The sequence below is a fragment of the Neltuma alba genome, unplaced genomic scaffold (genome assembly GCF_004799145.2).
Source record: "Neltuma alba isolate B1F8T4 unplaced genomic scaffold, ASM479914v2 tig00012412_pilon, whole genome shotgun sequence".
Lineage (NCBI taxonomy): Eukaryota > Viridiplantae > Streptophyta > Magnoliopsida > Fabales > Fabaceae > Neltuma > Neltuma alba.
The window spans coordinates 1-64,724 of NW_021636903.1; the positions used below are offsets into that span (position 1 = coordinate 1).

The window sequence follows — 64,724 nt, forward strand, 5'->3', positions numbered from 1 at the left end:
CACAGAGTGAATCGAACCAGTAACTTTGTTGTCAAAAGGGGCACAACAATTAGAGTCCAATGATAACTACAAAAGGCAAACCATGTTAATTATAACCCACACATACAACTTGTATATCTCAAATATAATAATACACTTACCCTTCCCACGTAAGGTGCAAAATATTAGCTTTCTGGTCTGAGTCATTGTGATCATAATATTAGATTGACCTTGCTTCCATAGTATTAATTCTTTCTGCACCCTTTGAGGACACATAAAGCCATAGTTCCTTCAAGTCCCTCTGTTTCGATAGATTTGATTAAAGTGCCTGTTGTTCAAGTAAAAAACATTGGACATGCATGAAGTATAATATGTAATAAGAAAATGATATTGTACTTACAAAATAGCGCTGCATAAAGGCTATATCAAGCTCCTCAAGTTGAGGAATTGAACGAGGTCCCTCTTGTCAATGGTGAAGTCGTATGTTATATCTGAACCCACAACCCCCAACGGCATCTTGAAAGTCACAGGCTTATCCATGTTTGGCACCATGGAATGAAGAACCTCCAAACTGGAATACATAAGCACAACATCACCAGGAAGAGACAAGAGTACAGGATCTGATGATGCGCTCGTTGTGGCCTTCTTGGCTGCCGCCTTCTTTACCATTAGCTTTGCAATAAGTCTCTTTAGCCACAAAATGAAATGTCCTTTAGCTTGGGCCAAGAGTCGAACCTCATCAGTAGGATTGGGCACTGGTGTACCCCCCTGACCACGAACAATTCTCTCCACTGTCACCTTTGCTTGATTGCTCGGAATTTTGTTGCTGTGAATTGTTGTGCCCATGAATACTCAACCACTAGCAACATAAATAGGTGAATTTTCATAATCCACATAGAGAGAACACGACATCCCATTGTCTTCGACAGGGTCAGGGCTAGGGTCAGGGTCAGACACTGTCAATGGCTGTGTCTGATTATTACTGCCCTTTCCGCTTTTTATCACAGGTGAACCCTGAAACATAATATGAAATTAGTTAAGAAACATTAAATAAGTTTAAATGGATCAAATAAATCTTTAGAAGATTTAAAAAGATGTGTAATTATTACCTAGGAAGGTTCAGATACTCGGGGCATCTGAAATCCGCTTGTACCCATCATCATCAGAGTCTGTTGAAACTTGGCATCGAATTCGTCACTTATCTTTTGCATCTCTGCCATGTGTTGTTGACTTAGTTTAGCTCGAACTCTCTCTGTTTATTCCTGTAGTTGTTGGTCGAGCTCCTCTTTAGATACCATGTTAGCGGAGGATGATCTAGTGCTTCTTCGTGAAGCAGAGCCAAAACATTCTTTAATATCAATCCCTTTAGGGGTCCCTCTGACTCTTCCGGGACGGTCAGCCTTTCCAATAGCAGTGGCCAAAATATCCATCCGTCCTTAAGGGATGAATGTACCTTGAGATAATTGCTCCAGTGTATCCTGTATCATGAAAGCAACAAATTCAATTTAAGATAATTGAAAAAAACAATTAATGAAGCATAATTCTTAAATATTACTTACAATCCTCTCAGCAACAGCAGCAGACTGTGGAGTAATGTATTGACCCTTTTTAATCCTCGCCGCCTTCTATTTTTCTTGGCGAGAAGGATGCTCAATAGGTGGCATGTAGCCAATAGGATCTGAAGCAGCAGCCATCTGTGCATTCTTCAGCCGTTCCTCCATCATACTTCTTTCCAACCCACCATACCCTACACGAGACATGGTATGTGGGTATACATTCTGCTCAGATATTTGTTTGTTCTTCTGACTCAATGCCTATGAAAATGAAACCAAATCGACAAAATTAGTTTAGTTAAATAAAATGACTTGATTAAAAATTAAGTTTGAAGAAACCAAACCTGAAATGCAGGGTCTTCACGTTGCTTTACAAAACTCTCCCATGCCTCTTCACTAATAAATGAATATCGTTCCTTATGATGCTCACCCTTTCTTTTTCCATGAATATAATGTTTTGTAAGCGTGGCCTTAAAATCCCTCCACCGTTCATCAAGTTGCTTCAACAGACGGTCTCTCATTTGCTTAGTGGCAGGAATATCAAATGCCAGCTGCAATACAATAATAGCATAGAGTTATAAAGTAAATAAGCAACTATAATTGAAACAAGTAGAGAAAACAATGCATAATATACCAATATACCAATATATCCTCCCAAAGTTTTTCTTCAAATCTTTGTCCACCTTCTTCCAGCTAAGAATGTCAATACTAATCTTACTGCGTGCGAGATAACCCACATAACTAGTAAATTAAGCCCCAGCCTTTCCTATAGGCTTCAGATCATCATCAAACTCCACTGTAATCCTCATAGGCTGTGTGCTCTCATCATGTAAAGCTAAATGTCTCATATGGGTTGGCCCTCTACCCTTTCTCCGGCTAGTAAAAGAGCTGTCATTACCAGAATCCTGTTGACCGGATCCGTCCATTTCCTGTTTAAAGAACAACAAATTAATAAATGTAAGAATAAGAAATATCAAGTTAATATAAAACATTATATTATTAAGTATATTTAGCAAAAAAAATATCAAATAATTCATTTAAGGCTTACAACGATTATCCTCCCAAATTCCTTCATAATGATCATCTCTAACAGCATAGTCATCATCTACCAAATCTAATTCCACTGCTTTAGGTCGAGTAGCTGTGAAAGGCGGGGTTTCAGCAAGATTAAGCTCTAAGTCACCATCATCTCCACCAACTCCTTGCCTTTTACCTTGAAGCACAATAAACAATTTCTTTTTTGCTAGATCGGGAACGAAGAACACTTGTTTTGCTTGACTTGCCAAAATAAATGGCTCGTCTCCATATCCAAACCTCTCAAGATCAACCGAAACAAATCCAAATTATTCATCCACTTGCACAGCATTACTATTAACCCACTTACATTTGAAGATGGGAACTTTAAACTTGATATAACTAACCTCCCATATCTCTTCTATTATCCCATAATAGGATATTGCCGCCAACATTGGGTTTCTGTCTTTAGAACTAGCAAAATGCATGGCTTCCGCTACTACCATCACCCCACTATTTTGCATAATACTCTTATCGTCTTGGGTTTTTGTGTAAAAAGAATAACCATTTATATCATATCCACCCCAACACAAAACCTCAAAAGGAGGCCCTGCAGCTAGCCTCTGTATTGTCTCAGAAGGATTGTCATCTTTTAACACTTCTCGCTTGAACCACTCTGCAAATGACTTATTATGTTCATTAGCTAGTTGCATATCACTCTTTCTTGGATTCAAGTTCCTCAGCATATTCTTGTGAGCATTTAAGTAAGGCAAAACTTCATCCGTGTTGTTTAAAATGTATAGATGTGCCTGCATTACAACTTCTCTTGACATAGACCTCACTATGACACCCCGTGTTCCCTTGCTTCTTCTCCCCTGATCATGTCGAGATTGAGGAAGACCAACTGCCTTTACCCTATCAAGATATGCATTACAAAACTCAACTGCCTCCTCAGCTACATATCTCTTAACAATTGATGCCTCAGGCTGATAAGGATTCTTAGAGTACCCTTTTAGGATTTTCATGTATCTCTCAAAAGAGTACATCCATCTTAAACACAAGGCCACAAAGTCTTATCTCTCGCACAAGATGAGCTATCAAGTGGACCATAATATCAAAAATTGATGGAGGAAAATGCATTTCCAATTGAGAGAGGATCACATAACCTTCATTTTCTAATTCATCCAACTCAACAGGATCAATGACTTTGCTGTAAATGGCACTAAAAAACATACAAAGTCTTCTAATAGTATTTCTCACATCGGTTTTCATAATGCCTCGAATAGCAAGTGGAAGTAATTGTTGCATCAACACATGACAATCATGAGACTTCATTCCCGTTATCTTCAAATCTTGCATTGAAACAAGTTTGCTTAAATTAGAAGAATAACCTTGTGGCACCTTAATACTATTGACAAAACCATAGAAACTTCTTTTCTCTTCTTTTGATAATGTGTGCGCAGCTGGATGTAAATAAGCCCTCTTACCATCTCTTTCTTGTGGGTGAAGGACATTTCTTATTCCAATTTCGACTAAGTCTCGTCTTGTATTGATTCCATCTTTAGTCTTTCCACTTATATGCAAAAGTGTACCAACAAGGTCTCACATACATTCTTCTCCACATGCATCACATCTAGACTATGCTCACATCAAGACTTTGCCAATATGGAAGATCAAAAAACAGATCTTTTTTTCCATATATTTCTCTCACGGGCAGTCTTCTTCTTCTTCTTACCGAAAACCACATTAATTCCCTCCACCCACTGATAAACTTCTTCTCCAGTTAATGGTCTTAGAGCTATTTCATATTCTTGTGAGCCATTAAATGCCTTTTTCAATCTACGGTAAGGGTGATATCGACTAAGAAACCTTCTGTGACCAAGGTATACTGTCTTCCTGTCATGTTTAAGTTGCATATAGTGGGTGCCTTCTTCGCATATCGGGCATGCTTTATGCCCCTTAACACTGTATCCTGACAAATTTCCATATGCTGGAAAGTCATTTATCGTGGTAAAGATCATGGCACGTAAATTGAAGGTCTTTTGTTTATATGCATCAAACACATCAACACCTTCCTCCCATAATTTCTTCAGATCTTCAATCAAAGGTGCCAAATACACATCGATATCGTTTCCTGGTTGTTTTGGCCCTGAGATCATCAAAGATAGCATGATATACTTTCTTTTCATACATAACCAAGGAGGCAAGTTGTAAATTACGAGGAACACTGGCCAAGCACTGTGTGTGCTACTAAGATTACCATATGGGTTAATTCCATCCGTACAAAGCCCTAGCCGAAGGTTTCTTGGCTCGCCACCAAATTGAGGAAATTTTTGATCTATTGTTTTCCATTGAGGAGAATCTGCCGGGTGACGAAGCTTTCCATCACATATTTTCTCATCGAAATGCCATCTGAAGTTCTTTGCATCTGTGGCATTAGCAAATAGACGCTTAAATCGTGGTATTATTGGAAGATACCACAGAACCTTCAAAGGAGAACCTTTGGTCATCTCATTATAATCACCATCATCTTTCTTCATTTTGTATCTTGAAGTCCCACATTTAGGGCACTTATTCAACCCTTCATAATCATTTCTGAATAATATGCAGTCATTAGGACACACATGTATCTTCTCATATTCCAAACCCATCGGACACAAAATCTTTTTTGCCTCATACATTCGTTTCGAAAGTGAATTCCCTTTGGGAAGAATATCACTCAGCAATTCAAGCAATTCCGTAAAACTAGCATCGGTCCAACTATTTCTTGCCTTCAAATTAATCAGTTTCAATACGGTTGTCAATCTTGTGTAATCATCTTTGCACCCCAGGTATAAAGGTGTCTCTGCATCACTACACAAAGTTTCAAAGGTGGAAGAGAACTGTGTAGAGTATTCAGACCTTATATCACAAAACATATCCGAAATTCTATCACCAAAGTCTTCATTCACAACCTTCTCATTTGCAAACAGTGTAGTCTTTCTAATTTCTCCATGCCATATCCAATTTGTATACCTCAAATTTATCCCATCACAGATAAGATGCTCTTTTATCTCAGAAATACTCCGTCGACTATTGTTTAAACATTTGACACAAGGACAATAGTACAATCCATCTCTTTTACTAGGGACATTTCTCTGAGCAAACTCAAGAAACTTTTCAACCCCATCCTCATATTCCTTGCTAATTCTCTTAGCTTTCATCCAACTACGATCTATTGTTCTACAGATTATTTAAACAACACTTTACTATCAATCAAAATTCATAATGAAGAAAAAAAAACACAAAATAACAAACAGATTATTTATTACTAAATTCTTATATTTATTACAAAAAATTACCAAAAATTCGAAATAAATATCAAAAAATTATAAAAAAATTTAAAAACTTCACAACTAATCAACTCCAAACATTTAAACATGTTTCTAATACAATATATAAGAAGGAATTAAGGTTTTCTCACATCCAATGCCCACCAATCAACACCAATTAATGGTTCAACCACATAAAAAATGCAAAATGAACAATACAAGCTAATCACAATGTAAAACTAACAAACCCATTTCATATATAACAGATTTTCATGGCCAAAATATTCAACAAATCAAGAAAAATTGAAAAGAATGAAAGAAGAGGATACTCACAGAGCAGAGAAGATTCAAACGCGAAGTGAGGGCGTTCGAACGGCGGCAGACGGCGGCGAATGGCGGCAACGCACCACAAGCTCAATGCAGGAGTTTAAACGATGGGATAGTGGGGGGTATGACCGGTTTTCGATGGTGGGACGGAGGGGACCACGGCTGAGCAAGAATGACGCAAAATGAGAGGCGTTCGAACCACGGCAAACGGCGGCAAGGCACCACAAGCTCAATGGAGGAGTTTAAATGGTGGGATAGTGGTGAGAATTGCCGGTAATGACAATTTTTCGGTGGTGGGGCAGAGGGGGACCACGGCGCACTGAAGAAATGAGAAAGAAAGTGAAGCAAGTCGAGCGCCGTGGAAGGTAAAGAACACACTTTCCACGGCGGTTTTTAAGAAAACCGCCGTGGAATGTGTAGCCCCTCTTCAACTTATTTACAAAAATGCCATCGCCTTTTTTTTCACGTCGTTTTTCTACTTAACCGCCGTTATTTTGCGACGTTAAAAGTCTTTTTTCTAGTAGTGATTGTTCATTGACTATAACGAAATGGAGCGTCGCCTTTAACGGCGCACCAATAAATGACAACTAGGGTAGTCTTTAACTTTGCCAACTTGATTAAATTCGTTCCGTCCATTATTCCTTCTTTAATTGTTGTTACATAACATACCCTCATTTTCCATCATATCTTAAGGCAAAAATAATCTTAATAAAACTTAAGGGTAGAGATGCAAATTTAACCCTATTACTCCTCCGGTCTTTAATATAAAACCTATTTAACTAACTTGATTAGATTAAGAAAGTTAGGTAAGTTAGTTAATTATACGAAATGTGACACGTTTTTCCTAAAATACCACAATCATCTTTCTTAATACCTCTTCTTTCTCTCCTACTTGATTATGGTTAAGGGAATATCTGTATGGGTAATTTAGAAAAAAACTGATAAATATGAGAAATGAATCTTATATTTATGAACAAAACCAACTTAACAATTGGGTCCTATATTAAAAACCAGAAGAGTATTACTTTTCAAGTACAATTTTATTCCAATCTTTTTAATGGTATAATTTTAATTCTAATATTATATATTTTTTAGGTGCAATTTTACCCATAATATTTTTTTATGCAATTGCTTCCCAAAAATATCAAGGGTAAAATTGTACTTTTACCTAAATAATAATTACTACCTCTGATTCTTAATACAAGAACTCGTTTAACTTTTATTTTGCTCCTAAATATGAGATATCAATTTACTTTGTCTCTCATATTTATTTATTTTTCTATGATAGTACTTGTAAAAATAGTAGTTCTAACCAATATACTTGATTAGCAAAAATATTTTAGAAAATAAAACATCTATTTATTACAAATAACTAGCTTAACTAATTTTTTTAATTTATTCAAATTATTTAACTAGCTTTTATATTAAGGATCAGATGTATCTTTCACAAAGATACAAGTACTCGTTTGAATCAATCCCATTTTCCACCTCTGCAACGCAACGCCCTGTGAATGCAGTGTAATATTTTACAACAATAGTGGTTGGCATGTTATATGAGAGAGGTGCAATGAGTTAATTTTTAATAATAATTTAAAATTAATATATAACGTAAAGACAATTTTAGCCTTAAAAATAATTTTAAGGGGGAGTTGCCTTGCCGAAGATGGTCTCGCCATAGCCGCCAAACTCTAGCTTTGTAACTGTTGCCCCACTCTGCCCTATGTCTTCAAATTTTCATCTCTGTTGCATCCAAAAACCTAACGCAAATCAGTATTAAATTTTCTAGTATTTCATCTAAAAGAAAATTGCTTTTGCTTTACATCAAAATATTAGAGTAGAAACGAAACCATAATTTTAAAATTATTTTTAAAATATATAAATTATATGTAAAAAAATTTGTCTTGATTTAAAAAAACTAATTTTTAAAAGTATTTTCTGAGTTATCCAAACCCCAAAATTTCTCGCAACAGGATCTTTCTTCGTAGGGCTAGCCTAGTGATTCTGAAAATTAATGTGTATGCCTCCCAAAGTTGATGCCATTCCCAAAATGGGTGTGCGCCATGTGGTGATTCAGAGATGCAGAAACGAACCAAATATCTTTTTGAAGCCATTGTTCATGCAATTTCTCACCTGCTGATGCAACTCCCAAAATGGGTTTGTTAGGGATTTTGACGATTAATCGTTGATTTGATCTTGGAGGGCAGATGTTGTCTTTTCACCTGAGTTGTTGAGGACAAAATTAATATTTTACACTCTTTTGGTCCTATTTATAGAGCAGAGAAATAAAACATTTTTTTAATCCTATTTATAGGGTATTAAAAGAAATTTTTTGCATTGATGTACAATTTTATCTCATTTATTATTGTGTTGACTTTGTTTACATTAGGTATAATGTATATTAAATAGGGATAAAGTTGAAAAGTTATTAAATTTTAAATGAGAGTTAATAAAATTTAAGATTTTCCTTGATCGGTATAAAACATGTTAGAAGTACTTTATAACTAAGACCGAAGCAATAAAAATTTGCAGCCTGCAATGGAATTCATTGGGTCCCTTATGAACAGATATTACTAAAAAAATGTGCAATTTCTTTTACCAAATATGTCATCTACGTATAATGATACAATTTTTTTTTATAATGATACAATAGGGTTGAACCAAACGTATCCTAAATTTTCTATCTTTTCATGGGGGCTTTCTAGCTCATAACACTAAACATCTTTTTTTTTTTTAATGTATTAATTTGTAGGTTTGACTTTCTATGAATATAATAGCTGTGTCAGTTTCCTCTGTAAATGAACGATGACCCCAAAAACAAAATCTATTTTTATCAAATAATAAATTTAGAAGTGACAAGATTAATATTATTTTTAGTCTTTAAAATTTGATCTTCTTTTAATTTTAGTCCCTAAAATTTGACCTCCTTTGGGTACACATAAAAAAAATTTTATCCCTCCAACCGTGTTTTTGATCCCTAAAACCAAAACAACTAATTTCAAATTTTAAGGATCAAAATCAAAACCACTTTTCTATGGCTGATAAAAATCTAGGACCTTTTAAATATCCCTTATCAATAATACAAGCTTTTGCTTTCGTAGTGGTCCTGTGGCGGTGAAACAATCCACTTAGTGGCACAGTTATGAGTGGAGCATAATGATTTGCCTCTTATCTTGCCTGAACATATTCAAATGACGCTGAATTAGAGCCATATTCATTGGCTTTTGATCTTTTTTGAGCATGTTGTTGGGTTTTGGGTGTATGAGCATGTAATTAAAAAGATTTCGTATTATTCAAAAAGATCTTCACTATTCATCATCATGCATGAACCAATCAATTCAATTAGGAAAAATCATTAAAAAAAAAAAGGACCTTGGAAATAAAAATATTATAAATAGAAACCCATTGCAATATTATTATTGGTTCTGACAAGAATTAATGAGCAATTGATAACAAGCTCTATGAACGAATCTTTATATGCAATTTCGAAAGTCTTTTTTTGTGATTTTTCCCTTTAATTAATATAATTAATAGTGATACATCATTTATATATATATAACATGCAAAAACTCCTTCTGCCTGTAACTGATGGCAGAGTGGGGTTTATATAGAGACCCGGTAGCATTACATAACAAAATCCTAATAGTAGATATTATTATGACAGGTAGGGCTTACAGTGACTTGCTATCCTAATAATGACACATCCGTCATGATAACTGGCTATCCTAATAATGACAAATCTGCCAACTACTTTAATAAAGGTAAGTACTTTACTGATTACAAAAAGACGAGGTTTACATGAGACTTCTAAATATAGAGTTGTAATATGATGTATGGGATTTGAAAAGTCATAAATCTTATAATCTGCCTTTTCTTTTGGGACAGCGCCCAGTCACACGACTCGGACCATCTGTTATCTCTATTATGCCAACATATGTTTGAGACTGCTTTGATCAATTTTGATGCGAATAATCATTTATTAATTATTCAAATATGTAGATATTTTTTGGTCCCAAAATAAGAATAAGACTCGATATTATAAGAAGTACCCAGAAAAATCACTTTCATAAAGCAAAAATAGAGATGTACTCTTACGAATGTGAAAAATCTACCAGATCAGTATCAGTCGATTTCAAATTGGAATTAATTATCAAATCAGCTATAATTGTTTATAATTTTAAGTTAATTGCTCAGTTTAGTTTGTTTCCTATGGTACATATCTCATTTAGTAACTATATATATTTTTTGGTAATTTTTTTTACCAGCTTTTGAGAAGTCATATAGTTAAATTTTTCCATATGAATGTACAATTTGTTTTTACTTTATTGTTGTGTAGACTTTGCTATCATGAATATAGTGTATGCTAAATATATAGGAATAAAATTTAAAAAATCGGTAAATTTTAAGGGAAGATTAATAAGAGTTAATTTAATATTTTTCTTAGTTGAGGCCAGTAACTTGTAAATAGTACTATTATATTATAAAAAATTATAAATTGGATTAGGTAATCAATTCTATTAAGTATTAAATCTAAAACAAGTTACATCGCACTAGTTCGTGTGTAACTTTTTATGAGTTGAATCATACTTACAAGTTTCTTATTATAATACGAATAACTTTTCCTGTCATCACTTTCATAATACACAGAATTTGAGCTGCTAATTGTTGATCTAGTGGTCAAAAATTAAATTAAAATTAAGACAACATGAGCCAAGATGCAAATTGCAAATAATAAGCTAGACACCAAGTGGGAGAAGGAGGCTAGCAAATATATATATATGCTTAGTCTATTCATGCTTGCTCTCCAACATCCACTTCAACAGTCTCTTCACTATAAGATCTGGAGAGTTAAAAACTCATTTGAAAACCATGTCTTTTGGGAGTGCAAGAGACCCAACGCACTTGATTTATTCCCCCCCCCCCCATAAACTACTATATTAGCACGCCTGCAATTTATGTTATACTTCTTCTGATCTTAAATATAGAAACTAAAGATAGTAGTATTAGCTTTAAAAAAAATTAGTTAAATTATTTATTTGTAATAAATGTGTCGATTTCTTTAAAAATATCCTTCTGATAATTTGTATTGGAAACTATCTTCATTAGTGAAAACCCTCTCTAATATATCCAATCAATAAGATTGTTTGGGAAAAGAATCATGAATTTATGGGATAAAGTAACTTGAGATATTACACATTTAGAACGAAAAGCAAGCTTAACAATTCTAACTCCTAAATATTTAAAATTTAAATTTTTGAAAAATCATTAAAAAAAAATTAAAACTGAACCAATTTTCTCTATAAGATATCAAAATTCTACTCATCCAATGATGCAAAAACATTATATAAATATATATATATATATATATATATATATTTGGGAATGACCTAAAAAAGGAGGGGCAACTGAGAGGGCCCACATACCCCGCCCAAGCGAATCATGCGTGGTGTTTTTCATAATTCACTTGTGCTTTGGAACAAAGCAAAAGGGACAACACGTGATGTGGAATAAAATGTCTTGGGATGTTATTGCAAAACACACACAAATGCATGAGTGCTTATTGGCCAAAACAGACCTATTTAAGAATATATTATTGATCAAATCTTGCCAATAAGGTGACATTATTAGACTATTTTTAAGAATACTAGATGCACATGATGAAAAACTTTGCAGAACAAATGTATTATTCCAACCCTTAAACGAGATATATATTTGGGATAAAAAGCGAGATACAGTGGGAATCAATCATTATGTCGGAATAGATGTCTAATTTTGAGAGAATAACCGATCCTACCGTGATGTATGCACCGTGAGTGTGAGAAAACTAAGTGTAAAATCTACTTTTTGACCCACACAGATTTTGTTTTCTTTTCTGCAGCCTCCGTTTATGTTGAAGGCTGATTCTAAATATTTTAAAAAAAAATTTGTCCAAAATTTTAAACCCATCTTTTCATTTTTAACCTTATTAAAGTATATGTCAATTATCATTTTTTTTTGGTAATAAAATTATATTCATCATCTCTCGCACACTTTTTTTTTATATAAATAAGGATATAATTGCATAATATATATATATAGCTTGCACATTTATTACTTTTTATTAAATTCAACTAATATTTTAAACTGTATGCTTTTATTAGTTGTTTCTTATAAAAAAAATAGTATTACTGTAAATATGACATGTGGTGATTGTCATTTGAAAGTTACTTTTCTAATCTGATTCTATGTTCATAAGTCATTTTCTGCATGCTTTACTGTAATCAAGAAAAATATTAAATCTTATTAACTTTTTTTAAAATATAATAATTTTTTTAACTCTATTTCTATTTAATATACATTATACTACATCAGAACAAACTATGCACAATAGTAAATAATTGGTAGAATTGAAAATTTATATGAAAATTTAACGATATCATTTATAAATAGGACCCAAAAAAACTTCTTCCTCTACCTTAAAGCAAGACTAAGGAGTATATAATTTTTCGCATTCTAAGCATATCAGACCCAATAAAAAGGTTACGGATGAATTAATAGAAAACAAGTTATGACTAACAAAGGTTGTTCAATTGATAAAGAATTGATTCATAACTCATATCTTACTACTAATATGAACATTTTATTACTAAGTAATTTGTAAATATATTAATAAATTAGTTATTTAGTTCTCGTATAAAAATTAAGCATAGTGTGATTTATATATTTGTGATCAAGGGAGATGGTCCAAAGACTCACTTGGTGAGTGCGGTCCCTTTGGCGTATGAAAATGGTCATGTGAGCTGCATAACAGCTGAGGGAGGCAGCATTATATATTCTACTATTGCCATACACCCCAATGCCTCCATGTGGGCTGCGGCAAGTCAAAGCAAACCTTTCCGTTTCCTCAACCTTTATTTATAAATATTCTCCTCAGTTAAATGTAAGATTATTTAATTAATTAGGTCACAAACATTACAATTTTTTTGTGAAATTAATGAGAATAATACGAACAAATACTGCCTACTTCCTATATATAATAAGTTACAAATAATCAAATTGCGTAGATAAAAAATTGGTTAAAATTTACTAAAAATGATAGATATGTAAGAAAGTTTATATATATATACACACACACATACACACACACTTTTATTTATGGAAAGGGTGAGAAAGAGAGAGAAATAAGTGAAAAAATAAAGTAAATTATCAAATAAGTACAAAATAAAACTTATAAAAAGATCTACCATGTCACAAAAATTAAAATTTAAATACTACTTTTAGTCTTATTTATAAGACCTATTTTATAGACTATAAATAAAATTTTATAATTAAAACCGGAGATAGTATAAGACGGAAGCAGCATTAAATGAGGGAGATAAAAGGAAGCATTATTTTCAAATCCAAATAGTTATCGTAATGTGGATTTGAAAATCCACGTTACGATAACTATTTGCCATTTTGATATTTTCACTTTCACTTCATTCACTCCCCTAAATTCTTCTTTGTTCCCTTTTGTTAATGTCTAAAATGTCGGTGCATGCACGTGAAAGATAATTTCAAACGAGAATTGCTTTTCTGAGATTTTAAAAAAGAGAGGATAGAATGTGGTTGAATGCTTTTGCGAATATGATACAGTTTGTTGCCAATAAGAGATTTTTTTGACCAATTGAACAATTATTCCAAAAGATCCTTTTTTATCATTCCACGTACGTAGGGATGTGCCAAAAAATGCCGTATCATCAGTTGAAATTCTCTTTTTATTTTTTTTTAATTTTTAAGATAGAATTTTGATTCGGTTAACAACTCTCAACAAGATTAAGACAAAGAACTCAAAAATTACTCATAGAAATAATTCTTTGGGCCAACATAAAGTATATATAAATAATATTCTTACATAGATTAGAAATTTATTTCTATACGAAATACAGGTTTAAATTTTCATAAATAAATCAATTTAGTAATATTATTATTGTGTACTTTTTCAAAAATATTAGCATGAAAATTATTAAGGTTTTTCCTTTTTTTTCTCTTGTAAATTCTAATAAAAATAGATTTATCTTAAAATTCTTTTTTTCTAAGTACAGATATCCTCCTATTAGATACAATTCTGTTTGAGACACTATCAGACATTAAATATAAACACTTCTCTTAATAGAAATTTGAACCTTAATTTGTCACATCTTCTCATAAATCCAACCCTGTTGGTAAGGTAATTGTTTGATTTTTCAGTTTGATTTTCAATGACAACTAAATTAATTAAAAAAATAGAGTCAATTTTAAACACCAAATTTAATTTAATTAATTAAATTAACTGAAACGCAATGAACTATCAGTTAATCAAAATATATATATGCCAAACATTATTTTAGATTAGAAATGCAAGATTAAATACAATTACACCCATCAATTAATGATATTTCATTATTCAAGATGATTTATTAAAATAATATTTATTATAAAAACATTTATTAAATATAAATATATTATAAATGTATTTCAGTTTTTTATTTTTAACTGAATTTTTTTAATAACAGAATGGAACATCAAAAATTAAAATGTTGAAAAATAAAAGCTCAATATTTAACTGAAAACTGAAATTATCAAACAGAAAAGTCAAAATTAAATTCGGCAGGATTTTCAGTCGCTCAGCCCGACCCATTGTTGACTTGCCTTAAAATTTTGTTTTGTTAAAAGGATAGAAAAGCAAAGAAGCAGAAGTGAGGAGCCGGCAGATTGCTCCATCCAAAATCCACTCCTTTCAAATTTAAACGTTCAAGAAAAGCTGCTGCGAAACACATCACCAAAAATGATCATATTTTCAAACATTAATTAATTAATTGTGTTAAATGTGAATTATCCATTGGATTTCTAACTAACAGTTTGAGTTGCATCAAATTGGGAATTTTCAATTCAATGCCGACGACGAACATTCTGAAATCTCAGCCTCCATAAATAGCTAACACTTCCATCATTAGCTTCACACTCAAAAGCACCCCTTTTTCTCTCCAGCCATCTTCTTCTTCTTCTTCTTCTTCTTCATCAATGGCGTCTCCATTTCTCTTCCCCTTAACCCAATCCACTGTAATGCCCGACCCTTCATCTTTCTTCTCCCCAAACCTCCTCTCTTCCCCTCTTCCCACCAACTCTTTCTTCCAGAACTTCGTCCTCAACAATGGCGATCAGCACTAATACTTCCATCCTTACCTCGTTAAATCCGCTAACTCTTCTCTTTCTCTCTCCTACCCTCTCATGTTCTTCTCCACCGCCCTCTTGTACCAGGTCTTCGTCCCTGATCTCACCATCTCCTCTAAATCCAACTCTCGATACAGTTCCTCTAATATATCACATGTCGTCTCGTCTTATAGCGATCTCAGTGTCACTCTTGAGCTTCCCTCTTCCAACCTCCGATTCTTTCTCGTGAAAGGAAGCCCCTTTGTCACTGCTGAGGTCACACGGCGGACGTCGCTTTCTATCTCCACCGTCCACGGCATTGTGTCGTTGTCGTCCGGTGATTCTCTCATGAAACACACCATAAGGCTTGATAACAACCAGACGTGGCTCATCTATGCTTCTTCGCCGGTTCGTTTTAGGAGCACCTCGCCGTCGGAGATTACCTCCGATGAGGGCTTTTATGGGATCATTCGGATTGCGGCTTTGCCGGATTCCGAGAATCCCAAGTCCGAGCAAACTTTGGATCAATTCAGTTCTTGCTACCCCGTTTCTGGGGACGCCGCTTTGAAGAAACCCTATCGTGTTGAGTATAAATTTCAGAATAGAAGGTCTGGAGCTTTGCTTATGCTCGCACACCCACTTCATCTCAAGCTTCTTTCTGAAAAAGAAAGCGATTGTACCATCATTCACGATTTCAAGTACAGAAGTATCGACGGCGATCTCGTCGGAGTCGTCGGAGCTTCATGGGTTCTAAAAATAAACCCAATTCCTGTAACTTGGCATTCCACAAAAGGAATCAAACAAGATTCCTCCCAAGAAATCATCTCAGCTCTGGTTAAAGAGGTGAACGATCTGAATCCATCAAACATATCAACGAATTCGTCTTATTTCAACGGGAAGCGTGTCGCCAGAGCTGCGAGACTCGCACTTATAGCAGAGGAAGTATCATATCCTGAAGTAATCCCAAAAGTTAAGAACTTTCTGAAGCAATCCATCGAGCCATGGTTGTACGGAACATTCAAAGGAAATGGTTTTCTCTACGAGAAAGAGTGGAAAGGACTTGTTACAAAACAAGGATCTACAAGTACAAGTGCAGATTTTGGATTTGGGATTTACAACGATCATCATTATCACATAGGTTACTTCATATACGGAATGGCTGTTCTTGCTAAGATCGATCCAGACTGGGGGGCAAAACACAAACCTCAGGCTTATTCATTAGTTGAAGATTACATCAACCTGGGAGGGAAATCAAACTCAAACCCATATTATACTCGTTTGAGATGTTTTGATCTTTATAGTCTGCATTCGTGGGCTGCTGGTTTGAAAGAGTTTGAACATGGCAGAAACCAAGAGAGTACAAGTGAAGCAGTGAATGCTTACTATTCAGCAGCTTTAATGGGTTTAGTATATGAAGATTCAGACTTGATGGCCACTGGTTCAACCCTCACGGCTCTGGAGATTCTTGCTGCTCAAACATGGTGGCATGTGGAAGAATCAAACAAAATGTATGAAGAAGAGTTTGTGAAAGAGAATAGGATTGTAGGGATCTTGTGGTCTAACAAGAGAGACAGTACATTATGGTGGGCTTCTGCAGATTGCCGATCTTGCAGACTTCTGGTTCAAGTTCTGCCATTAACACCAATCACAGAAGTGTTATTCTCGAATGTGGTATACACGAAGGAGCTTGTGGAATGGACAGAGCCTGAGTTGAAAAATGCTGAAGAATCAAGGAAAGGGTTTGCTTTTGCATTGGAAGGGATCTATGATCAGGAAAATGCATTAAAGAAAATTAGAAAGTTGAAAGGCTTCGATGATGGGAATTCTTTGACCAATCTCCTTTGGTGGGTTCACAGCAGAGGAAATGGGAATCTTTACAAATATTGAAAACAGAGGACACTCTGATTTCATGTGATGTTGTAAGTTGTTTTTTTGTTTGCTTATCATTTGGAAGCATTCGTTTCTGAATTCTCATGTCTGCTTTCCATTTCCACATTCAAAGGAAAATGTTAAATAATGTTTCTGATGTTCTTTTTTTTTTATTTAATTGTGTAATCTTATTTGAATTTGAAATAATAATAACAATAATAATTAGGTTTCTGGTTATTGCTAGATATATTCAAATCTCTATCTAGCGGAAATGTTATCTGCTAAGAGAGGAAGAAAGTCCGAGTTATGTACTTTGTACCGTGAATGCAAGAAGTCAATGGATTTTTACAGATATTATTGAATCTGATTCTGATCATTATTACAAAATTTATTTTAAAATTTTATTGGCTTTATATATTTTATATATTTCTAGAAGGTGTAAAAGTCTAAAATTATTTGTTGAACTACGATTATACATGTAAGGGAAAGTCAACGCTTTAAAAGAAAATTAAAATGAGATATAATAATTTTGTGGATGGATAACAGTTTTTATGCTCCTAATCCTAGATTTTAAAAAAAAAAAGCTAGCATTCAATGATGTTAAAAATTTAATATCTTCATTTTTGGAAAAATGTTTCTATTTTAAATACCAAACAGGGGCTTAAAGAAGTACTCATAAATTCCACATCAAAATTCTTCTAAAGTCAATACCCAAAAAAAAAAAATTCTACTAAAGTCATTTAGTTTTGCGTAACAAGAATATTCATCCTGCAAGAACTACTCCTCTCTCAAGAAATTTCAGAAGTAGACCTTTTTCACTGACATGGTTAAGGATCAAAGTTAGGTTTTATTACCTACTACCTCCGATCCTAATTATAAGACCTAGTTGACCTATTTGAGGAGATTAAGGAAGTAAGTTAAGTTAGTTATTTGTAATAAATAAGTGTTGTCATTCCTAAAATATCCTTGCTAATTAAGTATATTGGCTAGAACTATCATTATTAGAATAATTATCTTGGAAAAAAATGCATAAATATGAGAGACAAAATGGATTGGGGTCTTATAATTAGGACCAAACAAAAAGTCAAACGGGGTCTTATAATAAGGACCGGAGGTAGTATATACCAGGTTTTGACTGTTTAAACACAAGATCTTACATCCTAATGTGTGTAAATGCTAAAAAAATTCCTATGAAAGTTACTGAAATTAAGCTCGACAATATTTAAATCTGACTTAGTGAGATAGCCATATAAAAAAAAATGAAGTTTTTTTTATTCATTTATTATAAATTTTAACTAAGTTAATGTTAAATATTGAGGGTTTACCAGAAAAACAAAAGACAAAAAAATATTTATGAAAATACTTACAAATACGCTGATAACAAATGTATAATTCAAAATTCACACTCTTTTAAGGTATAAATCGTATTCTTACTAATTAAATCAATCATTTTTGGCAATTAATTTTTATAGTTTACCAAGCCTATCTCATTAAAAAAAAAATACACGAGTAATTCTGGTAAGGAAAAAGCTTTAGGAGGGGGGGGGGGGGAAATCAGAAAGTTAGAAAGGTTTTGTTTTGTTGATGGATTGATGGGAATTCTTCGTCTAATCTCCCTTGGTCATTCATATAGCAGTGGAGATTGGCTATACAAAGCCTAGACAAAAGACTGATCCAAATTTCACTTGATCATCGTAAAATTAAAAAAGGAACAAAAATAAAAAAGAAAGAAAAAAGGAAAAACAGTACCATGACGGATTTTAATTTTGTGGAAAAATATATTGTTTTATTAACGTATTTTTAATTAATGAAAATACAATGTTCTCAAACTCTTTTCTAATTTGTAAAACAAGTAACAAAATATTAAAAAGATGTTTTACTTTTTTAAAAAAATATTTTTTATTTGTTAGAACACCCAAAAAAATGTTTTTAAACCATATTTTTCTTTTTGTTTTTTTTTGCTTTTAAAGGAAAAAAAATATTTGAAAAGAGACAACCAAACTAACTTTTATGGCTCATTTGATCCATTGAATCGTAAGTAATGGAATGTAATGTAATAGGAGGAAATGTAATGAAATGTAATAGGAGGGAATATAATGTAATGTAAAAATGATTACAATAAGTTTGTTTGGTTTAATATTAGAAATCTCAAAAAGGTAATAACTTTTATATTAATTTTAATAATTATACAAACAAAAAAGACTAAAATATCTTTATCACATTTTTCCCTTACCCCCCTCCCTTCCTTGATCGCCTTCCCCCCATCCTTTTTCTTCATTGGTTGTTGCCATAACCAATGTCTAGAAACATAATCAAGACAAAATGATTTGAAAAGCTAAAAACAAAAATGAAATCAATGGGTTGAAGACAAAAGAGGAATCAGGACTATGGCAACAAACGAGGTAGAGGGCTACCAAAGTTGATGTATATTGCCGGTCCTCAATGTCATTAATATGTTTTGTTGCCTTCTGGTCCAAATAAAGAGGGTCAAGTACTGCCATTATCTAATTGATTCATCGCTTAATGATTTGTAAGGCCAAAAAAGTTTGTTCAAATGAGCAGCCGCAGCTTCTTCTTCTTTTATTTTTTCCTACTACTATTTTACCCACTTTTTCTAGTCTTTTTGTTCATGGTTTTCACTTGAAGTTATTTCCGTGGGAGGTATTTACTAGGAATTCAGGATGAGTTTTCGAGGTCTAAATGGAGGACCCAAATATCTTGATTCCGAAACTTAATCACCATTGTTGAGTAGGGAGGTTGATGGTGGTGGTGAAGTTCATGAATATAAAGAGTTTAATGAGTGGCGGCACTCATTAGAAATGAAGCTGTGACACTCAATGATAAAGCTCGACGGTGGTAATGGAAACGGAGGAGAAGGGTAGGGGATGAAGAGATGCATGAACAGGTTACTGTGTGGTCAGGGAGACCATGGAGGAGGTGGGGGCGAAAAATGTCTTTTTACCATATTCCCACATGTTGTAATTCTTATTCGCATATTCTACTAGTGTAATCCCTTTTACATTACTTCAGATCATCAACATTATAAAGTGTACTCATGTGTACATTATAAAAGCCAAACTAAACAAATAAGTCAGCCCTTTGTATTAGAATTATATGTAATCCTGATTCTTATAGTCCAACCAAACGAGCCATTAGTTTTGGATATATGTAAACCTTGTTAGATTTTTTTTTAATTATTTTTGGAAGTGTTCGTTTATGATTGCTTTCCAGATAAAGAAAAGAAAAGAGAAAGAGAAAGAGAAAGGAAAAAATTAAAAGGTTACGCAACGTTCCTGATGCATCATTGTAAAGCACATTACAGGCTTACTCTTTATTTATTTAATTATGTAATCTTATCGGAATTTCAGATCATGTCTAATATTGGTAATAAAATTTCTGTTTTTGTTTTTAAAACTATGCTGAAATTTTAAATCCTTACAGCTTAGACTTAACTCTTTTTTCTGCCCCAAATTTGCCGCCATCATTGCAATGTCCCTATTTATACTTATTTTTGTTGTTTGGCTTCTAATTGTCATTTTCCTAAAAGTCAATGCTATATTTATTTGATCATTATCTACAATATTTATTTCAAAATTTTATCAGTATGGTATATTTCTAGATGGTCCAAAACTATTTGTTGAACAATCCATGATTATGCATTCGTGGAGAAGTGAATGTTTTCATTTTAAATAAAAAAGTTAATATTTTTTTATAAAAACTAAAAGTATTTTCTACCAACAGAGATAAATCTTACACAAAATATTGAAAATGGTAAAGCACAGAGTAATCTATTCCCAAGCCATAACTATATTTCTTCCAAGGCTTTAAAATTGAATTCTCAATTATTTATTTAAAAGCTGGTAAAACAAAGTACAGCGTAAAGGATTTTGAGGTGATAAATTCATGCTGTTAATAATTTGTTATTGAGATTTTGTGTGGTTATATTCTTTTCTTAAGATCTTATAATAATTTTTCCTAAAGAAAATAAGTAATGAGGAGATAAATTTTGCAAAAGTAGGAAACTAAATTTAATGTGTAGAGAGTATCTTCCGTTCCTTAAATTGCAAACTTCTTTAGCTTTTGAGGAAAGTCAGTTTGGTAATTCTCATTATCTTAATTAACCAAATGATCATTATTTATCTTTTTAAATTATGAGGGTGTTTGGCTTGTATAAAAAGCGTTTTTAAAAAAATATTTTTTAATAAATTGAGACAGACTCTTCTATATATTTATTTTGTATATCGTAAAAGTACTTTTAAAATCATAGTTTTGTTTTTATCATTTTAAATTAACTTTATCTTTATCTTTTTGTTTTTGCCTAAAATCTAGTCACCATAGCTCCAAAAGAGAGAGAATAACGGCATGCCTTTCTTTGGACACCAACGTTCAGAAACCCAAGTTTTTTTCTTCAATTCATCAAACAAACACACATTCCTAGTCCAAGATTCCTTTATTATTATTCCCACTTTCATATTGCCATTATCTGATTGATTTTATACAAGAGATTTTTTCATTAAAGTATTAATTTTATTTATTGTTCTGAAAAGCCAAATTAAAAAATAGTAGCAACGAAAGTTTTTCTTTTGTGAAGCACAAACTCTTCCTTCAAACAATTCGTTCAATTACACAAAAACCTTTTCGGTTATCTAACTGTTGGAAAAAGCACAGAAACGTTATTTTATGTAACCTGGTATTAACACATGTTTATATATATATATATATATATATATATATCATATAACAATTTAATCCTTAAGATGTATATTGCTTAAAACCTTAACACAAAGTATACTTTCTTTTGGGGGCAGGGGATCGAATATATATACTCTATGAAATTATTTTCTTATTCCTCGTATTCTAAATGAAAAAGTTAGTTGATAAATTTGTTTTGGTTCTAAATAATATAAGATCTCAATCCATTCTAACTATTAAGTTTATAATTTTTTTTAACTATCTATATTGATTGAGTGCATTAAAAGAGAATTTCATCAATGGAATAATGATTAAAAGGAATATTTTAAGTAAACTACTCCTCCGGTCCTAAATATAAGACCCTTATACTGTATAAGGGTCTTATATTTAGGACCGAAGGAGTAATACATATAAATAATTAACTTAATATATTTTTAATAATTACTACCTCCGGTCCTAATTATAAGAGCCAGTTGACTAATTTGAGGAGATTAAGAAAGTAAGTTGAGTTAGTTATTTGTCCTTAATAAGTGTTGTATTTCCTAAAATATCTTTACTAATCAAGTGTATTGACTAGAACTATTATTGTTAGAAGGGTTACTTTAGAAAAAAATGTATAAATATAAAAGACAAAGTAGATTGGGGTCTTATATTTAGGATCAAAATAAAAGTCAAAAAGAGTCTCATATTAAGAACCGGAGGTAGTATAAATTAGTTGCCTCGCTACTACGCCAATAGAGGATCATATTTTGTTTTCATATACAAAACTATTCATTCATCAATCCCTTTCTTTTTGCATAGATGTGCTCTTCCATGGCATATAACCAATCTTTCATTCCCTCTTCCAACTAACTTAACCGTCAATTCCAATTCCAAACAAATCCAACCAAACCCCCTTTTGTCTAACTTACCTGCTAATATGCCAAGGTTCGGAAGAAAAATTGAAAAAGAAATCAGTAGATTCTTTGGAAGACGCAAAAAGTCCCCACCACCTCCGCCGCCTCCTCCACCGCCACCGCCACCGCCGCCGCCACTGCCTCCTCCTCCGCCTTCTTCACCACCACCGCCACCGTCTTCTCCCCCGCCTCCTCCTCCTTCATCACCACCAAAGCCTCAGAAGGTATTAAACACTCCATTTCTCTTCCCTCAAGTTCAATCCACAATTGTCCCTGATCCCTCCAAGTTCTTCGTCCCTAGCCTTCTTTCAACCCCACTTCCTACTAACTCCTTTTTCCAGAACTTCGTTCTCAACAATGTCGAACCTGAATACATTCATCCCTACATCATTAAACCCTCTCTCTCCTCCCTTTCTCTCTCCTACCCATCTCACTCCTCCACCTCTACTTTTATTTCCCAGATTTTCACCGCCGATCTCACCATCTCTGCCTCAGAGGTAACTGATCATCATTCCCAGAAGACGCATGTAATCTCTTCCTTCAGTGACCTTGGTGTCACTTTGGAATTTCCCTCCTCCAATATGCAATTCTTTCTTGTTAGAGGAAGTCCCTTTTTAACTGTATATGTGACAAATCAAACAGTAATTTCAATTTCCACTGTTCATTCTATCCTTTCGCTTTCTTCCAATAATGCCTCGCTCACCAAATATACCCTTCAGCTCAGCAATGGCCAAACATGGCTTATATACACCTCATCACCCATTAGTTTGAACCACGATCCCTCAAAGATTACATCTGAAGAGTTTTCGGGGATAATCAGGATAGCTCTATTGCCAGATTCGAATCCAAAACTTGAAACGATCCTTAATCAGTTCTGCTTTTGCTATCCTGTATCTGGGGATGCCGCATTCACAAAGCCATTCTCTTTGGAATATAAATGGGAAAAGAGAGGTTGGGGAGATTTGTTGATGTTAGCCCACCCTCTTCATCTTCAACTTCTATCTGCTAATGACTGCGAAATTACTATTCTAAATGATTTCAAGTACAGAAGCATCGATGGTGAACTTGTTGGAGTCGTTGGAGACTCATGGGTACTGAAGACAAAGCCTGTTCCTATTACTTGGCATTCAACCAGAGGCATCAACCAAAACTCTTATGATGAGATTGTTTCAGCACTTTCTGAAGATATCGATGCTCTGAATAACCCGTCAAGAACAAAAACAATACCACCATCTTGCTATTTTTCTGGGAAATCAATTGCAAGAGCAGCAAGGTTAAGTTTGATAGCTGAAGAAATGAGTTTTGCAGAAGCCATTCCTGCAGTAACCCAGTTGTTGAAAGAGACCATGGAGCCATGGTTGGATGGTACTTTTGATGAAAATGGCTTTTATATGACACAAAATGGAAAGGAATCATCACAAAACAAGGCTTTAAAGATGCAGACGCAGATTTTGGTTTTGGAATTTACAATGATCACCATTACCATCTAGGATACTTTCTATATGGAATAGCAGTTCTTGCAAAGATTGATCCAGCCTGGGGAAGAAAGTACAGACCACAAGCTTATTCATTAATGGCAGATTTCATGAACTTGGGAAGAAAATCAAACTCAAACTATCCTCGATTAAGATGCTTTGATCTGTACAAGTTACACTCTTGGGCTGGAGGCTTATCTGAATTTGCAGATGGAAGAAACCAAGAAAGCACAAGTGAGGCCGTGAACGCATACTATTCAGCAGCATTAATGGGTTTAGCATATGGTGACACCAATCTGGTAGCCATTGGAGCAACATTAACAGCTCTTGAAATTCATGCAGCAAAAACATGGTGGCACGTGAAGAAGAAGGAGACAGCAGATTATAAGATGTTGTACGAGGAAGAAGAGTTTACAAAAGAGAACAGACTTGTCGGCGTTTTGTGGGCCAACAAGAGAGACAGTGGACTCTGGTTTGCTCCTCCTCAATGGAGAGAATGCAGGCTAGGGATTCAAGTTGTGCCATTATTGCCAATCACTGAGGTGTTGTTCTCTGATGTGGGATTTGTGAAGGAGCTTGTTGAATGGACATTGCCTGGTTTGAGAAACAGGAAAGGTGTTGCAGAAGGTTGGAAAGGATTCGTTTATGCCATGGAAGGAGTTTATGATAAAGAAAGCGCATTGAAGAAGATTAAAAGCTTGAAAAGTTTTGATGACGGCAACTCATTCTCTAATTTGCTATGGTGGGTTCATAGCAGAGGTGATCGACCAGAAGATGAGTATGGTCATGAAAGATATTCCTGGTTTGATCATTACTGTAATTAAGTTATTAGGATGATGATGATGTTGTTGTTGTGCTTGTGTGTGATGCAAGATATCGGTTATTGTGTGACTCAATTGGCTGAAACATATTGGGCATTGGGTTGTTGGGCCTCGTTGGTATCCATATATATATATATATATATATATATATATGTATGTATATTGTATTTATAGTTTTATCTTAATAATTAATTTTTTTTACAAAAGGATAAATTTATTTAACCTAAATAAAATGATTACATAAAAAGGCTGTTCGAAAACATTTGAAATTGGAAATGAGCAAGAGAAGTAACAACCAACAAAACAAAAAACTAACAGCAAAATATATATATATATATATATATAGGAAAACATGTGCGACAATACATTCTACAACATCGACCCCATCTTGAGCAAGCTAGTAATGAACATGCTGGGATTGGGAATTGTAATTCTTGTTCTAAATGAATGAATCGAAACGCAATTCCTCAAAAAAAAAAAAAAAAAAAACTCCCGTAGGAGTTGGACTAAGCATGAGACAGAATTAGTCGTCAACATGACGATGAACGCAGCAATCAAAGCTTTTAAGAAGTCAGCTCAATAAGGTAACTCATGAAGAAGGGATTCATCGAAATAAAGATAGAAGTATCACCATCCAAGTGCAGTTAATAAGTTTTACAAATTGAACTGAGTTTTATATTTCGCAATTAATATTGATTTTATTATTATCATCTGATGTTAGCTTATACGACAGATTATTTTATATATTTTGAGCTAATAATAGCTGGTGATTCAGTAAACATTTTTAAATCTTGTTTAATTAAGGTCAGATGAATTAAATGTCATACAAACCAGCAATTAAATTTACATATACATATATGGACCATGTTATAATTTAAAAAAATTGAGGAAAATCGAGGCCATATGAAATTTGATGACAGAATTCAACGTACTTGTGTTGAGCTGGATGCTTGAAGAGGAAACAGACTGTAATGGTTTGGAGTTTAATTTAAAGCAGTGAAGGGGGAAAATAGTTCTTTTAAATTTTAATATTTTGTTATGTTTGGTTAATTATTTTTATTTTATTTTGGTTGAGGAAAGGAAATACTAATAAGCAAGCATTTTTCAGAAAGAAACAACAGTCAAGCTGCTTTCCATGTTCATTACACTTATTTCGAAAAAATATATCCAGAAAAAGAGTTTGAATGAAACTTTTACTTTTTAGAATTTAAATCATTTTAAAATTACTAGATATATATTTTTTTATATGAAAATGTTTTGTTTTGAACTGTGATCTCTTACAGTTCTACTCACACTATCCCATTATTTCTCTCATCATCACGTTTTAAAATTTCATCATCTATTATGCTGACATTTCTCATTGTTTTGTTCTCTCACTCCTCTAAGTTTTTTTTCCCCTATAGATTTCACAAAAATATATTAAAAGAAGAGAGAATCCTACACCAAAAAAGAAAACTTAAAATTACTAAATCTCAAGTCATGTTTGGTAATACACTTTAATAGGTTTTAATAACACCAGACTAGTAAATAATAATATATTTTTGTCAAAAATTTATTATTTGGGATTTGATGATTTTAAAATTTTTTTTTGTAGAATTCTCGCTTAAAACAAATGGTCGGATTTATTTCATGTTCAAAATAACCAAGTGATTATAAACAAACGTCCCTATAAAATTTTGCAATTCTCACGATAGAAAATCTCGTTTTTATAGTTTGGGGTTGGACCCAAGTAGGAGAAGAATGGCCTTGCTTTATGGCCCACTTAAAATTTGCACTATAGTACGAAATTTCACTGTATTGTATAAATCACAAAACTATCATATGATTGAATTTAATGATGAGAAAATTAATACACAAGTCTCTGTAATTTCACCAAATTTTAGTTAAGTTTTTTTTGTATTTTTTATTGGATTCTTATAGTTTTCTTAATTACATGTCTTTATACTCATAATTTGTTAATTTGTATGAGAAACAGCATCAATAATTAATAATGTGGCTCTTGCTCGGTATACATCTGAGTTAATTTTACCACATGGATTTAAGTAAAATTAAAATTAATGAGATCAGAAATTATAAAGGGACAGTTATGAGCATAATAGATTTTTATTTTTATGTTAACGGTGAATAAATTTTATTTGCTTTTTTTAAATTTTTTTTTTATTTTGTAGTTGTGACAACTTAATGTTGTTGCCTTGACAATATCTATCCATTTACGTCAACCCTTCTTAATATATTATATAAGCGTAGAGACTAATGCCTAAACTTGAGAAAATTATGAAAAAGTTTTAATAAAAGGAAAAAAAAACTACATGGATTTGATTATAAATTAGATGAAACTATAAAAATTTACAAATTAATTTTCTATTGAGGAAGCTGTTTAAAAAATTATTCTGGTAAACAATAGAAAGTTTATATTTATCTTTCACGTATTTGATGATACGACGAGGCGGTTGTTTTTCCACGGGAATTGAGAAGGGTTTGTGTGTTTTTTGTTTTTTTTTGTTTTTGGGGCGCGTGGGGGGATCGGAGCAACCGTGGCCGTAAGTAGAGGTAGAAATACAAACTGATCCGGTCTTTAAAGATCAACAGGTTTAAAAAAACCAGCCCTATATGACTAAAATTTTAAAAATATCCTGATTTGTCAAGTTCCGCCCTTTAAGTGACAGGTTCAGGACGTGTCTGTGAGCTTTCGACCAGTTTAAGGAAAAAAAATATTATTTTTCATATTTCTCATATTTTTTATTAAAAAAGAAAAACAAACGAATGAAAGTATTAATAAAATATATAAATATGAATAAAATTAAGTTGCAAATATAAAGTATCATTATATCTAAATATCTATCAACATCTAAAACATCAATCAACGAGACAACAACATCTAAAAGTTTAATCAGTAGTGCAAATATATAATGGACAAATAATATCATTAATTTTTTGAAATTTCATCATCACTATAATAAATTACTCTTCTTCATTAGTATGCTCTTCTTTCATAGCAAAAATATCAAATTTTTCTTATTTATAGGAATTTTATTTTTAAATTTTGCACTCTGCTTGTTATTTTATTTTAGTTTGAAAAGCATTATTGTTGAAACTCATAAATTTTTAATTCAAATTATAGAATTACAAGTTATCTAAGTATAAAAATACTCTCTTATTAAATATATCTAGTTTAAAAATATCAACACATATAATATAAATAAAATCATTATTAAAGTCCAAATTAACCTATTTTTTAAAATTTAACTGCACAAATTATTGTCTAAAACCAAATAAATCAAACCATTATGTGAAATTTAATTTCAAAATGATAATAATAACTAAATATTCAAAATATCATTAAAAATGTAAAAAAAAATTAATAATATTAGAATCATACAAAAAAATTTTAAAAACAAAAAAAAAATATAAAAGGACCTAAACGGGCTAGCCTTCAACCCTACAGAGCCGGCTTGTTTAAGCTCTCGGCGCTACAGGACTAGCCCTTTTAAGCCCGTTTTCTATTTGAAGAGAAAAATTCTAAATCCAGTTCTCACAATTTTTTTAGGCCTAAAAGGGTTGGCTCGACATGCTCGACCTTTTTTTCTGGCTTTAGTAGTAAGCATAATAATAAAGTTATAAGGCTACAACGCAAAGAAGATAAAGAATGAGATAAGGACGAATTCCTTACTTTATTTATTTATATATATATATATATATATATATATAGGCATTTTATGAGACAGATTGCTTACCTTGTGATTTGAATTTGAAAGCTACAGTGGTGATGCACTTGTTTTATTAGAATGAAAATTTGTTGCCTTAGCATGGCATAGGCTGTATAATAAGTTTAGGAGTTATCTACTCATAAAAGTTTTTTTTTGCCTAAAGATACATATAAGTTTATACACTTATTGCTCTTTTCATGAGATCTCAAAATTTGAATTGACTTAGTTTTTTCATAAGATAGTGTTCAAAGGTGTTTGAACATTTGTTTTTTAAAAAAAAAGTTTTTGAACATTTAATGTGTTTTACCAATTTTATTCATAATTAATTTTATATTATCTCTCATAATTTTCTCACACTAATTCTCTTTCTTCATTTGTCTTGTTACTAGTATTTTTCTCTTTTATTTATCTTTTTATTAAAAGGATTATACTATATTGTCTTTTTGAATAACTGTCGTAAAAAAAAAATCACATCATTTTACTAAACATCATAAAAGAATTAGTAGCTAATATATTATTAACATGTGATGCTTTGATTTTTTAGAGCGATTGTTTGGGTTATCAGCTCAGAATAATCATATACATGTATATAAAAAATAAAATGATAGAAATTGTTATGAACATAAGTTCAAATAGAGAATTCAATTTCAAAAAACTAGTCTATTATAGAGAGACTCTATTAATTTATAAATCACGTTACACTTGCGAGGCATGTGGGACTCTTAACATGCTCAAATGGCTCCACATGATGGTCTTATTTGGTATGAAATATTGAATATGAGGAATAAGGATTGGAATTGAGATTGAAAAAAAACTATTAAAATTAAATAGTGTTTAATATGAGAGATTGCTTGTTACATCGAATTAGACAAATATATGTGTATGGGATTGAGAAATACCATAGGGGGAAGTGGTATTCCCCAATCCTATCTCCATAATTTTGCCTAAACTCATATCAGAAGTAATTATTCATGCTAAAAACTTTTTTAATTAATTTTTTAATTGCAATCCCAATCCTTATTCCCCATTTTTAATATTTTCGTACCAAACAGGACCTATGACATTTCATTTAGCCTCCCACAATCATAATCCTCTGTGATTGCCCTCTTTATGAATATCTGGTTCTCGATGGAAGTGCCTTCATTTCGAATACAAGTTCAAAAGAAGAGCTTAATTTCAAAAGGTTAACCTATTGGAAGGGAGAGACCTTGACTTATATAAATCATATTAAACTTATGAAGAAGGCTCTCAAACTCATTAATTTCAGTAAACTCAAATTGTGAACTCGGATCATAAATTTATAAGAGTTTACTTCTAATCACTAAATCATTAAAAATATATAATAAAAAAATTAAAATACAAAAATGATAACATACAATTTGGTTTAAATATATTTCAAATTCAAATCATTGAAATCAAATTCATCAATATTCACAATCTACCATCATACGCAGCATAAAAATTTCTATGAAGTACACACACTGTACTGGCCAAAATAAAGTTGCTATATGAAATCACCAAGCATAATCAAATTCAAAAAGAAAGTTATAAATTAAACAAAGAATGTCAAATGTTCTTATCATCACCGCCATTCTGGTCAAAATTTTTACCTTCACCGTTATAATCTCAACTTGTTTCACCCCATTGCCATTATCATTATAATTTGTCCTCATGTCATCAATATTCAAATCATTAGCAGGTAATTATTCAAAAAAAATACCAATTAGACTTTAGTTTTAAAAAAAAGGCTTCAAGAATTGGTTGTATATACACTACTTAAAAAATGAATAAAGACTTTACCTTGGCTTCACTGAAAATTGTCAAAACCCCCCCCCCAAAAAAAAAAAACATTTACATGTTTCTGCGAAATTTTGGATGTTTGTAAAACTAAAACATTCGACGCAGGCGAACCATTTTATTCTTCGAGGTATAACCCTCGTCTTGTCAAGCATATCATTGGAGCTGGGGGGAAAAAAAAAGCCTATAAATGGCGGGGCAGAACTTCATATTTGCTTTTTAGCTAATTTTTATATAATTCACTTATTTGGGAAAAAATTGTTCCCGCTGTTATTATTTTTAATTATTTGTAGAATATTTAGATCATATGTACAATAAATATTATAGATTTTACGAAAAGAATTATAAACAATCAAAATATTCACGCGTGTATATAGATACAGATATGGAACTTGATTGATGAGAGGCGTGTTGGATACGCTTTGGTGGAGACACAAAGGGAAAAGAAAAGGTAGTGTCTTTGGCTCACAGTTGAAAGCTAGAAAGAAACGTTAAATCACAATTTGACTGAAAAGGCATTTCAGATATTTCACTAATATTTTATATTTATAAAAATGAGACTGAGTTTTTATTTTTTATTTTTTAAATTCAGAATCCCAAATCATAATTTTATATATTCAGAAGTCTTTATTTGTAATTTTTTCATCCTAAATTTTCTATCTTTTCATGTGGGAATAACACTAAACATCTGTTCTTTTTTTTTTATGCATTAAGTTGTAGGTTTGACTTTCTATGAATATAATAGCTGTGTCAGTTTCCTCTATGAATGAACGATGACACCAAAAACAAAATCTATTTTTATCAAATAATAAAATTAGAAGTGATAAGATTAATATTATTTTTAGTCTTTAAAATTTGATCTTCTTTTACTTTGGGTCCCTAAAATTTGACCTTATTTTGGTACACATAAAAAAAATGTTTATCCCTCCAACCGTGTTTTTGATCCCTGAAACCAAAATAATTAATTTCAAATTTTAGGGATAAAAATCAAAACCACTTTTCTATGGCTGATAAAAATCTAGGACCCTTTAAATATCCCTTATCAATAATACAAGCTTTTGCTTTCGTAGTGGTTCTTTTGGGGTGAAACAATCCACTTAGTGGCACAGTTATGAGTGGAGCATAATGATTTCCCTCTAGAGCCGGAAAAACGGGCCGAGCCCGTCGAGCCGAGCCCGTTTAAGCCTGTTTAATTCGAGGGCCGGGCTTGTATTTTAGAGTCTTGAAAGGGAAGTCGAGCTTAAAAGGGCCGGCCCTGTAGGGCTGCGGGCTGGCCCGTTTAGGCCTGCCAATTTTTTTTAATTTTTATATTTTTTTTCTTAACTTAAAAAAAGAAACCCTAACATTTTAGACATAACATACTCTTAGTTTTACTTATCCCAACTGCTCACACAGATAGCATTCACCAAAAAAAAAAAGAATCATTATAGTTGTGGGAAAAATAACCAAAAAAACGTGAAAATTGCAAAATTTAAAACTAAACATATTCACAAAAATATATTGTTATTTATAAGTTGTCAAAACTTGTTAAAATACTGTATGTGTAATTTTTACAGTCTTTATTTGTTATTCTCCCATATTTTTTATGCTTGAAATATAATTGATCAAGAAATCTTTTGAACTAAAATAAAGATCTATATCATTTTTATAGTTAGAAACAAATTTAGAACTAAGGATGATGGACTCTTTTCTTTTTTATCGGTATGACAAATGATTATTCTTTATGTATACTATGTTTGTTAGTTAAACTTTTTTGTTAATTATTTATAATTAAACCAGATCGTCTGTATTGTAATTATCTACTGAACTTAGTGCTTATTTAGTTGTTTATGTCTGTCCTCTGTTTAGTTTGTTTATTTAATAGATTCTATTACATTGTGATATATATTTAGACATGATGATATTTATATTTGTGAGTTAATTTTATTTATATTTATACCTTTTATTAGTAATTTTATTATTTTATTTTTATTATTTTGATAAAATATGCAAAAAAAAATTCATTTGAGTTAAAAGGGCTAAAGACCCGCGGGCCAGCCCGAGCCTGTCATCTCACGGGCTGGGCTTGAAAAAATGAATGATTTTTAGAACTCTGGCTTAAACGGGCCGGCCCGTTTAAGCCCGAGCCCGTGATAGGGCCGGCCCGACCCGTTTTCCTAGTACTATTTGCCTCTTATCTTGCCTGAACATATTCAAATGACACTGAATTAGAGCCATATTCATTGGCTTTTGATCTTTTTTGAGCATGTTGTTGGGTTTTGGGTGTATGAGCATTTAATTAAAAAGATTTCGTATTACTAACGGGGGTTAGTCCAAGTGGTAAGCGGCTTGGTACCGCTTAAGCGAGGTCTCGAGTTCGAGCCTTAACGTATGCAGAAATCCCCATTGGGAGACTCACCCACCACAGTCAGGTGCGCGACGCGGGTCGGATCCAGATGTAGTTGGAGCAAAACTCCGGTGAACTGGGTGGACAACCAAAAAAAAAAAAGATTTCGTATTATTCAAAAAGAATGAACCAATCAATTCAATTATGAAAAATCATAAAAAAAAGGATCTTGGAAATAGAAAAATTATAAATGGAGATTCATTGCAATGTTAGTATTGGTTCTGACAAGAATTAATGAGCAATTGATAACAAGTTCTGTGAACGGATCTTTATATGCAATTCTTCAATTTCGAAAGTCCTTTTTTGTGATTTTCCCCTTCAGTTAATATAATTAATATTGATACATCATTTATATATATATAACATGCCAATCTTTAGAGGTTTGCATGAGACTTCTAATACTATGCGTTTTGTGGATATAGAGTTGTAATATGATGCATGGGATTTGAAAAGTCATAAATCTTATAATATGCCTTTTCTTTTGGGACAGCGCCCAGGCACAGGACTCGGACCATCTGTTATCTCTATTATGCCAACATATGTTTGAGACTGCTTCGATCAATTTTGATGCGAACAATCATCTATTAATTATTCAAATATGTAGATATTTTTTGGTCTCAAAATTAGAATAAGACTCGATATTACTAGAAATATCCAGAAAAATTACATTCATAAAGCAAAAACAGAAGTGTGCTCTTATGAATGTGAAAAATCTACCAGATCGGTATAGTATTAGTCGATTCCAATTGGAATTAATTATCACATTTTAAGCAAATTGCTCAGTTTAGTTGGTTTCCTGTGGTACATATCTCATTTAGTAACTATATATATTTTTTGGTAAGTCATATAAGTAAATTTTTCCATATGAATATACAATTTGTTTTTACTTTATTGTTGTGTAGACTTTGCTATCATGAATATAGTGTATGCTAAATATATAGGAATAAAATTAAAAAATTGGTAAATTTTAAGGCAAGATTAATAAGAGTTAATTTAATATTTTCCTTAGTTTAGGCCAGTAACTTGTAAATGGTACTATTATATTATAAAAAAATTATAAATTGGATTAGGTAATCAATTCTATTAAGTATTAAATCTAAAACAAGTTACATCGCACTAGTTCGTGTGTAACTTTTTATGAGTTGAATCATACTTACAAGTTTCTTATTATAATACGAATAACTTTTCCTGTTATCACTTTCATAATACACAGAATTTGAGCTGCTAATTGTTGATCTAGTGGTCAAAAATTAAATTAAAATTAAGACAACATGAGCCAAGATGCAAATTGCAAATAATAAGCTAGACACCAAGTGGGAGAAGGAGGCTAGCAAATATATATATATATGCTTAGTCTATTCATGCTTGCTCTCCAACATCCACTTCAACAGTCTCTTCACTATAAGATCTGGAGAGTTAAAAACTCATTTGAAAACCATGTCTTTTGGGAGTGCAAGAGACCCAACGCACTTGATTTATCCCCCCCCCCCCGATAAACTACTATATTAGCACACCTGCAATTTATGTTATACTTCTTCTGATCTTAAATATAGAAACTAAAGATAGTAGTATTAGCTTTAAAAAAAATTAGTTAAATTATTTATTTGTAATAAATGTGTCGATTTCTTTAAAAATATCCTTCTGATAATTTGTATTGGAAACTATCTTCATTAGTGAAAACCCTCTCTAATATATCCAATCAATAAGATTGTTTGGGAAAAGAATCATGAATTTATGGGATAAAGTAACTTGAGATATTACACATTTAGAACGAAAAGCAAGCTTAACAATTCTAACTCCTAAATATTTAAAGTTAAATTTTAAAAAATCATAAAAAAAAAATAAAAACTGAACCATTTTTCTCTATAAGATATCAAAATTCTACTCATTTTATATAGAATCCAATGATGCAAAAACATTAAAAAAAAATATTTTGGAATGACCTGAAAAAGGAGGGGCAACTGAGAGGGCCCACATACCCCGCCCAAGCGAATCATGCGTGGTGTTTTTCATAATTCACTTGTGCTTTGGAACAAAGCAAAAGGGACAACACGTGATGTGGAATAAAATGTCTTCGGATGTTATTGCAAAACACACACAAATGCATGAGTGCTTATTGGCCAAAACAGAACTATTTAAGAATATATTTTTGATCAAATCTTGCCAATAAGGTGACATTATTAGACTATTTTTAAGAATACTAGATGCACATGATGAAAAACTTTTCAGAACAAATGTATTATTCCAACCCTTAAACGAGTATCTGATCAAAAAAAAAAAACCCTTAAACGAGTTGTATATTTGGGATAAAAAGGGAGATACAGTGGGAATCAATCATTATGTCGGAATAGATGTCTAATTTTGAGAGAACAGCCGATCCTATCGTGATGTATGCATTGTGAGTGTGAGAAGTATTTTTTCGCAAATCAAAACAAATTTCTTCATATATTTATTTTGTATATCATAAAAGTGTTTCTAAAATCATAGTTTTGATCTTACCTAAACACTCCTTAAGAGTGTAAAATCTACTTTTTTACCCACATATATTTTGTTTTCTTTTCTGCAGCCTCCGTTTCTGTTGAAGGGTGATTCTAAATATTTTTTTAAAAAAATTTGTCCAAAATTTTAAACCCATCTTTTCATTTTTAACCTTATTAAAGTATATGTCAATTATCATTTTTTTTTGTGATAAAATTATATTCATCATCTCACGCATACTTTTTTTTATATATATAAATAAGGATATAATTGCATAATATATATATAGCTTGCACATTTATTACTTTGCATTAAATTTAACTAATATTTTAAACTGTATGCTTTTAGTAGTTGTTTCTTATAAAAAAAATAGTATTACTGTAAATATGACATGTGGTGATTGTCATTTGAAAGTTACTTTTCTAATCTGATTCTATGTTCATAAGTCATTTTCTGCATGCTTTACTATAATCAAGAAAAATATTAAATCTTATTAACTTTGTTTTAAAATTTCATAATTTTTTAACTTTATTTCTATTTAATATACATTATACTACATCAGAACAAACTATGCACAATAGTAAATAATTGGTAAAATTGTAAATTTATATGAAAATTTGACGATATCATTTGTAAACAGGACAAAAAGAAAAACTTCTTCCTCTACCTTAAAGCAAGACTAAGGAGTATATAATTTTTCACATTCTAAGCATATCAGACCCAATAAAAAAGGTTACGGATGAATTAATAGAAAACAAGTTATGACTAACAAAGGTTGTTCAATTGATAAAGAATTGATTCATAACTCATAAGATTTTGAATTCAAATCTTACTACTGATATGAACATTTTATTACTAAGTAATTTGTAAATATATTAATAAATTAGTTATTTAGTTCTCGTATAAAAATTAAGCATAGTGTGATTTATATATTTGTGATCAAGGGAGATGGTCCAAAGATTCACTTGGTGAGTGCGGTCCCTTTGGCGTATGAAAATGGTCATGTGAGCTGCATAACAGCTGAGGGAGGCAGCATTATATATTCTACTATTGCCATACACCCCAATGCCTCCAAGTGGGCTGCGGCAAGTCAAAGCAAACCTTTCCGTTTCCTCAACCTTTATTTATAAATATTCTCTTCTGTTAAATGTAAGATTATTTAATTAATTAGTTCACAAACATTAAAATTTTTTTTTGTGAAATTAATGAGAATAATACGAATAAATACTGCCTACTTCCTATATATAATAAGTTACAAATAATCAAATTGCGTAGATAAAAAATTGGTTAAAATTTACTAAAAATGATAAATATGTAAGAAAGTTTATATATATATATATATATATATATACACTTTTATTTATGGAAAGGGTGAGAAAGAGAGAGAAATAAGTGAAAAAATAAAGTAAATTATCAAATAAGTACAAAATACAACTTATAAAAAGGATCTACCATGTCACAAAAATTAAAATTTAAATACTACTTTTAGTCTTATTTATAAGACCTATTTTATAGACTATAAATAAGATTTTATAATTAAAACTGGTGGTAGTATAAGACGGAAGCAGCATTAAATGAGGGAGATAAAAGGAAGCATTATTTTCAAATCCAAATTGCTCTCGTTCCTCACCCTCCCTTAAAAAGTCAAAATTATTCCAAGCACATTACGATAACTATTTGCTATTTTGATATTTTCACTTTCACTTGATCCACTCCCCTAAATTCTTCTTTGTTCCCTTTTGTTGGTGCATGCACGTGAAAGATAATTTCAAACGAGAATTGCTTTTCTGAGATTTAAAAAAAAGAGAGGATGGAATGTGGTTGAATGCTTTTGCGAATATGATACAGTTTGTTGCCAATAAGAGATTTTTTTGACCAATTGAACAATTATTCCAAAAGATCCTTTTCTATCATTCCACGTACGTAGGGATATGCCAAAAAATGCCGAATCATCAATTGAAATTCTCTTCTTATTTTATTATTTTTTGGACTTTTAAGATTGAATTTTGATTCGGTTAACAACTCTCAACAAGATTAAGACAAAGAACTCAAAAATTACTCATAGAAATAATTCTTTGGGCCAACATAAAGTATATATAAATAATATTCTTACATAGATTAGAAATTTATTTCTATACGAAATACAGGTTTAAATTTTCATAAATAAATCAATTTAGTAATATTATTATTGTGTACTTTTTCAAAAATATTAGCATGAAAATTATTAAGGTTTTTCCTTTTTTTCTCTTGTAAATTCTAATAAAAATAGATTTATCTTAAAATTCTTTTTTTCTAAGTACAGATATCCTCCTATTAGATATAATTCTGTTTGAGACACTATCAGACATGAAATATAGACACTTCTTTTAATATAAATTTGAACCTTAATTTGTCACACCTTCTCATAAATCCAACCTTGTTGGTAAGGGTATTTATTTGATTTTTCAGTTTGATTTTCAATGACAACTAAATTAATTAAAAAAATAAATAGAGTCAATTTTAAACACCGAATTGAATTTGATTCACTAAATTAACTGAAACACAATTAACTATCGGTTAATTGAAATATATATGTGAAACATTATTTTAGATTAGAAATGCATGGTCAAATACAATTACACCGATCAATTAATGATATTTCATTATTCAAGATGATTTATTAAAATAATATTTATTATAACAACATGTATTAAATATAAATATATTATATATGTATTTCAGTCTTTTATTTTTAACTGAATTTTTTTAATAACCGAATCCAACACCAAAAATTAAAATGTTGAAAAATAAAAGCTAAATATTTAACTGAAAACTGAAATTATCAAACAGAAAAGTCAAAATTAAATTCGGTTTGATTTTCAGTTGCTCAGCCCCACCCATTGTTGACTTACTTTAAAATTTTGTTTTGTTGAAAGGATAGAAAAGCAAAGAAGCAGAGGTGAGGAGCCGGCGGACTGCTCCATCGCCCGGAGCAAAAGGTTATACAGGATAACGGGTCTTCTAGGTCCTTAGCTGTCAATTTTGCCATCCCAAATCCACACCTTTCAAATATAAACGTTCAAGAAAAGCTGCTGCGAAACACATCACCAAAAATGATCATATTTTCAAACATTAATTAATTGTGTTAAATGTGAATTATCTATTGGATTTCTAACCAACAGTTTGAGTTGCATCAAATGGGAAATTTTCAATTCAATGCCGACGACGAACATTCTGAAATCTTAGCCTCCATAAATAGCTAACACTTTCATCATTAGCTTCATACTCAAAAGCACCCATTTTTCTCTCCAGCCATCTTCTTCTTCTTCTTCATCAATGGCGTCTCCATTTCTGTTCCCCTTAACCCAATCCACTGTAATGCCAGACCCTTCATCTTTCTTCTCCCCCAACCTCCTCTCTTCCCCTCTTCCCACCAACTCCTTCTTCCAGAACTTCGTCCTCAACAATGGCGATCAACACGAATACTTCCATCCTTACCTCGTTAAATCCGCTAACTCTTCTCTTTCTCTCTCCTACCCTCTCATGTTCTTCTCCACCGCCCTCTTGTACCAGGTCTTCGTCCCTGATCTCACCATCTCCTCTAAATCCAACTCTCGATACAGTTCCTCTAATATATCACATGTCGTCTCGTCTTATAGCGATCTCAGTGTCACTCTTGAGCTTCCCTCTTCCAACCTCCGATTCTTTCTCGTGAAAGGAAGCCCCTTTGTCACTGCCGAGGTCACACGGCGGACGTCGCTTTCTATCTCCACCGTCCACGGCATTGTGTCGTTGTCGTCCGGTGATTCTCTCATGAAACATACCATAAGGCTTGATAACAACCAGACGTGGCTCATCCAGTGTTTTTAAAACCGGACCGGACCGGACGGTCGAACCGGTCCAGCCGGTGACCGGGACACTTCTCGGCTCGTTTCACATGGTTCGGCCGCTTTATCATTTGAGCCGCCTTGGACCGCTTCAAGCCGGCCATTTAACCGGAAACCGAAGTTAAACCGGAAACCGGAGCGGTTTTTGAAAAACCGACCATTTAACCGGAAACCGAAGTTAAACCGGAAACCGGAGCGGTTTTTGAAAAACCGGCCGGCTCAAATTTGTGAGCAGGGATGGAGAAGAAGAAAGAAGACGCAGAAAGCTTTTTTGGATATGAATCTTATCCCCATCCTTTGTCCCTTCAAGAACAGCCATGGAGTCGGTTGCTAGGCTAGAAGAAGATAAGAAGCTTACCTTGGGTGCCCGACGATTCACAAATCTGGACTGTAAATAAAACCTCCCTAGTCCACAACGAAGAAAAGAAGACGGCGTGCAAGTGATGGAATGGAAGTAGGGGAGAAAAGAAAGTAAAACCTCAGGAGTGGAGATAGAGAAGCGTGTTTCGTACGCAGACGCAGTTCTTTTTCGGGCCAATACGCAAAGGTAGATTGAGCAAGGATGACATGTACTATAAATGAGTATTAATTAAACCTTTTTTTAATGTTATTTTTCAAGGGAAAAAATTAAATTAATTGTGAGATAAAGTTATTTCTATTGGTACAAATTGCAAAAGTTAAAGATTTACTATACTATATATTAAAAAGGCTATAAAAAATATTTGGTTTTTTGACCAGCGGCTATAAAAAAATAGTTACGTTATAATATTGTAATTATTAATGATTATTATATGATTAATATATATAAAATATGTAATTTATCCTCTAAAATCATTCTTATTTAAGGGATAAAGTGAGCATACCAATAATTAATAGAGACAAAAATAAATATATATATAAAAAATTTCAAATAGGGTATTAGTGTCAATGTATCATGGACCTTCATCCCAAAAAAAATTTCTTATATATAAGATTTAAGAAAGTATAATATTATTTTTATTTAATTATTATGTTCCGGTCTGACCGCCGGTCCGACCGGTTGAACCATAAGAACCGTGAACCGCTCGTCTTTCCAGTTCAATTTCCGGTCCGGCTTTTAAAACATTGGGCTCATCTATGCTTCTTCGCCGGTCCGTTTTAGGCGCACCTTGCCGTCGGAGATTACCTCCGATGACGGGTTTTATGGGATCATTCGGATTGCGGCTTTGCCGGATTCCGAGAATCCCAATTCCGAGCAAACTTTGAATCGATTCAGTTCTTGCTACCCTGTTTCTGGGGACGCTGCTCTGAAGAAACCCTATCGTGTTGAGTATAAATTTCAGAATAGAAGGTCTGGAGATTTGCTTATGCTCGCACACCCGCTTCATCTCAAGCTTCTTTCTGAAAAAGAAAGCGATTGTACCATCCGTCACGATTTCAAGTACAGAAGTATCGACGGCGATCTCGTCGGAGCTTCGTGGGTTCTAAAAATAAACCCAATTCCTGTAACGTGGCATTCGACAAAAGGAATCAAACAAGATTCCTCCAAAGAAATGATTGTTCATTGACTATAACGAAATGGAGCGTCTCCTTTAACGGCGCACCAATAAATGACAACTAGGGGTAGTCTTTAACTTTGCCAACTTGATTAAATTCGTTCCGTCCATTATTCCTTCTTTAATTATTGTTGCATAACATACCTTCATTTTCCATCACATCTTAAGGCAAAAATAATCTTAATAAAACTTAAGGGTAGAGATGCAAATTTAACCCTAGTATTACTTTTCAAGTACAATTTTATCCTAATCTTTTTAATGGTATAATTTTATTTCTGATATTATATATTTTTTAGGTGCAATTTTACCCATAATATTTTTTTATGCAGTTGCTTCCCAAAAAATATCAGGGGTAAAATTGCACTTTTACCCAAATAATAATTACTACCTCTGGTTCTTAATATAACAGTTTGTTTGAATTTTGTTTTGGTCCTAAATATGAGACCTCACTTTCTCTCATATTTATCAATGTGTTTTCATGGTAGTCCTTGTAAAAATAGTAATTCTAGTCAATATACTTGATTACTAAGGATATTTTAGGAAATACAATGCCTATTTATTATAGATAACTAACTTAACTAATTTTCTTAATATACTCAAATTAGTCAACTAGCTTTTATATTAAGAATAGGGTGTAATATCACTGATAAAGATATAACTCGTTTGGATCAATCCCATTCTGCCTCTAACCTGCAATGCTATGCCAATGCAGTGTAATATTTTTCGACAGTAGAGATTGGTATGTTATTTGAGAGAGGTGCAATGAGTTAATTTTTAATAATAATTTAAAATTAATGTATAACATAAAGATAATTTTAGCCTTAAAAATAATTTTAGGTGGGAGCTGCCTTGCCGAAGATGGCCTCGCCATAGCCGCCAAATTCAAGTTCTGTGGCAGTGTAGCTATTGCCCCACTCTGCCCTATGTCTTCACATTTATACTCCTCCTGTCCTTAATATAGGACTCAATTCTTGAGTTGGTTTTGGTCTTAAATATAAGACCCATTTCTCATATTTATCAATTTTCTCTAAATTACCTCTATGGATACTCTCTCAACCATAATCAAGTAGAAGAGGGAGAGGGGTATTAAGAAAGATGATTATGGTGTTTTAGGAGAAATGTGTCACTTTTCTTATAATTAACTAACTTACCTAACTTCCTTAATCTAATCAAATTAGTTAAATGGATCTTATATTAAGGACCGGAGGAGGATATCTCTATTGCATCCAAAAACCCAACGCAAATCAGCTTTAAATTTCTAGTATTTCATCCAAAAGACAATTTTTTCTGCTTTATATAAAATCTCTCTCAACAGCTTCTTTCTTCATAGGGCTAGCCTAGTGATTTTGAAAATTAATGTGGATGCCTCCCAAAGTTGATGCCATTTAGAGATGCAAAATCGAACCAAAAGGTATTTGGATACGTTTAAAAATACTTTTTAAAAACACTTTTTTTTATAAATTAATGCAAACTCTTGTCTAAAAATACTTTTTAAAAGTATTTTTTTATAAATCAATTCCAATTCTTTTATATATTTACTTCATATACGCTAAAATCACTTTTAAAATTATTATTTGGTTTTTATCCAAATATCCCCAAATGTTTTTTTTGAAGCCACTGTTGATGCAATTTCTCGCCTTGTCAGTGATTCTGCTGATGCAACTCCCAAAATATGTGCGTTAGGGATTTTGACGATTAATCGTTGATTTGTCTTTGGAGGGCAGATGTTGTCTTTGTACCTGAATTATTAAGGAGAAAATTGACATTTTATAAAAATTTACAGCCTGCAATGAATATTCATAGGGTTCCCTATGAATAGATATTTCTAAAAGAAAATGTGTAATTTCTGTTACCTCTGCAATTTTTTTGTTAATATCCTGATGCCTAACAAAACATGTAATCTGTCTTAATGTAATAATGATTACCATTAAATGCCTACAATAGGATTAAACCAAACAAGTCCTAAATTTTCTATGTGGGCTTTCTAGCTCAACTCAACAACACTAAAAATCTTAAATTATTTATTTATTTATTTATTACATTCAATACTTAATATAAGATCTTGTTTGACTTTTATATTAGTCATAAATATAAAAAACCAACCCATTTTTTTTCTAAAATAGTTCTCATAATAATAGTTCTAGTCAATACACTTAATTAATAAGAATATTTTAGAAAAAACAACACTTATTTATTATAAATAACTAACTTAATTAGTTTTCATAATCTATTCAAATTAATCAACTAAGTTTTATATTAAGGACTGAAAATTTGTGGGTTTGACTTTCTATGAATATAATAGACGTGTCAGTTTCCTCTATAAATGAACGATGACAAAAAAAAAATCTATTTTCATCAAATAATAAAATTCAGAGTGATAAGGTTAATATTATTGGTAGTCTTTAAAATTTGATCTCTTTTTTATTTTGGTCCCTAAAATTTAACCTTATTTTGGTACACATACAAATTTTTGTATCCCTACAACAGTGTTTTTTATCCCTGAAACCAAAACAACTAATTTCAAATTTTATGGATCAAAATCAAAACCACTTTTTCTATGGCTGATAAAAATCTAGGACCCTTTAAATATCCCTTATCAATAATACAAGCTTTTGCTTTGGTGGTGGTCCTGCGACGTGAAACAAATAAAAATCTTGCTTTGCTTGCCTCTTATCTTGCCTGAAAACATTCAAAAGACGCTGAATTTGAGCCATATTCATTGGAGTTTGATTTTTATTGAGCATGTTGTTGGGTTTTGGGTGTAGGAGCATTTAATTAAAAAGATAAGATTTCGTATTATTCAAAAAAAAAAATCTTCACTACTCATCATCATTCATGAACCAATCAATTCAATTAGAAAAAAATCGCAAAAAAAATCTTAAAAATAAAAAATTGCAAATAAAGATTCATTACAATATTAGTATTGGTTTTGACAACAATTAATGTGAACAGGTCCTTATATGTAATGTTTAATTTTGAAAGTTTTTTTTTTGTGATTTTCTCATTCAATTGATCTAATTAATATTGATACATCATTCATGTACTACTTCTGGTCCTACTTATAAAACTTTATTTATAGTCTATAAATAAAGTCTCATAATTAAGATTAGAGGCAGTATATAACACGCAAATCTTTAGAGCTTTGCATGAGATTTCTAGCACCATGCGTTTTGTGTATATAGAGTCGTAATATGATTCATATGATAAATATGTGGTACGTGTGGGATTTGAAAAGTCAAAAATCTTATAATAATCTGCCTTTTCTTTTGGGACAGCACCCACTCACATGACTCGGACTATCTGTTATCTCTACGGGGCCAACATATGTTTGAGACTGCTTCGATCAACTTTGATGCGAATAAACATTTATTAACTATTCAAATATGTAGATTTTTTTTGGTCCCCAAAATAAGAATAAGGCTCGATATTATTAGAAATGCCCAGAAAAAAAATCATATTCATAGAGCAAAAACATAGATATATTCTTATGAATGTGAAAAATCTACCAAATTAGTATTAGTCGATTTGAATTGGAATTAATTATCAAATCAGCCATAATTGTTTATAATTTTAAGCGAATTGCTCAATTTAGTTTGTTTCCTGTGATACATATCTCATTTAGTAACTATATATATATATATATATATATTTTGGTAAGTCTTTTTTTTTTTTACCAGCTTTTGGTAAGTCATATAATTAAATTTTTCCATATAAATATACAATTTGTTTTTACTTTGTTATTGTGTAGACTTTGCTACCATGAATATAGTGCATGCTAAATATATAGGAATAAAATTAAAAAAATTGGTAAATTTTAAGGCAAGATTAATAAGAGTTAATTTAATATTTTTCTTAGTTTAGGCCAGTAACTTGTAAATAGGACTATCATATTATAAAAAACTATAAATTGGATTGGGTAATCAATTTTATTAAGTATTAAATCTAAAACAAGTTACATCCTCCTAGTTGTGTGTCACTTTTTATGAGCTGAATTTATACATACAAGTTTCTTATTATAATACTAATAACTTCTCTTGTCATCACTTTCATAATACCCAGAATTTGAGCTGTTAATTGTTGATCTAGTAGTCAAAAAGTAAATTAAAATTAAGACAACATAAGACAAGATGCAAATTGCAAATAATAAGCTAGACACCAAGTGGGAGAAGGAGGCTAGCAAATATATATATATATATATATATATATATATATGCGCTTAGTCTATCCATGCTTGCTCTCCAACATCCGTTTCAATAGTCTCCTCACTATAGGATTTGGAGAGTTAAAAACTTATTTGAAAACCACGTCTTTTGGGAGTGCAAGAGACCCAACCCACTTGATTTATTGCTCCCCCCATAAACTACTGTATTATCACGCCTGCAATTTATGTTATACTTCCTTTGATCTTAAATATAGAAAGTAAAGATAGTGTTAATCTTTAAAAAAGTAGTTAAATTATTTATTTGTAATAAATGTGTGTTGATTTTTTTTTAAAATATCCTTTTGATAATTTGTACCGAAAACTGTCTTCAATAGTGAAAACTCCCTCTAATATATCCAACCAATAGGATTATTTGAGAAAAGAATTAGAAATTTCTGAAATAAAGTGACTTGAGATATTACACATTTAGAACCAAAGCAAACTTAACAATTCTAACTCCTACATTTAGCACCCAAAAGAGTATAAATTACACTAACCCAACCAAATCACACCAATTATCAAGATATTAATAGCCATAAACTCATTTTTAATTTCATGTAATGTACAGGAAAAAAAACGTGTTATTTTAACATGTTTGTGCCAATGCATGTGCCTTGAATTATGCGTTGCCAGACGATGCATATGTTGTCTTTTCTAGTGTTACATGAAGTTCATGTGCAATTCAGAAGAAAATGCCAAAAGGGAATCAATCTGTGTGTCAACCGTGCCCCTCAGCTAGCCGCTCATTTTTAGGGTCCTTCCCAAATATTTTTTTATCATGTCTTTACTTAATTAGATTTTATATAAAATGAGTAAAATTTTGATATTTTAGAGGCAAAAAATGGTTTAATTTTTAATTTTTTGATTTTTTAAATATTAAAATAGCAAAATTTCACTCATTTTATATAGAATCTAACGATGCAAAAACATAAATAAAAAAAACACAAAAATGTGGGAATGACCCAAAAAATGATGAGCAACTGACAGAGCCAGGCACACACCCCACCCAAGTGAAACATGCTTGGTGTTTCTCATAATTCACTTGTGCTATGGAACAAAGCAAAAGGGACAACACGTGATGTGGAATAAAATGTCCTTGGATATTAATGCAAAACACACACAAATGCATGAGTGCTTATTGGCCAAAATAGAAGTATTTAAGAATATATTATTGGTCAAATCTTGCCAATAAAGTGACATTATTACACTACTACTATTTTAAAGAATATTAGATGCACATGATGAAAAACTTTCCAGAACAAATGTATTATTCCAACCCTCAAGAGAGTTCTACATTTGGGATAAAAAGAGCATATGTGAGACCGGGGGAATTAATCATTATGTCGGAATAGATGCATGCACCGTGAGTGTGAGAGAAATAAGAGTGTAAAATCTACTTTTTTACACACACAGATTTTGATTTCTTTTCTACGGCCTCCATTTCTGTTGAAGGTGATTTCATTTTCAGTATGTTTTACTATAATAATAAAAAAATATTAAACCTTATTAACTTTGTTTTAAAATTTAATAACTTTTCAACTCTATTTCTATTTAATATACATTATATCACGTCAGAACAAACTATGCACAATAGTAAATAAATGGTAAAACTATAAATTTATACGAAAATTTAACGATATCATTTATAAACAGGACCAAAAAAATTTCTTCCTCTACCTTAAAGCAAGACTAAGGAGTATATAATTTTTTGCATTCTATGCTTATCAGACCCAATCAAAAAAAGTTACAAATGGATTAATAGAAAACGAGTTATGACTAACAAAAGTTGTCTAATTGATAAGGAATTGATTCATAATGCAGAAGATTTTAAATTCAAATCTTACTACTAATATGAACATTTTATTAATGAGTAATTTGTAAATATATTAAGAAATTGATTATTTAGTTCTTATATAAAAATTGAGTATAGTGTGATCTATATATTTGTGATCAGGGGAGATGGTCCAAAGATTCACTTGGATCATGGTCCAAAGATTCACTTGGTGAGTGCGGTCCCTTTGGCATATGAAAATGGTCTTGTGGGCTGCATAACAGCTGAGGGAGGCAGCATTATATATTCCACTATCGCCATACACCCCAATGCCCTCATGTAAGGGTAAAAATAGGCCAGGCAGCCTGTCAGGAGCCTGTGACCTGGCCTGTAAATGGCTTTGCCTGGCCTGGCCTATTTAGATATCAGACCAGGCTCAGGCCTGTAAAAAGGCCTGTTTGTTTTATCAGGCCAGGCTCAAGCCTGATAGTAGGCCTGTTAGGCCCGTCAAGCGCCCTGGGCCTGTTATCTTTTTTTTTTATGTTAAAATTATAAATTGATAGGAGGGACTTTGCTATTCTGATCGGTTAATTGAGAAAACTCCATCCACATAAACGTGTTATCTAGAGCATATTGCATGCGTCATTTTATTTCCATTCTCTATAATAAAAATAATTGATATATGTATAATGACACATATTTGAACAGAGAAAGAAAACATAAGTGCATTAAAAAAAAGCATCATTCATTTATTTGATCCATGCTTAGAGAATATATATATATATATATATAATTGACCTATTATGTTTTAGACCGTATATATGTGTGCTCAATCTAATTCTTATTATAATTGTTACTTAATTAATTTAAATAAATAAATAAATTATAACAACTGTAACATTTTTTTTAAAACAACCATGTGTAACAACAGGATCAAATATCATTTTGTTAGTAAATTAGTCTGAATAAATGATAAATTTAAAATATAAAAGGGATTAAGGATGTTTCATATTTTAAACTAGATCTAGTTATCAACTAATTTTTATACTAGAGATAGGATGAAGTGATATTTTTATATCATAATGAAATTATGTTTTCTGATAATTTTTCATATTAGATTTTTTTTTTGGCCTAAGGGGACATGTTTTTACAAATTGTGTTAATTTGATAATTTCATAGTTTTTGTTTGCATTTTAGATCAATTAGGTTGAATTATTATAATTTTGAGTTGATTTATGTGTGTTTAAAATTTATTAAAAAAAAGGCCTCTTAACAGGCCACATGCCAGGCTCAGGCCGATTAAAAAGCCTTTCACAGGCTGCAGGCCAGGCTCAGGCCAACAGGCCTCGTAACAGGCCAGGCCTATTAAGGGTGAGGCCTGGCCTGTTTCCACCCCTACCCATGTGAGCTGTGGCAAGTCAAAGCAAACCTTTTCGTTCCCTCAACCTTTATTCATAAATATTCTCCTTAGTTAAATGTAAGATTATTTAATTAATTAGTTCACAAACATTAAAATTTTTTTGCGAAATTAATGAGAATAATACGAATAAATACTGCCTACTCCCTATATATAATAAGTTACAAATAATCAAATTGCATAGATAAAAAATTGGTTAAAATTTATTAAAAGTGATCAATATGTAAGAAAGTTTATATATATATACACACACTTTTATTTATGGAAAGGGTTAAGTGAAAAAATATGAGAAAAGAATTAAAAAATAAAGTAAATTATCAAGCACAAAATACAACTTATACAAAGGATCTACCATGTCACAAAAATTAAAATTTAAATACTATCTTTAGTCTTATTTATAAGACTAAATTTATAGACTACAAATAAAGTTTTATAATTAAAACCAGAGGTAGTATAAGACCGAAGGAGTATTAAAATAAAAGGAAGCATTATTTTCAAATCCAAATTGTTCGCGTTCCTCACCCTCCCTTAAAAAGTCAAAATTATTCCAAGCACATTACGATAACTATTTGCTATTTTGATATTTTCACTCTCACTTGATTCACTCCCCTAAATTCTTCTTTGTTCCCTTTTGTTAATGTCCAAAATGTTGGTGCATGCACATGAAAGATAATTTCAAACGAGAATTGCTTTTCTGAGACTTAAAAAAAGAGAGGATAGAATGTAGTTGAATGCTTTTGCGAATGTCATACAATTTGCTGCCAATAATAGATTTTTTTTTTTTCATTTGACCAATTTAACAATTATTCCAAAAGATCCTTTTTTATCATTCCACGTACGTAGATATGTACCAAAAAATGCCCCGTCATCAATTGAAATTCTCTTCTTATTTTATTTTTTTATTTTTAAGACAGAATTTTGATTCGGTTAACTGCTCTCAACAAGATTAAGACAAAGAACTCAAAAATTACTCATAGAAATAATTCGTTGGGCCAACATAAATTATATATATATATATATAATATTCTTACATAGATTAGAACTTTATGTCTATAAGAAATACAGGTTTAAATTTTCATAAATAAATCAAAATAATAATATTATTGTGTACTTTTTCAAAAATACTAGCATGAAAAATACTAAGGTTTTTCTTCTTTTTAAATCTTGTAAATTCTAATAAAAATGGATTTATCTTAAAATTCTTTTTTCTAAGCATATGTATCCTCTTATTGGAGACAATTCTGTTCGAGGCATTATCAGACACTAAATATAAACGCTTCTTCTAATAGAGATTCAAACATTTGTTTGTCCTATCTTCCCATAAATCCAACCCCATTGTTAGGGGTAATCATTTGATTTTTTGGTTTGATTTTTGGTGAAAACCAAATTAATCAGAAAATTAAACAAAGTCAATTTAAAACGCCAAATTAAATTTGATTAACTAAATTAACTGAAACCGAATTAACTATCAGTTAGTCAAAATATATATATGCAAAACATTATTTTAGATTAGAAATGCATAATCAAATACAATCACAACCATTAATTAATGATATTTTATTATTCAAGAGAATTGAACACTGAAAATTAAAATGTTAAAAAATAAAAGCTAAATATTCAACTGAAAACTGAAATAATCAAACCAAAAGTCAAAAAGAATCCAAAAACAAAGAATCAGAAGTGAGGAGCCGGCGGACTGCTCCAGCGCCCGGAGCAAAAGGTAATACGGGATAACGGGTCTTTTAGGTCCTTAGCTGTCATTCTTGCCATCCCAAATCCACACCTTTCAAATTTAAACGTTCAAGAAAAGCTGCTGAGAAACACATCACCAAAAATGATCATATTTTCAAACATTAATTAATTGTGTTAAATGTGAATTATCTATTGGATTTCTAACCAACAGTTTGAGTTGCATCAATTGGAAGTTTTCAATTCAATGCTGACGACGAACATTCTGAAATCTCAGCCTCCATAAATAGCTAACACTTTCATCATTAGCTTCACATTCAAGAGCACCCTTTTTCTCTCCAGCCATCTTCTTCTTCTTCTTCTTCATCAATGGCGTCTCCATTTCTCTTCCCCTTAACCCAATCCACTGTAATGCCCGACCCTTCATCTTTCTTCTCCCCCAACCTCCTCTCTTCCCCTCTTCCCACCAACTCCTTCTTCCAGAACTTCGTCCTCAACAATGGCGATCAACACGAATACTTCCATCCTTACCTCGTTAAATCCGCTAACTCTTCTCTTTCTCTCTCCTACCCTCTCATGTTCTTCTCCACCGCCCTCTTGTACCAGGTCTTCGTCCCTGATCTCACCATCTCCTCTAAATCGAACTCTCGATACAGTTCCTCTAATATATCACATGTCGTCTCGTCTTATAGCGATCTCAGTGTCACTCTTGAGCTTCCCTCTTCCAACCTCCGATTCTTTCTCGTGAAAGGAAGCCCCTTTGTCACCGCCGAGGTTACACGGCGGACGTCGCTTTCTATCTCCACCGTCCACGGCATTGTGTCGTTGTCGTCCGGTGATTCTCTCATGAAACACACCATAAGGCTTGATAACAACCAGACGTGGCTCATCTATGCTTCTTCGCCGGTCCGTTTTAGGCGCACCTCGTCGTCGGAGATTACCTCCGATAAGGGGTTTTATGGGATCATTCGGATTGCGGCTTTGCCGGATTCTGAGAATCCCAAGTCCGAGAAAACTTTGGATCAATTCAGTTCTTGCTACCCTGTTTCTGGGGACGCCGCTCTGAAGAAACCCTATCGTGTTGAGTATAAATTTCAGAATAGAAGGTCTGGAGCTTTGCTTATGCTCGCACACCCACTTCATCTCAGGCTTCTTTCTGACAAAGAAAGCGATTGTACCATCATTCACGATTTCAAGTACAGAAGTATCGACGGCGATCTCGTCGGAGTCGTCGGAGCTTCATGGGTTCTAAAAATAAACCCAATTCCTGTAACTTGGCATTCGACAAAAGGAATCAAACAAGATTCCTCCAAAGAAATCATCTCAGCTCTAGTTAAAGACGTGAACGATCTGAATCCATCAAACATATCAACGAATTCGTCTTATTACTACGGGAAGCGTGTCGCCAGAGCTGCGAGACTCGCACTTATAGCAGAGGAAGTATCATATCCTGAAGTAATCCCAAAAGTCAAGAACTTTCTGAAGCAATCCATCGAGCCATGGTTGTACGGAACATTCAAAGGAAATGGTTTCCTCTACGAGAAAGAGTGGAAAGGACTTGTTACTAAACAAGGATCTACAAGTACAAGTGCAGATTTTGGATTTGGGATTTACAACGATCATCATTATCACATAGGTTACTTCATATACGGAATGGCTGTTCTTGCTAAGATCGATCCAGACTGGGGTGAAAAACACAAGCCTCAAGCTTATTCATTAGTTGAAGATTACTTCAACCTGGGAGGGAAATCAAACTCAAACCCATATTATACTCGTTTGAGATGTTTTGATCTTTATAGTTTGCATTCGTGGGCTGCTGGTTTGACAGAGTTTGAACATGGCAGAAACCAAGAGAGTACAAGTGAAGCAGTGAATGCCTACTATGCAGCAGCCTTAATGGGTTTAGTATATGAAGATTCAGACTTGATGGCCACTGGTTCAACCCTCACAGCTCTGGAGATTCTTGCAGCTCAAACATGGTGGCATGTGGAAGAATCAAACAAAATGTATGAAGAAGAGTTTGTGAAGGAGAATAGGATTGTGGGGATCTTGTGGTCTAACAAGAGAGACAGTGCATTATGGTGGGCTTCTGCAGATTGCAGATCTTGCAGACTTCTGATTCAAGTTCTGCCAATAACGCCAATCACAGAAGTGTTATTCTCTAATGTGGGATACACGAAGGAGCTTGTGGAATGGACAGAGCCTGAGTTGAAAAATGCTGAAGAATCAAGGAAAGGGTTTGCTTTTGCATTGGAAGGGATCTATGATCAGGAAAATGCATTGAAGAAAATCAGAAAGTTGAAAGGTTTCGATGATGGGAATTCTTTGACCAATCTCCTTTGGTGGGTTCACAGCAGAGGAAACGGGAATCTTTACAAATATTAAAAACAGGGGACTCTCTGATTTTGCATTGGAAGGGATCTATGATCAGGAAAATGCATTGAAGAAAATCAGAAAGTTGAAAGGTTTCGATGATGGGAATTCTTTGACCAATCTCCTTTGGTGGGTTCACAGCAGAGGAAACGGGAATCTTTACAAATATTAAAAACAGGGGACTCTCTGATTTCATGTAATGTTGTTAGTTGTTTTTTTTGTTTGCTCATCATTTGGAAGCATTCGTTTCTGAATTCTTATGTCTGCTTTCCATTTCCACATTCAAAGGAAAATGTTAACTAATGTTTCTGATGTACTTTTTTTTTTATTTAATTGTGTAATCTTATTGGAATTTGAAATAATAATTAACAATAATAATTAGGTTTCTGGTTATTGCTAGATATATTCAAAGCTCTATCTAGCGGAAATGTTATCTGCTAAGAGAGGAAGAAAGTCCGAGTTATGTACTTTGTACAGTGAGCAAGAAGTCAATGGATTTACAGATATTATTGAATCTGATTCCGATCATTATTACATAATTTATTTTAAAATTTTATTGGCTTTATATATTTTATATATTTCTAGAAGGTGTAAAAGTCTAAAATTATTTGTTGAACTACGATCATACATGTAAGGGAAAGTCAACGCCGTAAAAGAAAATTAAAATGAGATATAATAATTCTGTAGATGGATAACAGTTTTTTTTATGCTCCTAATCCTAGATTAAAAAAAAAAGAGCTAGTATTCAATGATGTTAAAAAATATAAAATTATTTGTTGAACTACGATCATACATGTAAGGGAAAGTCAACGCTTTAAAAGAAAATTAAAATGAGATATAATAATTTTGTAGATGGATAAAATTTTTTATGCTCCTAATCCTAGATTAAAAAAAAAATCTAGTATTCAATGATGTTAAAAATTTAATATCTTTATTTTTTGAAAAATGTTTTTATTTTAAATACTAAACAAGGACTTAAAGAAGTAATCATAAATTCCACATCAAAATTCTTCTAAAGTCAATACCCAAAAAAAAATTCTACTAAAGTCATTTAGTTTTGTGTAACAAGAACATTCATCCTACAAGAACTACTCCCCTTTCAAGTCATTTAGTTAAGGATCAAAGTTAGGTTTTATTACCTATATACCACGTTTTGACTGTTTAAACACAAAATCTTAAATCGTAATATTTGTAACTGCTAAAAAAATTCCTACGAAAGTTACTGAAAATTGAGCTCGACAATACTTAAATTTGACTTAGTGAGATAGCCATATAAAAAAATCAAGTTTTATTTATTCATTTATTATAAATTTTAACTAAGTTAATGTTAAATCTTGAGGGTTTACCAGAAAAACAAAAGACACAAAAAATATTTATGAAAATACTTACAAATACACTGATAACAAATGTATAATTCAAAATTCACACTAATGTAATCAAGTGCGAATTAGCCCGTTTGGTTCATTGAATCATAAGTAATAGAATGTAATATAATAGGAGGGAATGTAATGTATTGTAAAGATGATTACAATAAGTTTGTTTGGTTTAATATTAGAAATCTGAAAAAGGTAATAATTTTTAAATTAATCTTAATAATTATAAAAACAAAAAGGACTAAAATATCCTTATCACATTTTTCTCTTACCCCCTTCCCTTCCATCATCGCCTCCCCCCTCTTTTTTTTTCATTGGTTGTTGCCATAACCAATGTCTAGAAACATAATCAAGGCAAAATGATTCAAAAAGCTAAAAACAAAAATGAAATCATTGGATGGAAGATAAAAGAGGGATCAGGACTACGGCAAAAAACGAGGTAGAGAGCTACTAAAGTTTATGTATATTGCCAGTCCTAAATGTCATTAATTTGTTTTGTTGCCTTCTGATCCAAATGAAAAGGGTCAAGTATTGCCATTATCTAATTGATTCATCGCTTAATGATTTGTAAGGCCAAAAAAGTTTGTTCAAATGAGTAACCACATCTTTCTTTTTTTTTCCTGCTACTATTTTACCCACTTTTTCTAGTCTTTTTGTTCATGGTTTTCACTTGAAGTTGTTTCCATGGTTTTCACTAAGAATTCAGGATGAGTTTTCAAGGTCTACATGGAAGACCCAAATATCTTGGTTCCTAAACTTAATCACCATTGCCGAGTGGGGAGGTTGATGGTGGTGGCAAAGTTCATGAATAGGAGGAGTTTAATGAGTGGCGGCACTCATTAGGGATGAAGCTATGACACCCATAATGATAAAGCTCAACAGTGGTAATGAAAATGGAGGAGAAGGGTAGTGGATGAAGAGATGCATGAGCAGGTGGTTGTGTGGTCAGGGAGACTATGGAGGAGGCGGGGGCAAAAAATGTCTTTTTACCATATTCCCACATGTTGTAATTCTTATTCACATATTCCACCAGTGTAATCCTGATTCTTGTAGTCCAACCAAACGTGCCATTAGTTTTGGATATATGTAAACCTTGTTAGATTTTTTTTTAATTATTTTTGGAAGTGTTCGTTTATGATTGCTTTCCACATAAAGAAAAGAAAAGAAAAGAAAAGAAAAGAGAAAGAGAAAGAGAAAGGAAAAAATTAAAAGGTTACGCAACGTTCCTGATGCATCATTGTAAAGCACTTGCAGGCTTACTCTTTATTTATTTAATTATGTAATCTTATTGGAATTTCAGATCATGTCTAATATTGGTAATAAAATTTCTGTTTTTGTTTTTAAAACTATGCTAAAATCTTAAATCCTTACAGCTTAGACTTAACTCATTTTTCTGCCCCAAATTTGCCGCCATCATTGCAATGTCCCTATTTACACTTATTTTTATTGTTTGGTTTCTAAGTGTCATTTTCCTAAAAGTCAATGCTATATTTATTTGATCATTATCTCCAATATTTATTTCAAAATTTTATCAGTCTAGTATATTTCTAGATGGTCCAAAACTATTTGTTGAACAATCCATGATTATGCATTCGTGGAGAATTCAATGTTTTCATTTTAAATAAAAAAGTTAAAAAATTTTTTATAAAAACTAAAAGTATTTTCTACCAACAGAGATAAATCTGACACAAAATATTAAAATTTTAAAGCACAGAGTAATCTATTCCCAGGCCATAACTCTATTTCTTCCAAGGCTTTAAAATTGAATTTCTCAATTATTTATTTAAAAGCTGGTAAAACAAAATACAGCGAAAGGATTTTGAGGTGATAAATTCATGCTGTTAGTAATTTGTTATTGAGATTTTTTTTGTGTGATTATATTCTTTTCTTAAGATCTTATAATAATTTTTCCTGAAGAAAATAAGTAATGAGGAGATAAATTTTGCAAAAGTAGGAAATTAAATTAAATGTGTAGAGAGTATCTTCCGTTCCTTAAATTGCAAACTTCTTTTGCTTTTGAGGAAAGTCAATTTGGTAATTCTCATTATCTTCATTAACCAAATGGTCATTATTTATCTTTTTAAATTATGAGGGTGTTTGGATTGTATAAAAAATATTTTTAAAAAGTATTTTTTTTTTAAATCTAGACAAATTCTTTTATATATTTATTTCGTATACTGTAAAAATATTTTTAAAATTATAGTTTTATTTTCACCAATATATGCCTATAATGAATATAAATCATTTTAAATTAACTTTATCTTTATCTTTTTGTCTTTACCTAAAATCTAGTCACCATAGCTCCAAAAGAGAGAGAATAACGGCATGCCTTTCTTGGACACCAACGTTCAGAAACCCAAGTTTCTTTCTTGAATTCATCAAACAAACACACATTCCCAGTCCAAGATTCCTTTATTATTATTCCCACTTTCATATTGCCATTATCTGATTGATTTTATACAGGAGATTTTTTAATTAAAGTATTAATTTATTTATTGTTCTGAAAAGCCAAATTAAAAAATAGTAGCAACGAAAGTTTTTCTTTTGTGAAGCACAAACTCTTCCTTCAAACAATTCGTTCAATTACACAAAACCTTTTCGGTTATCTAACTGTTGGAAAAGCACAGGAACGTTATTTTATGTAACCTAGTATTAACACCTGTTTTTTTATATATATATATATATATATATATATATCATATGACAATTTAATCCTTAAGCATATTGCTTAAAACTTCAACGCAAAGTATACTTTCTTTTGGGGGCAGGGGATCGAATATATACTCTATGAAATTATTTTCTTATTCCTCCTATTCTAAATGAAAAAGTTAGTTGATAAATTTGTTTTGGTTCTAAACAATAGTATAATACATATAAATAATTGACTTAATATATTTTTAATAATTATAAATTAGTTGCCTAGCTACTACGCCAATAGAGTGTCATATTTTGTTTTCATATACAGAACTATTCATTCATCAATCCCTTTCTTTTTGCATAGGTTTACTCTTCCACGGCATATAACCAATCTTTCATCCCCGCTTCCAACTAACTTAACCGTCAATTCCAATTCCAAACAAATCCAACCAAACCCACTTTTGTCTAACTTACCTACTAATATGCCAAGGTTCGGAAGAAAAATTGAAAAAGAAATCAGTAGATTCTTTGGAAGACGCAAAAAGTCCCCACCACCGCCACCACCTCCGCCGCCTCCTCCACCGCCACCGCCGCCACCACCGCCACCGCTGCCTCCTCCTCCTCCTCCTTCACCACCACCGCCACCGCCTTCTCCCCCGCCTCCTCCTTCATCACCACCAAAGCCTCAGAAGGTATTAAACACTCCATTTCTCTTCCCTCAAGTTCAATCCACAATTGTCCCTGATCCCTCCAAGTTCTTCGTCCCTAGCCTTCTTTCAACCCCACTTCCTACTAACTCCTTTTTCCAGAACTTCGTTCTCAACAATGTCGAACCTGAATACATTCATCCCTACATCATTAAACCCTGTCTCTCCTCCCTTTCTCTCTCCTACCCATCTCGCTCCTCCACCTCTACTTTTATTTCACAGATTTTCACCGCTGATCTCACCATCTCTGCCTCAGAGGTAACTGATCATCATTCCCAGAAGACGCATGTAATCTCTTCCTTCAGTGACCTTGGTGTCACTTTGGAATTTCCCTCCTCCAATATGCAATTCTTTCTTGTTAGAGGAAGTCCCTTTTTAACTGTAAATGTGACGAATCAAACAGTAATTTCAATTTCCACTGTTCATTCTATCCTTTCGCTTTCTTCCAATAATGCCTCGCTCACCAAATATACCCTTCAGCTCAGCAATGGTCAAACATGGCTTATATACACCTCATCACCCATTGGTTTGAACCACGATCCCTCAAAGATTACATCTGAAGAGTTTTCGGGGATAATCAGGATAGCTCTGTTGCCAGATTCGAATCCAAAACTTGAAACGATCCTTAATCAGTTCTGCTTTTGTTATCCTGTATCTGGGGATGCCACATTCAGAATGCCATTCTCTTTGGAATATAAATGGGAAAAGAGAGGTTGGGGAGATTTGTTAATGTTAGCCCACCCTCTTCATCTTCAACTTCTATCTGCTAATGACTGCGAAATTACTATTCTAAATGATTTCAAGTACAGAAGCATCGATGGTGAACTTGTTGGAGTCGTTGGAGACTCATGGGTATTGAAGACAAAGCCTGTTCCTATTACTTGGCATTCAACCAGAGAAATCAACCAAAATTCTTATGATGAGATTGTTTCAGCACTTTCTGAAGATATCGATGCTTTGAATAACCCATCAAGAACAAAAACAATACCACCATCTTGCTATTTTTCTGGGAAATCAATTGCAAGAGCAGCAAGGTTAGGTTTGATAGCTGAAGAAATGAGTTTTCCAGAAGCCATTCCTGCAGTAACCCAGTTCTTGAAAGAGACCATGGAGCCATGGTTGGATGGTACTTTTGATGAAAATGGCTTTTTATATGACACAAAATGGAAAGGAATCATCACAAAACAAGGCTCTAAAGATGCAGACGAAGATTTTGGTTTTGGAATTTACAATGATCACCATTACCATCTAGGATACTTTCTATATGGAATAGCAGTTCTTGCAAAGATTGATCCAGCCTGGGGAAGAAAGTACAGACCACAAGCTTATTCATTAATGGCAGATTTCATGAACTTGGGAAGAAAATCAAACTCAAACTATCCTCGATTAAGATGCTTTGATCTGTACAAGTTACACTCTTGGGCTGGAGGCTTATCTGAATTTGCAGATGGAAGAAACCAAGAGAGCACAAGTGAGGCCGTGAACGCATACTATTCAGCAGCATTAATGGGTTTAGCATATGGTGACACCAATCTGGTAGCCATTGGAGCAACATTAACAGCTCTTGAAATTCATGCAGCAAAAACATGGTGGCACGTGAAGAAGAAAGAGACAGCAGATTATAAGATGTTGTACGAGGAAGAAGAGTTTACAAAAGAGAACAGACTTGTCGGTGTTTTATGGGCCAACAAGAGAGACAGTGGACTCTGGTTTGCTCCTCCTCAATGGAGAGAATGCAGATTGGGGATTCAAGTTCTGCCATTATTGCCAATCACTGAGGTGTTGCTCTCTGATGTGGGATTTGTGAAGGACCTTGTTGAATGGACATTGCCTGGTTTGAGAAACAGGAAAGGTGTTGCAGAAGGTTGGAAAGGATTCGTTTATGCCATGGAAGGAGTTTATGATAAAGAAAGCGCATTGAAGAAGATTAGAAGCTTGAAAAGTTTTGATGACGGCAACTCATTCTCTAATTTGCTATGGTGGGTTCATAGCAGAGGTGATCGACCAGAAGAAGATGAGTATGGTCATGAAAAATATTCCTGGTTTGATCATTACTGTAATTAAGTTATTATGAGGATGATGATGTTGTGTTGTGTGTGATGTAAGATATTGGTTATTGTGTGACTCAATTGGCTGAAACATACGAGGGCTTAAGTTTTTTGTTTTTTTTTAGCTGAATATGAGGGCTTAAGTTGAAACGTTCATATTGGGCATTGGGCTATTGGGCCTCGTTAGCACACATTAAAAAAACAAAGTTTTGAATTCATAGTTTTGTTATTAATAATTAATTTTTTTGATAAAAGGACAAATTTAGTTAACCTAAATAAAACGATTACATGAAAAGGCTGACCCAAACATCTGAAATTGGAAAAGAACAAGAGAAGTAACAACAAAAAAAAACTAAAAACTAAAAACAGGAAAAAAAAAAAACATAGGAAAACATGTGCGATAATACATTCTACAACATCGAACCCATTTTGAGCAAGTTTGTATCGAACATGCAGGGGTTGGGAATTGTAATTCTTGCTCTAAATGAATGAACCGAAAAGCAATTCCTCCGAAAATAAAAACAAAGAAAGAAACTCCCGCAGAAGTTGGACCAAGCATGAGACAGAATTAATTGTCAACATGATGATGAACTTAGCAATTAAAGCTTCTGAGAAATCAGCTCGATATGATAACTTATGAAGAAGGGATTCATAGAAATAAAGTAGAAGTATCACCATCAAAATGCAGTTAATAAGTTTTACAAATTGAACTAAATTATATATTTCGCAATTAATTTTGATTTTATTATTATCATCTGATGTTAGCTTATACGACATATTATTTTATATATTTTGAGCTAATAATAGCTGTTATACTGAAGTTGTAATTTTAAAAAAAAAAATAGTTGCTAATGTTGTAAAAATACCATTTTTTTGAATTTTAAGAAAACTTGTTATTAAATGTTATACCCAAATTGTTAGTAGAATTACAGAACTTGTTAACGAATTATTGAAATTGTAAAAAAATACTATTTTTTGAATTTCTTAGAAAACTTGTTATTAATTGCTATTCTGAAGTTGTAAAAATACTACTTTTTGAATTTTTGAAAAACCTGTTGATAACTACCATATTAAACCTGTTGTTAATATCATGCTCCTTTTATCTAATATGATTATATTGGAACCAATTAATCTCTCATAATTCAGGCATGTCTCATTTTTATTTATACTAATTAGAGCATTTGCAGCTGGAATATGAGATCTAGTAATACTCACTTAATTAGGTCAGTAATAGCATTTGACAGATATTTTGTAATATCTCATGAATGCATTCTTTGATGAATTTCTAATTCATACCATCATATATTTGAGGATCTATACTTGATAATAATAATGCATTCTATATGTTGTCCTTTTCAGCTACTCAATCTCTTCTCCTCATGTTGGAAAAACTTTGTTGATGTTAAAAAAACTTTGTCAAATAACAATTCATTAATCATACCATATGAGTCTCCTAAATTCATTTGTTTCATTTAGAAACATCCTTTCATTTTATTTAGAAACAAGAAGGAGATTCTTTCTCAACATATATCCCAACTTTTTTTTTTAAATATCTATCTATATGCATGGCGGGGCTGATAGTAATAAATATTGCACATTTAAACTTCTAAGATCAAAATATTTGGCTCCTGACCAAAAGCCAATTTTTATTAGAAAAATTTGTTGGCTTGATATGTATAAGTGCTATAAAATGTCAAATCAAATATGCCAACACTGAAATAGAGATCTTGTTCTCAAAAGTATTGATCTAGCTACTTCTTGAGGCTTTAATAAATTATTTTGCTTGATCATTCTATTAAGCAGGCTTTTCAACAATTTCCTAATAAATATATGATAATCATTAAAAAGCTAAGATATGAACTCATTAGTGTTTGCAATAGAAATTTTCTAGATTGCACTTTTCTGGAAATATGCACTCAACATATATAATGTTTTACTCCATTATTCTTGCAAACTTCAAGTTGCACCATGATAATAACACATGTAACCATTTTATAGAAGTATCTATCAAATTTATTAAATACTTGTATGATTTACATGCTATCTGTATGAGCCCACATATTTGAATTTGATATATTTCCAGAAATATTGAGATCCATTCCCATCATACCTAGTGTGATATCAACATAATCAATTTTTCTTTAAGAACAAGAATGATATGAACTCTTGAATCATATAATATGTTGTTATTCATGAAGAATCTTCTGATTCTTCAATGGATGTCAATAATAATCATCAATAATTTGTTACATCATATATATGATTCATAATGATCAAACAAGACACACCAACTATAAATCTAATTGGGCAAGTAAACTTCTGGTTTACTGTAACAAATTTCTTATACAAGTAAAACTCTATCTAACATCAACTCATACTTGTATTAATTCAATTTGAAGTTTGATATAGATCAATAGGTCATATTTTTTACTATCAATTCTTCGTCTGCCCAAAAAAAAATTTACGTTAGTTCTTCAGGAACTATATTAATATTTTTACACATAGTTCTTCAGGAGCTATGTAATTTGAGAAGAATAAGGAGACAAATCCATCTTAATAAGATTGTAATACATAATACTCCTCGGTCCTTATTATAAGACCCAATTTGACTTTTTATTTGGTCCTAATTATAAGACCCAATCCATTTTGTCTCTTATATTTATGCATTTTTTTCCAAGATAATCCTTCTAATAATGATAGTTTTAGCCAATATACTTAATTAGCAAGGATATTTTAGGAATGACAACACTTATTTATTATAAATAACCAACTTAACTTACTTCCTTAATCTCCTCAAATAAGTCAATTGGGTCTTATAATTAGGACCGGAGGAGTAATAAATAGTTATGAGCATCATAAGTTTAACTTGTAATGTATATAGAATTTACACATACTGCAAAGATGATTTTGTCCAACCAATCAAAATTAATATCAATTATTTATAATAAATTTTCTCATAAAGTTAAATAACTTTCCATTCACTCAATTCAAATGCGACATTATATGATTTTTTGGCTCAAATGTTACAGTTAAAACTAATCTAATTTAGATATACAATTTTCTTTATGCTTTTTTAAAATGTATGAACTTAAAGAATTAAATAATATTTGAATTAATCCCATAATCATAATTTTTTAAACTATAATTATCATTTTCACGTGCTTAATTTATTCTTATAAACAAACTTATATAATTAAAAAGAAACAAATATGAAAGATCTTTTAAAATAAACTTTCTGAGAATGAAGTGTAAAATTGAACTATTGTCAAAACTTCTTAACATTAATATATATTATTTATTTAATTTGTAATACTCAAAATATAACTTTTGAAAAATTACTTACATGTTGTATGAATGCTTAACTTTCTTCTCAACTAATTTCTTATTTAGTTAAACTCAAAACAGTTTATAATGCTCATAATAAAATTTATTGTCAATAAATCACAATAAATCATTCAAACTAAGATCATACAAATAGCATATAAATAAACAAAATATGAACAATATATCATTTCTTTAATTTGTGCACAAATAGCATAATAAAGTACTAATATCATATATGATCATCTTTTTGGCTATTCTAGTGATATGAATAAATTATATTCACAATTCATATTCATAAATATGCAAGTAAATTGGCACAATAAATTAACATTCAAAGTGAGTATAACTACTTTTAATATTTATCAATATCTTAATATCAAATACTATAATAATATATTTCTACCAATCAATCACAAGAAATTTAAAATAATATTATATAACCTCCTGGATATAGCCTTCTGGGCTAATGATTATATTTTTCAACTTTGACTAATTTGAGCATATTTCTCTATAAGACATTACTTTAGGCATCATAACTACATTGTCATACTTTACATAATATCTCTTGATCTTTTGATTTTATAACCAATTTTAACACTTGCTTTCAATAGATTGGCACATATATTTGTTCATATGACTTTTGGTCATATTACGACATTTGCTCATAATTGTTTTTGACTATAGAGGTATCAATATTTCCTCAATTATGGTTCAATAGCTAAAATCAAAGATTATTGCCATTCAATTATTAATTCCAATAGTACAATGTAGGCATGCTCTTTATCACTCTTATAGACATGTTCTTTACTTTCAGTAGCATATAATCAATTTCTCCAAATATTAGTATTCGGGGCTATAGTAAAAATCTTTCAAATAAAGCTCTTTTATGCCATTTGATGTTAGAACTATTAGCCTTCGAGGCGTTGATATTTGTCACCATGTAACTGTCAGGGTTTGATATTTGTTACCATTAGATCATCAAAATGTCATAAATTTTTCTTGTTATGCCATTTAAGGCACTCATAGTGTCCTTTAATAGAAGAACAATTGAAAGAGTAATATGATTTCTAGTCATCTAATTACAGGATCAAAAGTATTATAACTTCTAGCCATTCAATAAAATGAGATTAAAATAATAAATAATAAAATAAATAAATAAATTCATTCATAATCAAATAAACAAATAAATCCAAATATAAATAACATTATATAATCATATATATAAACTGTAATAGATATAAAACAACATAATATAAACCAAACATATATGTGTGTAAACAAACAATAAAACAAGAAGTATGGAAAATAAATAAATAAATAAAACACAATATCACGATGAGGAGATAATAGAATTAAAATGTATAGAAAGAATAAATTAATAAATAACATAATATATAGCAAATGTATAGAAAATCAAAATTACAGATGATAATAGGATAAAAAGAATATTGAGTAAGGGAAAGTTAATAGAGAGTAATATACCATAAGAATACATTAATTACAAAGGTATACCTGAAATCTTCAAAGCAAACTCGTGCTGATAATGTGTTATGGAAATAAGGAAGTTAGAGAGCAGAAAGAGGATAGCAAGACACGAACTGGGAGAGAAACAAGGAGTATTTCTTATATAATATATGGGTACAAATGCCTTGTATATGGCTTCTTTTATAAGCCCCCAACCACAAAAGTCTAATCTAAGAGTTACAAAGAAATGAATAAGGGAATAATGACAATAAACATGAAAAACTCCTCTAAAGTCATTCATGGAGGAGTTATGGGTTTAGACGCTCAAAGATCAAAAGTCCTGTGAAGAATTCCAAGAGTTGGGGGTTATGGACATCCACATATATACAATATTTATAACAAACCCATCTTTTTATTTTAACCTTATTTAAATTATATGTCAATTATTATATTTTTTGTAATAAAATTCTATTCATTATCTCTTGTATACCTTCGTTACAAACAAAGATATAATTGCATAATATTTATAGCTTGCACAATTATTAATTTTAATTAAATTTTAAATAGTGTGGTTTTAGTAGTTGTTTCTTGGGAAAAAAAAGAACAACAAAAATAGTATTACTATAAATATGACATATGATGATTGTTATTTGAAGGGTTATTTCTCTGATCTGATTCTATTTATAAGTCATTCTCAGCATGTTTAATGTAATCAAGAAAAATATTAAATCATGTTACTTTGTTTTTAAAATTTAATAATTTTAATTCTATCCCTATTTAATATACACTATACTCCATGAGAACAAAGTATGCACAATAGTAAATAAATAGTAAAATTATACATTTATATAAAAATTTAACAATGTG

General features: G+C 31.8%; 3 protein-coding genes and 1 pseudogene across 3 annotated transcripts; all 4 read left to right on the top strand.

Moving 5' to 3' along the window:
* Positions 1-15,190: 15,190 nt before the first annotated feature.
* LOC114726930 (endo-1,3(4)-beta-glucanase 2-like) lies at positions 15,191-17,360 on the top strand (annotated as a pseudogene).
* A 5,451-nt stretch (positions 17,361-22,811) lies between these two features.
* LOC114726931 (probable endo-1,3(4)-beta-glucanase ARB_01444) lies at positions 22,812-25,087 on the top strand. Its single transcript, XM_028913644.1, is given in 2 exon segments — positions 22,812-24,174; positions 24,177-25,087. Coding segments are annotated over 2 exon segments (2,274 nt in total).
* Positions 25,088-38,732: 13,645 nt separating this feature from the next.
* Positions 38,733-52,316, top strand: LOC114726927 (endo-1,3(4)-beta-glucanase 2-like). The gene is made up of 2 exons (XM_028913642.1): positions 38,733-39,251; positions 50,785-52,316. The coding sequence occupies exons 1-2, from the start codon at positions 38,768-38,770 to the stop codon at positions 52,314-52,316; spliced, it is 2,016 nt and encodes a 671-aa protein (XP_028769475.1). The 5' UTR covers positions 38,733-38,767.
* Positions 52,317-56,796: 4,480 nt separating this feature from the next.
* Positions 56,797-59,085, top strand: LOC114726929 (probable endo-1,3(4)-beta-glucanase ARB_01444). The gene has a single exon (XM_028913643.1). The coding sequence runs from the start codon at positions 56,797-56,799 to the stop codon at positions 59,083-59,085; it is 2,289 nt and encodes a 762-aa protein (XP_028769476.1).
* The last annotated feature ends 5,639 nt before the right edge of the window (positions 59,086-64,724 follow it).

Coding starts and splice junctions, on each gene's coding strand:
- LOC114726927 (XM_028913642.1), top strand. CDS start 38,768: ATGGCGTCTCCATTTCTGTTCCCCTTAACCCAATCCACTGTAATGCCA. Junction 39,252..50,784: donor CGGTGATTCTCTCATGAAAC/ATACCATAAGGC, acceptor CTCTCATGAAAC/ACACCATAAGGCTTGATAAC.
- LOC114726929 (XM_028913643.1), top strand. CDS start 56,797: ATGCCAAGGTTCGGAAGAAAAATTGAAAAAGAAATCAGTAGATTCTTT.